The sequence below is a fragment of the Oppia nitens genome, unplaced genomic scaffold (assembly GCF_028296485.1).
Source record: "Oppia nitens isolate AA-2021 unplaced genomic scaffold, nextdenovo-longstitch-racon4-pilon3 scaffold1_pilon_pilon_pilon, whole genome shotgun sequence".
In the NCBI taxonomy this organism is placed as follows: domain Eukaryota; kingdom Metazoa; phylum Arthropoda; class Arachnida; order Sarcoptiformes; family Oppiidae; genus Oppia; species Oppia nitens.
Window position 1 is genome coordinate 880950 of NW_026533199.1, and position 72089 is coordinate 953038.

Here is a 72089-nt window from a genome sequence, read left to right on the forward strand (position 1 = left end):
TCTATAATTTACATTAAATTTGTTGTTGTGATAAAACTATAATAAAAATATTTTTCTAAAAATACAGTACCAGTAAAAGCTAATAAAACAAATTATATATAAAAATTTCATTATATATTTGCATGTTTAGTTTAGTAATAAATGGTAATTAATTCATATGAATAATAAATTATGAAAAACTAATGATTTTCATAATATTATAGTATTTAGAAATTAAATCTGAAAATCTATTAAATTACATATCAATAGTATAGAAATATTCTGAATATTTAATTATAGAACTTTAATGATATAATTGCATGTTTAATTAGTAAAAAAAATAATTAAATTATAATTATTTGTCGTATAATTGGTTTATATATATAGGCTACAGGTCTAAAAATAATGATAATAATAAAAATTTTAGTATATATTAATAATTAAAATATTATTTTTTATTAATTAAATTTTCTATTAATTAATCAAAATAGTAAAATACAAATTTCTATTAGTCGTGTACTTTGTTTATATATATATAGTCAACAGAGCTATTAATTAAAATGATTTTATAATAATATTAATTTTGAAATAATAACTGCATGTCTAAGAAGTTTACTATTAAATTTAATTATATACTTAGTTTAAATAATTTGTAAAATCAAGTTTTACAAGCATTGATACAACAATAATATTTTATAACTAAAAAATTTTTAAAAAAAACAAGTATGAACAATTATTATAATAAACGTTTTGCAGATAAACTGGTTAAGTGGTTACACAATCATTATATAATAAATTGTAATCGTATTGTTGATAAAAACTATTTGACTATAAGTTTATTAATCAAAATTAACTCATTTATCTGTATTTGTCGTGTAATTGGTTTATATATAGCGTATAACTCTAATAATAATAATAACGTTTGGCACAAATGGTTGATCCGTTTGCTATGCGATCCAACCTATCCGTACGGAAACTCAAAATTAATTTTAACATTCATTTTGATAGAACATTTGGCAATAATTATCGGATCGTATCTAATGTTATGGTATGAACTGTTTGAAACCAATTACTTTAAACAACTAATCAATGATTTGATTAATTTATGCAAATATAAAACAAGTTTGAATAATGTTAACTATATTGAAAAGATAGTCTACTATATAGTAGTTATCAGATTTCCCAATAAATATTTTTATTGGATTATATTTTCTTATAACTATTTAACTATTAATTTTCCAATAATAATTGGTTATTATGATGAGTACCTAAACTATAATTTATTTAATATTAGTATCTGTTTTGTAATTACCGCTATTGAATTATACAATACTTTAAATTATATCAATTTATTTGCTATCTGTACCATAGTTTTTGGTATTATTTTGGATGATTTATTATCGGAAATTGACAAACAATTTCAATTAATCAAACAACTAAATCATTATAAATCATTATCAATAAACAGATTACTGTCTACTATGGACAAACACTATGAACTAACAGTGCTGATCAGTAAGGCTAACCGTCCCCTATCTAAAGCTATATTTATATTATATATTTTCGGCACAACAGCCGGACTATTACTACTCTATCAGACACATCATCGCGAGTCCAGTAAAATATTAAAAATTTCAATGATTTTTATATTTCTATTATTTCTTATAACTGGGTTACTGGTTGGCCATCTGTGCGGTAAAGTTCCGGCCAAAGCCCACAAGTCGTACGCCATAATGTTTTCACTGTTAGCTACTAATCATCGTAAGGGTCGGCACTTGACGTTAGGTCAGCGCTTGAAATGCGAAACATTTATCGGACGACTGAGTGGACCGACAATTGGTTTCTATTGTTTATCGTTATTTCCAATGACTAATTGGGAAATATTTCAATTATTATTGATTTGTAGCTCAAATTATATGCTTATTATTGGTTTATTTTAACCAGGGTTGGTCAAGTTTTATTTTCTAAGTGGGTGGGGTGTAGTGAGGAGATAAATAATAATTATCATATATATTTATTATAATTAAAATAGTAATTTTAATTAAGTAAATATTATATGCAAGTATTGAATAAACGATTTAATTAATTCTATGCTAATATAAAACTATTATCTAAATGTTATAACATTTCCCCCAAAAAATACATTTATCATCTACAGTACTATCATAAGCACCTACACCTATCAACTAAACACAAACAGTACTACTATTTCTACGACTACTAATAATATTAATTATAAAAAATGCTTTTTATTATTGATATCTAAATATAAAACATTAATAATAAGTTAATTTTATTTGTAAATTATTTATTAAAATATTTTATTTTTATATTTATTTTGAAATAATTACTGCAAGTTTAATAACTACTGTATATTATATATTTAGTTTTAATAATTTGTAAAAACAATTTCAAAACATTTTTATTGCAAAATATTATAATATTAGTTATTTTGTTAATAAAAATTCTTAAATATTGTATCAAATAATAATAAATTATAAGCACTTATAATATATTAAATAAATAGAATTCACATATAAATAGTTAATAGTTTTAGCAAAAAAAATAAATTAGTTTTTTATACATAAAACATACATAAAAGTTAATAACTTTATTGAACTTCTTTATTGATTTATATGTAATTGAATTAATTATGTTTATATCATATTCATAATTATTATATCATAATAATAAAATTATTTCAATAATTAAAAAAATTGACACTAATTAAGAAAGCATTATACAGTATCTAAATATAAAACATTAATAGTAAGTTTGCATGTTTAGTTTAGTAAAAATGTAATTTCTTATGTAAATTATTTATTAAAATATTTTATATTTATATTAATTGTGAAATAATAACTGCAAGTCTTATAAGTTTACTTTAAAACTTAATTATATACTTAATTTAAATAATATGTAAAATCAAGTTTAGAAGCATTTCATACAAATTATATAATAATAATATTAGTAATAAAAATTATTTTCAAAAAATAAGCATGAGCAATTATTATAATTTACGTTTTGCAGATAAATTGGTTAAGTGGTTACGCAATCATTATATAATAAATTGCGATCGTATTGTTGATAAAAAATATTTGGCAATTAGTTTATTAATCAAAATTAACTCATTTATATGTAATTGTCGTGTAATTGGTTTATATATAGCGTATAACTCTAATAATACTAACGTTTGGCACAAATGGTTGATCCGTTTGCTATGCGATCCAACCTATCCGTACGGAAACTCAAAATTGATTCTCACATTCATTTTGACGGGACATTTGACAATAATTATCGGATCCTATCTAATGCTATGGTATGAACTGTTTGAAACCAATTATATTAAACAACTAATCAATGATTTGATTAATTTATGCAAATATAAAACAAGTTTGAATAATGTTAATTATGTTGAAAAGCTAGTCTACTATATAGTAGTTATCAGATTTCCTAATAAATATTTTTATTGGATTATATTTTTTTATATTTATTTTCTTATTAGTTTTCCAATGATAATTGGTTATTATGATGAGTACCTAAACTATAATTTATTTAATATTAGTATCTGTTTGGTAGTTACCGCTATTGATCTATTACATGGTCTTAATTATATTAATTTATTTGTTATCTGTACCATAGTTTTCGGTATTATTTTGGATGATTTATTATCGGAAATTGTCAAACAATTTGAATTAATCAAACAACTAAATCAATGTAAATCATTACCAATAAACACATTACTGTCTACTATTGATAAACACAATAAACTAATAGCGTTGATCAATATGGCTAACCGTCCCCTATCTAAAGCTATATTTCTTTTATATATTTTCGGCACAACTGCTATACTATTACTACTCTATCAGACACAACATCCCGAGTCCAGTCACTTATTTAAGATATCAATGATTTTTATATTTCTATTATTTCTTATAACTGGTTTACTGGTTGGCCATCTGTGCGGTAAAGTTCCGGCCAAAGCCCACAAACCGTATGCCATAATGTTTTCACTGTTAGCTAATAATCGTCGTAAGGGTCGGCACTTGACGTTAGGTCAGCGCTTGAAATGCGAAACATTTATCGGACGACTGAGTGGACCGACAATTGGTTTCTATTGTTTATCGCTATTTCCGATCAATAATTGGGAAATATTTCAAATTTTTTTAATTTGTAGCTCAAATTATTTATTTATTATAGGATTATTTTAACATTTTTATTATATTTTTTTAATTTCTCAGTTATAAATGTTTGAATTAAATAATATTTTCAATACATACATCTAATCAGTTAATTTCGTATATAAATTACTTCAAATATACAATACAAATGTCATAATTGTTTTTTTATTGTTGAAATTTTTATATACTTTTAAACTATTGATTTTGTTAAACGTTTATAATTTTGTTATAATCTGTTATAATATTTTATTATTGTTAATATTTATTGTTATTATAGTTTATTAAAATGTATTTTATTTCAACTTTATTTATGTATTAATAGTTTTTTGTTTGTTTGATAATTATCACAATTATTATGGAAAATATTATTTAAATTATAGTTAAATAAAATTATTTTACTTTTTAAAGGAAAAAATACTATTTTTGAACAGTCTTTTTTGAAACAATTTTTTTTATCTAAAACTATAATTTATTAATAAAAAAAATTAGATTAAAATAAGCTTTTAATTAAAAAAATAATAATTAATAATTAAGTAAAACTATTATTACTTTATGAGACACATCATCGCCAGTCCAGTCAATTATTTAAGACATTAATGATTTTTTACAATTAATATTAGTTCTGATAACTGGTTTACTGATTGGCTATTTGTCGGGTAAAGTGCCGGCCAAAGCCCACAAACCGTATGCCATAATGTTTTCACTGTTAGCTAATAATCGTCGTAAGGGTCGGCACTTGACGTTAGGTCAGCGCTTGAAATGCGAAACATTTATCGGACGACTGAGTGGACCGACAATTGGTTTCTATTGTTTATCAATATTTCCGGTCACTAATTGGGAAATGTTTCAAACATTTGTACTTCAAATTATTTTTTTATTATGCTTTTGTTTTAATATATTTAATTTAACTAATTATTAATAATAATACAAACAGTATTTGACTGTATTGTCTATCAATTACAATATATATATGTCTGCTATTATCTATTAAACACTTTAGTTTAAATGTTATCACAATTGTATACAAAATATAATTATGAATAACTATTGAATTAATTTTGTCATATATTTTGATATTAGTATTTTTTTTAAAAAAGTATTAATATTGTAACAAATTTTTATTTGCTTATTTATTTAAAAAAAATTTCTAATATAATATTTTATTATTAATAAACTAAAGATGTTAACAATATCTGATTTGTTTTTTAAACAAAACAATTAATAATTTGTTTGTTTGAAAAGTATTATCAAAAATTTCAATAATATTATAATGTTTACATACCATTAAATAAGCTATAAGTATAAAAATTGTAGTTTTTTTAAAATCAATATTTTTAAAAACAAATTATATATTTTAAGCTAATTTTTTATATATATTTTAGAGGGAATTATTAGAGAATTAGGGCACTATTGGAGGGAACTTTACTACTCTAGTGGTAATGCCCCCAACTCTACTACATATGTAATATCATTTAGTTAATATCATTTAGTCTTTTTTTAAATAATTTTTAAACATATATTTTGCATTTAATTAATAAATAAATAATTATTTTTATTTTTTAGGTTCAAAATAGAAAAATAATTTAATTTTTAATTGTTTTGTACATTACTGTAAATATAATGTTATGTTGATTTCTATTAATTATTTAATTAGTATTTATTTATTTATTTTCTATTAGCTTATTTAGCATTTATTTATTTTTTTAAGTTATATATTAAATTTTATATAAATTTTTGAAAAAGTATAGATTTTAGAAAAAATAAAAATTGATAGGTCGATAAATTTTTTCGAGGGGGTAAAACAAAATAATAGTAATCTCAGGAGGGGTAAACCGGCTTACCTCCCCCTATTGAAACCCTGGTATATATATATGTAAATTACCGGAAATTAATTTAATCCATAATATTGACCCCAAAACGTAAAGTATAAATCTATTTATTATTTTTTTAATTAATATAATTAATATTAAGATTTTTTTTACCCAGCTAGTTTAGTAAATAAGCAAAACTGTGCAAATTTATGAAATTAGATATCATTTTTAATAATAATAATAATAATTAAATTATTTTTGTATATAAAAAATAGTGATAATAATAATACTTTTTTTTGAACAATTATTCTAAAGTAATAATAATTATAATTAATTAATTTATATATTTAATAGTAGTAATTAATAATTACGATATATATATATATAATGAATAAATGAGTTTCTTAATATACATTGTATATATAAAACATGTTCAAGGGGGGTGGGCAAGGGAGGGAGGAGTAGAAAAAAAAATAATTTGTAAATAATAATTATTATTATTTAATAATAAGAAAAAAAATAATTGGATGAATAGATGATATAGTTTGTATCGTCCAAACAAAATGGACGATCGATCGATCGATCAATTGGTGGATCAACTAACTGGTGATATGGTGTGTGTGTGTATATATATATATATAACCATCACTTTATGTTTAGCTCTGACCATCACTACTATCACTATCGTAGTCATAGTCATCATCATCACTGCTATCATTATTATTAGTATCATCGATGGGATAATCGGCGCCACATTCCGTCAGATATCGGATAATTGTTTTCAATTTAGTATTGCTATTATTTGGGCCACATTTGGCCAACAATTTGTATGCGTATTGTACGGGCGTATAGTTAGCGTATGACCGAACCCGGACATCGGCTTTGCAGCGGTTTATCAAAAATTTTATTAAATCCAAATTCTGGGTCTCGACCGACCAGTGAAGTATAGTTTTGCCACTTTTTAACTCCTAATTAAACAAAACAACAAAAAAATTGCATTAATTATAGGTATTTATTAATTTATAAAAAATAATAGGATATGGATGTACCCATAAAAATGTCATAAAATTATCTTTCATTAAAAAAACATCATATATTTCCTTATTATAATAATAATAGTAAACTTTTTTTTCACTAAAAATAAATTGTATAAATAAATAAATTAATAAAAAAAACTATGTACTTAACGGTTTTAGTACATAATTTTTATTTATCTAAAAAAAACAATATAATAATACTAATAAATCAAAAAATTTTATATACATTTTAACAAAATAAAATTTTTCTATAATTAATTATAATAAATAATTATATATTTCTGTTTTAATTATAATAAATGCCGTTTACGACAATTAGGGTAAATCCAAAAAACATAATAATAATAATAATCATCACCAAGGTTAACTACCTGTATATTAACATCAAGTCCGCCACTATTAACAAGCAATTCAATTATGTTTTTGTTGTTATTATAGGCCGCTAAATGCAAACATGTTTCGCCTGAGAAAATAAAATGTTTCAAAAAAATTATTATTATTATATTAATAATTAAAGTATTAAAAAAAATTAAAAATAAATTTTACACTTGATTTCATACAAAATATTTATTTATAAAAAAAACAAAACGAAAACTAAGTAAAAACTTTATTTAGTTTCTAATTTTATCTGTAATTTATATATATATATATATAAATAGTGGAAAAATGCAAATTATTTCACCCGAAAAACTAATTACAGATAATTATCATTATTAATATTATTTAGTTAGAAATTAGTTTTTTTTTGTGGTTTAAATATCTTGGAAAACATAAATATATCGATAAAACTGATGAAAATAAATATATAAAAAAAATCTAAGCTTTAAAATTCTGTTTAATAAACATATCATAAAATACTAGTCATAATAATAATAATAATAAAATGTGTTTCAATATCGCAAACTTGAATTAAATAGCAATCATTATATTACTACAGTATATGGAAAAACCAAACACTTGGCTTATAATGTCATTCACAGGGACTGGGAATACCAGCTAAACATACATAAGCTGGTAATTCAAACAGTTTTTATTTAATACATACTATTGATATATGATATGGAAGATGAATGGGCACTATTAGATAAACCCAACTGTGCTCTCTCTCTCTCTCTCTCTCTCTCAAACTAACTAAATCTATATGTGTTTTTAACTAACTTTTTTGGGTCACTAGTCCATCAATTTTTTTTAAATATTAATATATAGATATATTTTAAAAATATTAAATAACAACAAAAATAGTTGATATAATCTAAAAAAATTCCCATAGATAACATTATTAAATAAAAAAATAATAACATTCAATAATAAATTAATTACATAATAAACAATAATAAAAATAAAAAAATAAAAACGTTTCTATATTACTAAATGGTAAAACCAGAAATAAAATTTTCAAAAAAAAAAAATTTATAATATAAAAACTTTTTTTGTTTGTTTGTTTGTTTGTTATACTATATGCAATGCTATGCATGATATTCATTATATATACGGTATAATCTAATAGATAATTATGAAAATACATTGGAAAATAAAGTCTAATAATTTCATTAAAATCTAATTAGTTTTTATAAAGTTATTGCAAAATAAATATATTATTATTATTTTTTAATTGTTTAGTTTAGTTGGCATTAATACAATAAAATATATGATTCATTATATTACCGGTAATTAAATTCATAAATATTACGGTAAATTACATTATAATAATTATTAGGATAACTATTATTATAAGAAAAACAAAAAGTAAAACAAAAGCACACAAACCTTCATAATTTTTAAGCCCTAAATAATCAATGGGTATATCGGGTCGGCTGTCCACTGGATAGTTGACCAGTTGTGCGTCGATTATCTCCCTGTCGTCGACAGGCGCTAGCAATTGATAGCAAGTATTGTAGTCGGACTGAGCACAGGCTATATGCAGTGCAGTATTTCCGTGTCTGTCCCGTAGGTCAAGTGTGGCACCGCTGATGACCAGTTGGCGAACAATACGGGACTGGCGGGTAAGTGCGGCCAAGTGTAACGGTGTCTGTGAAATATTGAAGAAAAATAAGTTAATTTTTAATTACGGTATATCTTAAACCGTTTTTTTTAAAGACAACATACTTGAGATAAACGATTACTAATGTCGAGAACGTCTGGATGGGGAACAAATCGGATGAAAGCATAGGACATGTCTTCGAGAGACTTAATAATAGATAAGTGTAAGAAAGTGTCGCCACTGTCGTCCTGATCGCCGCCAAAAGCGTCGACCAGTGCTGAGATACGACTGGCCGTCGACGGCGACGACTGGTGTTTGATATCACTGCCGGATGACGACGACGACGTCAACTTCGACACCAATTTTGTCGTTGTTTGGCTCTTCATATCACAAATGTCTTGTTGTCGTTGTTGTTCTCCGCCACCAATATCCAGACCAGAATCGCTGGTAATACAGACACCCGAATCGGTCCATTTGGTGGTCGTTGTCATCGTCGGCGGCGACGACATAAACAACAACTTGTCTTTGTCTGTTACGACAACACCAGTGGTGTCCGAATCGGTATCGAAATCGATGGACGTTTTGCTAACGGTTTGCGAGTCGTAACCGGAATCAAACAGCGAATCGATGGCAGAAGATATCTTTGAACTTGTATTCATGGCATCCATGGCTTGTTGTTGTTGTTGTGCTGATGATGATGATGGCTGTGATGTGGGCTCCGGAGGAATATTCCACTTAAGGCGGTCTGATTTGGTCGCCAATGACTTAGAAGATGATGAAGACTTTTGCGATGATTTTTTATCCATTATTTTATATTTGTGGTAATAATTTGTATATAAAAAATATTAATAATAATAATTAAATCAAATTAAATGTCATAACATTTCTTCGGCTAAAAAAATAATTGTTTTTTAAAAAAAAAGTTTTTTTTGTCTTCAATTTTCTTCAATAATAACAAATTTGACGATCAGTTAGTTAAGTGTCTTGAAGTTAGACTCCACTCATGAGTAATGCAAAAAAAACACATTAAAAAAACTCTTCATGTGATTCACAGCAACAGAAGAAGTGGTAATCATATGATTCAACAGAAAAATACGTTCAAACAGTCATCACATCCCAAGAAAAAATTGTTTTACTGATGAGTCAATGGATATTACCCTCTCTTTCTGGTAGTGTCACCACAACATAATACACACACACTTAAGTGATGGTGACTTACCTACCAGTGCTGGTGATGATGACGACACACACACACACACCACTGATAGATATGAAGAGCTCAATGAATTTATTGGGGAAATCACACGTCAAATGAGGTTTTTCACCAAAAAAAATAATAATTTTTTCAAAAAAAAAAAACTAATAATAAATAACTTATAATTTATATTCAATAGGAGTTTAGCAAAAAAAAAAAGTTTTGTTACATTTAAAACATAATTATTTTTTTTTTAATTATAATACAATTATAATGGACACCAAAATAATAATAATAATAATTAGTTTAATAATTTAATAATTTTTTATAAAAATTTTTTGTGTTGAACTTAAATGAAGGCTAAATTAACCAAAAAAAAACCTAAACTAAAATGTTTGGCTAAAAATTTCATATACAGAGTAATAATGGTGTCGAGGAATGGTATGATAAATAGTAAATAGCACTGTCATTACAAACATAACACAACACATACATACATACAGTCTCTCTCTCTCTCTCTCTCTTTACTCGCTTTAACTGTGTTTTACATTTTGGGAAAAACCCTGCGCTTAGTTAGGGGAGAGAGAGAGAGAGAGAGAGAGAGAGAGAGAGAGAGAGAGAGAGAGAGAGAGAGAGAGAGAGAGAGAGCACTGGTAGGTTGTAGTCATAGTAGTAGTAGTAGTGGCTTAATATGTGGCGCTTTGATAATGCAATGCCTATTACACTATCATATAATATACAGTGTATATATTGTTTATAGACCAATAGTGTTGTTAATGGGAATCCTGGTATTGTACCCATAAAAATCCCATAGTTATCATATAATGTTTATATAAACTTTTTAATATTGATAACTTGTTTTTTAAATAAATAAATAATAAAATTAGTTAACAATTAAAGGATTATTTAAAAAAAACAATTTTGTTGTTATTATTTATGTGTCGTTTATTTCGGGATTTAAAATAAAAAATTATTTATTAACATTAATAATTATTTATTTATTTTAATAAAATAGATCATAATTTATATAGTTAATTAATTTAATAGCAAGTTAATTATCATTATTAGTAATAGTATTGATTTTTTAAAAAATATATATAAAAATGACCGGGACAGGACAGTATCCACACATACACACAAATTCCGTAAATATTACATCAATAGTAATACACATAACATTTTCATATATACCTACCTACCCATTGAAAAAAAACTATAATTACTACGACTTAGACATAGTATGTCGACTTTATGGGACAGCCCTATCTCTCTATCCCTATCCCTTAAAACGTGTGTGTGTGTGTGTGTGTGTGTGTGTGTGTGTGTGTGTGTGTGTGTGTGTGTGTGTGTGTGTGTGTGTGTGTGTGTGTGTGTGTGTATGTATGTATGTGTGTGTGTCTATGATTTGAAATGCCTGTGCATAAGCACAGGTAGTTTTTAAAAAAATTTATAATATGATAAAAACTTTTTTTTTGTTGGGGTTTTTCCAACCACTACCAGATGTTACTTGTGTTTAGACTTTTTGTGTAATTGATTTCAATATAATTTATTTTATAATTTTTTTGGTAGTATTTTCTACAGTATGTAATTGTATTTATCACTAATAATTTACAGTATACTCAGTATACTATACTGTATATAATGATAATAATAATAAACATTAATGTAATTGACATCAATTATTGTTGATAAACATATATATATATAAATAATTTATAAATTATATAATATATATTAGTATTAGTAGGCAATTGACATATTAATTGGTAGTATACTTACTATCAGTGTGCAGGTAATTGACATACCGGTGCACTACTACTACTACTACACACACACACCAGACAAGTTGGTGTGTGTGTGTCAACTAATACCTCGTACCTAATATTTATATATAATTTAAAGATCACTAACATTATTAGTATTATATTATTATCACGGAAAAAATAAATAAAAAGTTTATTGACTTTTTTTAAAAAAATAATTATAAATATTTTGAATGAAACAACTATTGGAAAGTTTTTTATAGTTGTTTTGTTTGTTGTATCATAACTTTATTGTTCAAATTAAATACCTGTATATTATAAATGGGTTTTATTTTCATAAAAAGATAGTTTTATTATTATTAATTTTGAAAATTAATTGGTTAATCATTTTTTTAATGATAATAATTGGCGATACAATTAGTATATTATAACGATTAATAGCACAGTTAGTTTAGGCCTTAAACTAATTTTAATTATTATTATTTTTAAAAAAATAAAAATACATTAAAATTATAAGTAAAAAACTTTATACAGTATATTATAATATTTATTATTAAATAACTTTTTTAAAGTAATTGTATTCAAAAACATACATTTAGTTTCAAAAATAAAACGTTATTTGTATTATCAAAATACAATACAAATTGTCAAATATTTAACAACAATAGCAACAAAAAGGACTAAAACTATACAAGCATTACAGTGACAATTATAGGCCTTTTTATGATTACAACCAAAATGTAACCACAAAAAAATTGCGCGCTTTTGTCGATCCCTTTAATAAATAGTTAAATACTTTTTGTCTCATTGTTTGGCATTTAATAAATAAAAAGCATTTGTATTGTCAGTCAATAATCACTTCCTCACCAGTGAAGACATTTTTTTTGTTGGCATTGATTTAATAGACTAAAGATTTTTTAAAGACACAAACGATGGCCGGATTCGATGACTTAGGCGTCTTCTTCAACGAAAACCTATTCGACAACAACAACACCGGCGGCGACGGCACGGATGCGGCCAATGGTGGCGGTGCCGGCGGTGGACCCGTCATCGGCGGTATCAACAGTGCAGCCATTAAGAAACGATTCAAAGAATTCTTAAGACAATATCATACGACAGATTTCGAGTACAAATATCGCCAACAGATCCGCGACAGATATAACTTGGATCAGTATTGTTGCGATATTACTGTGGATGAGTTGCGTCAGTACGACGACGATTTGGCCGATCGGTTGAAGAAACAGCCGATCGATTATCTGAAACTGTTTGAATTGGCCGCCACTGAAGTGGCCGACGAAGTTACCCGACCGCGCAATGACGAACTACCCGTACGGTATATGCAAGTAATGTTGAACAGCGACGAACATCCCGTAGCGTTGCGTGAGATTAAGTCCGATCAGATCTCACGGCTGGTCAAACTACCGGGTATTGTCATTGCGGCCTCAAATGTCAGGGCAAAGGCTACGAAAATATCGCTTCAGTGTCGCGGCTGTCGCGAGATTGTCAACGATTTGAATATCAATGCCGGACTCGAGGGCTATCTGTTGCCGCGCAAGTGTAACAGCGATCAGACCGGACGGGCAGTCAAGTGTCCGATTGATCCGTATTTTATAATACCCGACCGATGCGAATGTGTCGACTTTCAGCTATTGAAACTACAGGAAGTACCCGAATCGGTACCGCACGGCGAAATGCCCAGACATTTGCAACTATACTGCGACCGGTATTTGTGCGATAAAGTCGTTCCGGGCAATCGGGTAACAATTGTCGGCATTTATTCGATTAAGAAAGTGGCCAAACCATCGAAGTCGAATGCCGGTGCAGCCGAATCCAAGTCCAATATCGGTATCCGGGCTCCGTATCTCCGGGTGGTCGGCATTCACATCAATACCGAAGGTCCCGGTCGGGCCGGTATTATTCCCTATACACCGGATGAGGAACAAATGTTTCGTCATTTGGCCAGCGATAAGCATATCTACGAACGAATTGCCCGCAGTATAGCCCCGTCGATCTACGGTGCGGTCGACATGAAGAAAGCTATTGCTTGTCTACTGTTTAGCGGTTCCCGTAAACGCTTACCCGATGGTCTTACCCGACGCGGTGACATCAATCTACTATTGCTGGGCGATCCGGGAACTGCCAAAAGTCAACTGTTGAAGTTTGTCGAAAAAGTAGCGCCCATTGGTGTCTACACATCGGGCAAAGGTAGCAGTGCTGCCGGTCTGACTGCTTCGGTCATCAGAGATCCCGCTTCGGTAAGTGGTAGTCACTTAGTCGTTGCTAAACATATTTGTTAATCAAAAAATTTATGACTTTTTTAGCGCAACTTTGTTATGGAAGGCGGAGCTATGGTTTTGGCCGACGGCGGTGTTGTCTGTATCGATGAGTTCGACAAAATGCGCGAAGACGATCGGGTGGCCATTCACGAAGCCATGGAACAGCAGACGATATCGATAGCCAAAGCGGGTATTACTACTACATTGAATTCGCGGTGTTCGGTTCTGGCCGCTGCCAACAGTGTGTTCGGCCGATGGGACGATTCGAAAGCCGATCAAAATATTGACTTTATGCCGACCATTCTGTCCCGATTCGACATGATTTTCATTGTCAAAGATGAACACAACGAACGACGAGACGCTACGATTGCCAAACACGTTATGGATGTCCACATGAATGCCCAGAAGACAGGGGCTGAAGATGCTGTCGAGGGAGAGCTGAGTTTGGATCTGTTGAAGAAGTATATCGCGTTTGTCCGATCGTAAGTGATTTTTCCGGAAAAATATATATAAATGATTTACCGGTAAATATCTTCACTAAAAACTTTCTCACATTTTCTTCTTAAAATCTTTAGGCAATGCGGTCCACGATTATCGGAATCAGCTGCCGATAAACTGAAGAAACATTATGTACTGATGAGGAATGGCAATCGAGAACACGAACAAGAGATCCAGAAAAAGTCGGCCATTCCGATAACCATCCGTCAGTTGGAAGCTGTCGTACGTATATCGGAATCGTTGGCCAAAATGCAATTACAGCCGTTTGTTACCGATGTTCACGTCGACGAAGCCCTCCGATTGTTCCGTGTGTCGACACTGGCAGCTGCCCAGTCGGGCGATTTAGCGGGTGCCGAAGGTTTCACCAGTGAAGAAGAACAACAGTCAATGTTGAGACTGGAGAAGCAAATCAAACGCCGATTTCCGATCGGCGCCCAACTCAGCCAATCGAGTATTGTCAACGACTTATCCAAACAAAACTTTACCGAACAGGCCATCCAAAAGGTATTGTATTGTATGATAAGGAAGGGCGAGATTCAGCACCGGATGCAAAGGAAAATGCTTTACCGACTCAAATAAATTTGATGGCCACTGCTGGAGGACTTCTGGAGGAAGGGGTCTTACAATTATCAATCATACAATCAGATCGTCATTTTAAATGTGTTTTTTTCTCATTCAATCAATAAGTTTTGATTTTAATTTACCGTTACTTTTACGGTAAATATATTGCACTGCTTTTTTAAGTTACAATAATTTTGATTATAATTTTGTTTTTTTCTAAAAATGATTGTTTGATTAGACGCACCAAAAAAATATAAGTTTTATTATTTAAATATTAAATATTTTTTTTAAGTATTTTTTATTATTATTATTATAATTAATTCACTTTGATATAAATTATCTAATTTATATAACAGTATATAAATTATTTGTGTATGTATTTTAAAAAATATCAATTAAATTACTGTACAATTTTTATTTTTTTAAAAATAAAATTATTTGTAATATTAATAATAGAAAAATTATTAACTATTTTTGAAAATATCAAATAATTATAGGAATTATTTTAATTTCTATACAAAAAAAAACAATCAAAAATCACAACAAAAAATTGGACAAAATTTTTAGCATTTTTTGTTGGGGTGTATAATATTATACATAACATCCCAATTATATGCCATAGGAATCAAATAATAGTTTAAACAACAATTATATTATTAAAAAATATATTCAAATTATTAATATATGATATAATTACCGATAATTATCGGGTTATTGTTATTAGAGGTCAGATTTGATTTTCGGCTGCACGTGTACTGCACGGGCTTTGACCGACACAAACGTACCGGTGCGGTGGCCGGCAATAAACAATGCGGTCAACGAATTGCCATACACGCAACCGGTGTCCAAACCGGTAGCCAATTGGGCCCGTTGTAGCCCTCGTTTGGCGTCGTGTCCGAAATAGATATGTTCGGGTCCTGACCAGCGGCTAATCCATTTGTCGCCAGTTTTGTCGCTATTGGTAGCCACCAGTTGTTGTTGGTTTTCTTCATTGTCCAGATATAGATTACGCATAACAACCATATCTTTGAGTGTTTGCCGATGAAGATCCAGACCGGGAACAATACCGGCGTGAACTACCAGTGCGTTCAATGAAGGAATGCTTATAGTGTACGGCATCTCAAGTAGATAATCAACTTGTGGTCGACTTAGTTGACTAATCCATTTGTTCTTAGGTTTCAATGCCTGTTCGCCATCCGTTTCATACCTCAAGAACTCATTGATAACTACTTCGTCGTGATTTCCGCGAACCGATTGACAATCCAATGGATTGGACATCAAATATGTCAATACTTCAGCACTTTTCGGTCCTTTGTTCACCAAATCGCCGACAAATAGCTTCAGAATTCGTTTATTATTATTATACTCTTCGGATGAATTGTTCCCGTCTTTCTTGTCGTCCTTAATCTTGTCTAACAGTTCCAGCAATTCGTCATAACATCCGTGAACATCGCCAATGACTACCACTTCGGCAAATGTGTCCATAAATTCTTTGCTTAGTGTCTTGTGTATGACCGGCGGCAACGGTACGTCCAAATGTCGAATAGCCGTACAATTGGTGGCCATTGTATTAGTCGTCGCCGCCGCCGACATAAATATCGAGGACAACGATCGAAACGAGTAGACAATGTATGACAATATAAAGGCCATGATATCACCACTGAATATAAGACGGGATCAGCTATAAGAAGACGGCTCTAACTGATTGCTAACGAAATGTTGGCGACGATGACGACCACTGTATTGGATGAGTTGAAGACATCAAATATTTTTGTCAGACAATCGCTGCCGACGACTAACGACAAGTGTGTTATGTATGTCTTGAAGAGTGACTGTCGATGTCTTCTTCTTCTTCGCCAATAAATAGTATTCAAATGAAAAGTTTTAACTTAAAGACTAAACTAGTTATAACTGTCTGTCTGTTGTTGTGGTAATGTCTATGCAATGCAATCATACAGTGAGAGTGTGTCTGTGTTAGGCCTCTCTCTCTCTCTCTCTCTCTCTCTCTCTCTCTCTCTCTCTCTCTCTCTCTCTCTCTCTCTCTCTCTCTCTCTCTCTCTCTCTCTCTCTCTCTCTCTCTCTCTCTCTCTCTCTCTCTCTCTCTCTCTCTCTCTCTCTCTCTCTCTCTCTCTCTCTCTCTCTCTCTCTCTCTCTCTCTCTCTCTCTCTCTCTCTCTCTCTCTCTCTCTCTCTCTCTCTCTCTCTCTCTCTCTCTCTCTCTCTCTCTCTCTCTCTCTCTCTCTCTCTCTCTCTCTCTCTCAACATATCAGTGCCCATACATTGTCTGGCAATTGGACCGCAGTTTATATCCATAGAAATCTATGGCCAATCGTAACGCTTTGAATGTATAAACTTTTTTTAAGCGCTTAAAACATTTATATATCATTAAAATACTGTACATATGTGTGTTATAAAGTATTTATGCAATCAATTTATTTTTGTGTAGTTTTTTTTGGCACCAGTTTTTTTGTCTGCTAACTGATCCGCACATGTAGTTTGATGTGTGTGTGTGTGTGTCATAAAAGTTTAAAACATACTGTAGTGATTATAAATTTAGATGATATATAGATATAAATTATTTTATATGATATGATTAACTTTGAAATAAATTTAATGTTAATATATACTGTATATACTGTATATACTGTATATACTGTATATACTGTATATACTGTATATACTGTATATACTGTATATACTGTATATACTGTATATACTGTATATACTGTATATACTGTATATACTGTATATACTGTATATACTGTATATACTGTATATACTGTATATACTGTATATACTGTATATACTGTATATACTGTATATACTGTATATACTGTATATACTGTATATACTGTATATACTGTATATACTGTATATACTGTATATACTGTATATACTGTATATACTGTATATACTGTATATACTGTATATACTGTATATACTGTATATACTGTATATACTGTATATACTGTATATATAATAACTAACTTTTATTAATTTAAATTTTACATAAATTGCATTATTGTTTTGTTGTTTGGCTCAATGATTGTATATTTATTAATTTAAAATTACATTAATTAAAACACACACCACATATAATTTATATACTGTATATATAATTTTACATCTAATTTATTTTTTACTTATGGTTAATTTTAGTACATTAAATTTAATCAATTGATAATTTTAATATTGTATTATTTTATTAATAAATATTTTTAAAAATTATATAATTATTAGTTTTTTTTATTGATAAAGTTATTATTTAAAGATTTGTAAAATATTAGCTATAATTGTTATTTAATTATTTATATATATTTTTAATTACCGGTAGATTTATTTACATTTATATTGTGCACTGATTTATGGTTATAAAATTATAATATTGTATTTAATAATGCATAGTAAATAAATAATTTATTATTTTTTTAATTATTAATTTAATTATAATTTTGTTTGAATATGCAATTAATACTGCATTTTGTAATAATAAACTTAATTTTGTTTGTATAACTGTACTTAAAATTATAATATATTAATAGTTATTAAAAACATATTTAATTAAAATTAATAACTAATAATTTTTATTTTATAATAAATTATTTATTTAAAATGCATTATTTAATACTACTTTTATAACATACTGTATATTTTTTCTAAATTAAAAAAATCAATTAATACAATTGATTTATGCATTAAATATACATTTTTATTATAATTATATTTTTATAATTAATGTAAAGTAAATATCAATGATTTTATTAGTGTTTTATATTTAACTTTCAAAAAATAATAAATATTTTATAACATTTAAAAATCTGGTCATTTTAATTATTATTAAAATATTTTTATGAATTTGAATTAATTAAAACATTAAATAAAATTATATATATATATATATAATATTTGAATCATATATACAGTAGAATATAATGTAGAATATTCTGTAATTAGTTTATTTATAATTTATATTTTGTTCTGTACTTATAATACATAACTTTTTTGTCATTTTGTTTTATTTCAAGTACAATAAAAAAACTATTTTTAAATACTTTTGATAACAATCACTTTATAATAGTTTGTAGTGCATATGATTTATTTGTTTTTTTATTTTTAGGTTAATTTCTTTAATTAGTTAGTTTAAAAAGTTTTCTAAACACAATATATAATATTATTATCTTTTAAAACAATGATTGGATTAATGCCAAAACTATCTTAATTTTGTCAGTTATGTTGAGATTAAGGGGAAAATATATATTTAAAAATATAAGTATTTATTACATTTTGAATATTATTTTATATGATATTCATATCGTAATGTTATAAATAAAGTTTTTTACTGAATATTATATAAATAATTATTGAAAAACTGACAAAAATTATTTATTTTTATACTTTTTTTCTAAAAAAATTATTTACATAACTTATACTTGAATAACTAAAATGTTAAACTAAATATGCATAACTGTTATACTACTTAAATTATTTAATTTTTATAAAAAATTAATTAAATGCTTTTCAATTATCGGTTACATAATACAAGTAATTTAAACAATTTTTTTATTCATAATATATTTTTAGTTACAATAATTTTAATCATTTATTATTATTAATATTATTATTATAATATATAATGAATTTTTCACGATATTTGTTAAACAATTGAGGAAACAATTTATTTATTTTATTTTAGATAACTATTAGATAAACTAGAAAATAATGTTTTAATATATTAAATGAAAAAAAATAATAATTGACAAAAAAATTAAATAAATTACAAAAAAATGATAATAATAATCATAATGATATTACAAAAAAATAATAAACTAACATATTGTGTTATAAACTTGTCTAATAAACACACACACAAAAAAAATATTATAACAAATAACAAAAAAATGGTTATAAATAAATGCTAATTAAATTTTTCGTAGATGTATGACATGTATGATATAATACTATAATACTGTATGTCATAGAAGATAATAATAATAATAATAATAATAATAATAATAATAATAATAATAATAATAATAATAATAATAATCATAATAATAATAATAATTTTTTGGCAACAAAAAAAGTTATACAAATTTTGATAATTAAATACAAAAAAAACTATAATAATCGCAATAATAATGGGATTAATGTTGAATTAATTGATAACTCAATGATAATTAATTTATTTTATAACCATTGATACGAATGGATCCGACAGTTATTTTCAATGAATCGATGATAAATCATACGATTTTTCATATCAAGCATTTGCTGTCTCTTTTGTTTGACAATAGACTCGAGTTCGGCATTTTCTTTGGTCAACTCCCGAATCAATTGGTCATAACTATCCAATTGTCTTAACTTTTTCTGACGACATCTTTGGGCAGCAATCCTATTGCTCTCACGTTTTTCTTGTCGCTGTTCTTCAAAGCTTTTCTTTTGGCGATCTTTTGCCAGACAACGACGTCTTTTCGTTGGTGTCTTATCCTTCTCTTCCTCCTCCAGTAGTGGTGGTGGTAAAGACACTTCTGATTGTTTTTGTTGTTGTATCACTTCTTGTTTTATTATTTGCGATGGTATTACCATCAACTCTCGTATCATCGTTGGTAACATCATCTCTGGCAGTGATGGTGGCAGTAGTGATGGTAGTGGTGGTAGTGGTGGTAGTGGTGGTAGTGGTGGTGGCGATGGTATTATCATCTCTTGATTCGTCATCTTTGATGGTATCACTGGTATTACCATTTCTTGTTGTCGTTGTTGTTGTTGATGTTGTTTCATCAACTCTTCTGTCTCTTGTACTATCATCACTGGTTGTTGTTGTTGTTGTTGTCGATACCATTCATGGATACCAGTAAATGCCGACAACGGCGGCGGAGGCGATGGCCGTATGTAGTCATCATCGGTAACCATTTGTGGCTCGTATTTGATCACTGGTTGATAAACACCGACAGTGACAGTGGCACTGGTAGTGGTAGTCGGAGTCGGAGTGGTAGACATCACTGGACGATAACTAAACTGTGAACCTATTAATTAATTAATTAAAAATATAATTTTTAAAAATGTTTTAATTTCTAATTAAAAAAAACACATAAAAATAAATTTCCATTAATTAATCAATTAATCTTACGTTAAGCTTATATAATAATATATACTGTATATTATTAGAGTATATATATATTAATAGATAAATTTATATATAAATTATATATACAGTATATATATATTTACATTACCTTGATAATTGGTTAAATACATTGGGGGTATATATTGATTCATGATTTTCTAATTATAACAAATGACAACAACAACAAAAAAACAGTTATAATTTTTAGATATATAGAAAAAAGTTTTTTAAATAATAAGTTATAATAAACAGTTATAAAATACACACAAATTTAATTTAGTAATAAATATATCAATTAAATGTTAATTTAAGTTTTAAGTTGTCTAACAATAATAAAAAAAAATTAATTCAATTAATTAATGGCTAACTGTTTGTATGGTTTATAAACTAAATAGAACTCAAATTTATTTTCTATATATATATATATATATATATATATATATATATATTATATGCAGTATATATATATATATAGTTGGAAAATATGTGTATGGGTTTTACCCATTAATATTGAAAATATTCAAGATCAATTTATATGTATATATATTGACTCAATTATATAATATATAATAACTAACCATGATTCAATTTATATTCAATAATAGGCTATTAAAAAAAACTATTTTAAACTTATAACACACAAATTGTGTGATTAAATGTTTTTTTTAATTAAAAATTAAAAGTTTATTATTATTACTAAGATTTTATTAGGAATTATTAATACAGTATATATATACTAAACTTTATTAGACTTTTATTATTTAAGTTATTAAATTCAAGTTTATAATTATAAAAACTATATAACAGTATATATATTGTATTTAAAAAATATATTAAAATATATTAAATAAAGTTTTATAACAATTTTTAAAAAAATTAAAATTAACAAAATATATATTTAATAACAAAAAAAAATTTTTTCGGTAATAACAAACATATATAAGTCTAGAATCACATTAAGTCTTATCAATCAATGGTAAACCCGTCGCCGAAACCGGTTGACAGTAGAGGTTCGGGTTTCGTGTCGCACATCGGACACAATTGGTTGCGTACTGTCGACGCGCGCATCCAAATGACCAGATTCTGACGTTGGCCGTCCGTAATGGGCATCGAACCGTGCATTTGTTGGCCCAAATGAAATAGGCCGACACCGGGCGAATGAACTACCGGTGCAGTAATAGATGTATGATCAGTATGTCGTTGTTGATGTTCGGTACGAAAACTACCGAAATAGACTTCACTGCCCGTAAACTGTTTGCCCAGACATACATTCAGCGTAACCTCCGAGTTGTCATAGTGTGTAAACAGATCGCGATCTTCGTTCAGACTGTATTTGATGGTAAATGCCCGGTGACTGTCCAGACCATCACTGGTGCCGTCGCCGCTACCATCGCTGCCAATCCAATCGGGAAAAAATACTTTTGCCAATGGATTCAAATAGTCTACTCTCAGTGGTGTCAGAAAGTGTTCGTCAAAACCCAGTTCGTTAAGAAGTATACCTATTTATGGTGAGGGAAGAGGTTTACGACAACAAATCGATGGTTAAAAAGAGTTAGTTATGATAACAAACAAACCGTAATTATTCATTGTATTCGGTCTGGTCTTCGGCATTGGCGACCCGTTAAAGTGATCGCATTCATCGATAAACTTATCGCAAAACTCGGTGGTAAACACATCAAACTGATAGACTCTTCGCTCACGACTGACTGTCCTGATGTGTGGCAATATCTCCGATAACTGATCGCCACGTTTGCATTGGTCGACCAAATCGACAAACGATTTGCACAGATAGTCAACAGACAGTCGATAGATATCCGGATGTTTTGGCCGATAGTTGTCGCGTATGAATTGGATTCGTTGGACAGTCTGTTGGTCCAAATTCAGACGTCTGTCAAACTCTGTCCTCAACAGTCGGCTAACTGCTTGCCGTTGTTGATCCGTAGTACAGCCCAATGCCGCCAATTGGTCACCAAATCGGGTCCAGAAGTCTCGATCGTCTCGGTTATCGTTATTACCATAATATTTGACATGAATTTTATAATCGGCCAGAAAATAGTTGTTTGTTAGGAAACATCGGCACCGATAGTATTGTCGTCGCTGTCGATGGAAGTAGTAGTAGAAGAAGAATAAGAAAAAAGAAGAAGTATATCATTAAAAAAAGGACAGATAAATGAAGTGAAAAAAAACTTTATTTTCATATATATGACAACAAACTGTCGGCAAACTTACCATTGGTTTACAAAGAAAATTCAATTTTGAAATATTCACTGAAAAATTGGGATCAATTTGTGGTCACACAGACACAGAAAAAAAGTTTTTTTTTTAAATCAATTTGTGGATCAATTTCACTGATATCTTGATGAAGACATCAAAAAATATTATGATTTATCGTAAATATAACTAAAAAATCATATGATATTTACTATAGAGTTATACATATAGTTATAGCGCATACTCTCTAAACAATGTTTACATTTGATTGCCATTAATGGTATTGAAGTGACAGTCAAACAGTCAGTCAAACGTGTTGTGCCTTTGAATTCAGTGATAGTTTTTTTTATTAAATAGTTATTAATAATAATTTAAATTCAAAAAAAAAAAAATAAAATAAAAAAGTTTTTTAAACTAATATTTATTAAAAAAACAAATAAACAAATCATTAAATTTATAATTTTCTTGTTTGTTGTTTAACTTATATGTCTAACAACTGATCCCAAACCATCATCACCGACACCGACGCCGACAATAACTGAATGGCCAACAAAAACAAACGCCGCGGCGGCGGCCTATCGTCGGCGCCGATCTCGCCCTCGTCGGCGTCGTCATCGCCGGCCAATGACGTCAAACATCCCGACCGACAACAACAGCAACGCCGACGGGAGTTGACCTATAAGTCGGCAAAGAGACGACTGGCTATTATCGATGATTTGCTCAAAAGTAATGCAAACAAAAACAAAAGATTTTTTTTTTGATTTTATTGATAATTAATTGGATTTTTATAATCTTTTTTCCTAAACAAACAAAAAGAGTGCACTTATTATAACAACAATACGGCTAATAATGGTCAGCAACTTCTTGATGAACATAAAGACATTAATCAATTGTTAGACGAGATAATGGTCATCGAGAAAGGTATTAAAAAAGTTATTTTTAAATACAATATAATACAAGAAGTTTTATATTTATTAAAAATTATTTTTTTTTAAAATGAAAAACATTTATACAGACATAGCAATCGATTTACCGAAACGATTGCCAGAAGATTGGACGGCTTTCGAGAAGTGGCTGAAAAATGTCGGCGATATAGACATGTCCAGAGTGGACATCCGATGGATTGATGATAAACATGGTTACGGTTTGTTTGCTAAGACATCGATTGGCGAATCGGAACCGTTTCTGGAGATACCCAGAAAGCTGATGATGTCGCGCGAAACGGCTCTGACGTCTGACGATGATTTAGGTAACACAGATCAGTTGATTTTAAGACCCGCCGGTGATAATAGTAGTAGTAGTAGTAGTAATGATATCAATTTGGTGTCCTCCCCATCAACAGCTACGTTCATCCGCGAAGACCTGATTTTGCAAAACATGCCTAACATAGCAGTGGCACTACACGTGATCAACGAATACTGCAAACCGGACTCATTTTGGAGGCCATATCTACAGTGTTTGCCGCCGGTATACGAGACGGCCATCTATTTGACCGATGATGACATGAATCAACTGAAAGGTACACAAATACTGGACGAAGTGATTAAATTGAAGCGAAGTATTGCCCGACAGTATGCCTACTTTGCGGATAAATTATTGAATAACGAAACGGCAACCAAACTGACAATCAAGAAGTGCTTTACGTATGAACTCTATCGGTGAGTAATAGTGGATGTGATAGATATTATATGATATTATGGTATATATAAGATAAGATTATTGCCGACGATTATGAGTAGTGACCGCTGGTGGTGGTGGCGGTGGTGTCGTTAGACGACACGTCGGAAACCATCGCGAGTTGATATCATGTGATACTCTGTATTGTGTGGGACCGTTGCCGCCACCACTGCCGGCACCTCCGTTGCAACCATTACTTGTTGTCCACGTTGTACTCGAATGAGATGAACCCGATGAACGGCGATGTCGCCAAACGAGTACAGCAAAAATGATAATCAATACGACAATCAAAGCGATTCCGCCGGCAATACCGGCCAATAGATATTTAGATCGAAAGTCTGAAACCAGGTTTTTCTGAAGCGTCGATGTCTTTGCAATATCGTTGGCAACAACTTCGATGTCGTTGTCTTTCGATAGTCGATCACTTGATTTATGATAACCACGATTTGGTTGTAGCTGTTGTTGTTGTTGATGATGATAATCACCACTATTAGTGGTAGTGATCTCATGGTTTGACGCAACAGCATAGGGTATAGAACTTCTTAGGTTGTTATCGGCGATAACGTTGAAGCGTTTGTTGACCACAATCGTCGGCGGGAATGAATATAGCGGGGCTGTTGGCGGCGGCGGTATCATATGGACAGTCTGTGCGGTTATCGGTTCGACAATTGGCTGTAAATTCATGACCGGCTGATAGGGAAACATAATCGATGGCCTGTGTTGTTGTTGTAGATGTTGATGATGTACCTCAAGATTATTGTGCGGTATTATTGGCATCATTTGGGATATTAGATGATTTGATGGTTTTGGATCAAATTCTTGATGTTGTTTAACGCCAGGAATATCTTGTTGTTGGTGTGGATGTTGTTGTTGTTGTCTTAATGTATGAAAATCTGTGTTAATATCTTTTCTGGTAACTAATTGTTGCTGTTTTGGTGGTCTTAAGTTTACCCCATTTGATGGCAAAGAAGAAGGTTTTCTCATTGGCTGAAGAAGAATATCTCTGTCATTGTTGTTGTTGTTGCTGTTCTGCTGTTGTTGAATAATCGGCCGATACTTTTGATGGATTGCCAAAAATGGCCACAAATGTTGATTATTACCATCGTTTCGGTCATAAATTTGTTGATAATTTTGTTGTAAATTTGCTACAAAATTATCGTACAATCGATTGTCTATATAGTGTGGTTGCGGTTGTTGTTGCTGCTGATGATGATGTCTATTGTCATCATACAGGAAGTGATGATAATTATGATTTTGTGCTGGATATCCATGAATAGGCCATTGGTGTTGATGATGGTTGTTGTAGTTGATTATCGGATCCACTAATTGACTCGATATTTGGCCAATCGATGACACAATAAACAGTAGAAAAATTTCGATAAAATAGATATATTTTTGAAATTTTATAGACATATCCACAGAAACTTTTTTTTTTGTTATCCGATAAAAAACATTTATCCGAATCCAAAAAATAGCTTATATTTAATATATATATTATTGAAAAAATATATTTTGTTTTAATACTATTGTTATACAAAAAAATATTATAGTATTATAGAAAGTTTGACACTAAAAAAATATTTATTTTTTTATTAGTTCATTGAATGCGGGCTTAGATTTAAATAAATCGAGTTTTACTCGAGTATTACAGTTATATATATATACAGTATATCTATATATTAATATATTAGTCAAACAAACAAAATATATTATAATAAATAATTGGCAAAAACTAAATGTATGTTATTATGTAATCATAAATAATATTTATTTATATATATATATTATTTTTTGTTTATTTGGGTATCCAATAGTTGGGCCGTTTCGACAGTAATGACACGACAAAATGCCATACCATCCGGTGATGGCCAGTCCATGACTACAGCACTTATACCGCTCTGGGATATGTGTAATCATAAACACGGAAAGGTATATATATAATTAATTTAAATTTATTATTATTAGATTTTTTTTTGTTGGTCTAATTATACCAACCCAACAAAAAAAATGCATAACAATTAACTAAAAAAAAATTAAATGTTTTTTTTTTAATTTATTTATTTTGACACAAAAAAAATCGGCTAAAGCTTTCAACAGATTATGATTTAGACGCCGACTCCGTTATCTGTCGTGCAATGATGGACTTCCAGAGTGGAGAACAGGTTATTATTATGATATCTACTATATATATATATGACATAACTGTCCTCACAAAATGACTACAAGATATTTATATGATACTAATGGTTATTATCTGTAATTAATTCCGCAGATATTCATATACTATGGTCCGCGATCTAATGGCGAGTTTTTCATACACAATGGTTTCGTGTATATAAGCGATGATAATAATTGTGACAACGATTTTCTACCATTTAAACTGGGAGTTAGCCGTAACGATGGCCAATATCAACGAAAATGTGATTTATATAAGCGATTAAATTTAAATATATCCGGTATCTATCATCTATATAGTAGACATCAACCGATGGATAAAAGATTATTAGCATTTTTGCGTGTATTTCATCTGAATCAAGGTATTCATGAAATTTTTATTTACCTGTAGTTGTTATATATATATATATATATAATTATTATATAATTTAATCCAAAAAAAAATAATTAATTAAATAAAACCATAAATTCAGATGAATTAGACCATTGGTTGGCCAGCGATAATCTAACGGAACTATTCAATAGTGATTGCAATGATTTAATGTATTTAAATGAAAAAATCTGGCAATTTTTGGCCATTAGGTGTACACTGTTGTTGAAGGCCTACCCAAACCCGGAATCGGTAGCAAAATATAATACTACTACTAATAATAATAATAGAAATGTCGAACAATTAATTAAAAGTGAAATGAATTTACTTAAAAGCTATGTTTAGTTAAGTTATATATATATATATATATTTATAAGTCATAATAATAATAATATAAATCAAAAATCACTTTTTTCAATACAGGTATTCATTATTAGAAAATAATTGCATTATTTATAATTCAAACGCTTTAATATACATAACAATAATAATCACACAATGAATTGCAATACTTAAACCACACAATAATTAAGTGAAAATTAATAATTGCATTATTTATAAATAATAAATATTTATTATATTCATATTATACCGGTATATATATATATTATATATATTTATAATTAATTTATATATTGTAACTATTTTCTAACAGAATTTATATTACTTTATTTATAGAAACAGTTATTATTATTATTAATATTTTAATATATATTTTATCTCAAAAAAAGTAAAACTTATTAAAAGTTTTTATACATTATTATATAATATAATATACAGTAAAATTGTATAATTGTTTTTTATTGAATAATAATGACAGCAACAAGAAAAAAAACAATGATAGATATTATATAATATATTGTTAAAAAAAATTATGCCATTAATAATAATAAATATTTTACATTAATAGTTGTTTCATAGTTTAAAAACAAATATTTTAAAATCAGTTATCAATAATTTTACATAATTTATAATATATATTATAGTATTGTTTTCATTGTTAAAATTTTATATAATATAATAATATTGTGAAATCTCTCTCTCTCTCTCTCTCTATTTAAAAAACTTAATAGTAATTAATTAATTGAAAACAAATAGCAATTAGTGATTATTGTCTTTTAATTATTATTATTTAATCATCTCATTATTCGCATAATTTTTTTTATAATGCTTGTTTAAAAAGTTTTTTTTGCTTATTTAATTAACTAATTTTAAAAACTATATTTGATTGCCAATCAATACCCCTCGGTATCTCTTAATAATGTCTATTGAAAACAATTACATAATTTGCATAACAAAACAACAAAAGCAATGTCACAAAACAAATAATAACTTTTGAATTTTATTGATTGAAACAAAAACAAACAAAAAAAGCTTTTTTTATAAATAAAGATTATATTCCTATAAATATATATAAGTATATAATGTGGGAAAAAACAAATTGTATAATAAATTAAAAAATAATAACAAATAACAAAATTACGGTACGATTATTATTATTGTTATTAACATATTATTATTATTAATAATTAATTAATTGTTTATTTAATCTAATAATACCCTAAACTTTGAGATGATTTGGTGAGAAAGTATACTTGAGTTGATAGGCGTCGGCCACCAATAGCCTGACCTCGTTGTCTGTCCAGTGAAATGTCGGTAAATTTTGCAACAATAACATCAATCCTTGGAAATCTTTTTCCTGAAGTAGTGATTTGGACCAAAACCGGAGGAATGCCGCGCAAACAAACAGATGAAAAGCACTGGAAAACGGTGTTCCGCTGCCCATCGACCAGGAAGTCATATCGTTGGCACTACTATTGTCCATAACTGATATACCACTGCCACTACCCGTACTATCTTTATCGTTCATGGATGTTATATTGTAATTGGTTGAATTATTATGGCCTGTATGGCTGGTAGTATTGGTAGTAACGACAGCGCCTTCAGCTAAATAGGTGTCCCAAAGGCGTACAATACATAGTAGGGGTAGTTCACGGATCAGTAGGTTATTCATCCAGCGAAAGGCAAACTGTAGATATTGTACGGAATGTCGTTCCAGATGTTCGTGTAGTGTACGGTCAACGCGGGAAACAATACACGACAATAGATGAACCAAATGTTGAATGCCTGGCTGTGCAAATGTATAGTTATCTTGTATTGAATCCAATAGTTTGGTAAACGACCAGAAAGCGTCGGCTTCGACACCGCTTAGGACATCCTCCGACAGTGTCGACACATCAAACGATTCGACTTTGGTTAGGTCGTTGTTGGCGATAAACTCGGATAAATAGGTAACAAAAAACGGTGTAACCAAATCGTTCATTCCCTGTACGTAACCGCTGGCCGGATGTCTTATGGACCAAATAAACAGTATTCGTTCGAAGATTCCTTGGACTAAGCTCTGCTGGAATATGGATATCAATGGTTGCATCCGAGGTATATCTATATGTATTTGACGCCATATTTCATCGTTTTCCTGCCGATTATGATAGTATTGTTTAACCAGATTCTGATATTCGGCACGTTTTCTGTCCAATACTTGTGTACGCTTTGATCGGACAATCGGTAGATAGCCTAACAGGAGTTTCCAGGTAACGGGTCGTACTTGATTGGGAATGCCGGCCCAGGCCAGCGATCTCAGCTGATTCAAATCGGTAATATCGTCGTCGAAGACAATCTTTCGGAGTTTAGCCAATTTGGGATCAGCTGTTGTTGTTGTTGTTTCCATTGGTTTCTTGTTGTTGTCATCATTTCTGGCACTTTTGGTTGTCGTAACCGGTTTTGAAGGCTATTATTATTATAATAAAATAATTATTATATTATTGATGACATGAAATATAATGGATAAATAAAAAATTATTATTATTATTATTAAAAAATATTACGGTATTTAGGTAATAGAAATTCAATATTACTACTGTATATATATATATATATATATATATATATATATAAATAATATAATATATTTATATAAATAATTAAATAGTTTTAGTTTTCTTTTGAATATTTAATAATAAATTTACATTCAATAAAATAACATACGTTATAGTAATACATACTACTCTATACAATAATATTATTATTAATAATTTATTATTTTTAACGATAAATTATAAATATATTTTTTAAATATATATATATACAGTAAATGTAGAGTTAGTTATAAATGTAAAAATCTGATGATATATACTGTATTTTACGACTATATATTGTGTAATAAATGTAATATTCAATTATAAATTATATATTACGATAAATGTGTGTCAAAATGAGTTAAACAAAAATTTTTATAAATCGCATTATAATTTTAATAATAATAATATAATTAAAAAGTTTGCTAATTATCACAAAAAACAACATATAAAGTATATACACGTATATATATTAAAAATAATAGACATAATTATATATATATATATATATATTTAAATACAATAAAATAAAACTAAAACAGATTTTGTTTTATTTAAACAAAAAAACAATATCTGAAAAATGGGTCAAAAATAGGAGGAATATTCTGTATATATATCTAATGGCAATGAATGGCCAGAAAAATAAAAATATAAAAACAAACCATTTCTCTGATGAGTAGCGAAGAGATGTTGTTTGATAGCAGCGAATCAGTTGCGGCACTGATGGCCGCCGCAGACGCTGCTGCCGCCGCCGCTACTGATGATGATTGGTTTGCATTGTTATTGTGGATCAGCTGATGATGATTGCGATTATTAATGGCATTACTGGTAGCCGTCGACTGAACACAATCTTCAATATTTGAATCCCAGGCATCTTCACAACTGGCCGTAAATACTTCAAAACTGGCAGAATTGTTGCGCTTATGATGACCACTACTGCCGCCGCCGCCGCCGACTCCGCCAACACTGACCGCCGATAACCCAACCGACGCTACTCTATGAACAGCACTACCGGCGGCGCCGGCGCCGCCAGTATTGGTCGGCTTAGTCGTCGATGATGTCATCGACGTTAGACTACTAGTCCTTTGTTTGCCATAATTTCTTGGGTTGTGTTGTTGTTGTTGCGGTCGATCACTGGCGGCGGCGGAGTTAAAAACACTGCTAAAAATGACACGTCCGGGCAATCGGGTTGTTGTCTGACCACTGCTGCCGCTACCCGACGACGACGACGACTGTTGTTGATTGGCACCAATTGTTTGTTGTTTATTGTGACGATTGCTATCACTGTTTGTTGTTGCGGTTGTTGTCGTTGATGACGAAGAAGTAGTAGAAGACGACGACGACATCTGTCTCCAGAATGTCGTGTTTGTGGCACTCATTCTTCTTCTTCTTCTTTTGCTTCTTCAGTCTTCAGTCTTTCAGATTTGTCACTTCGTTTTCAAATGAAAAACAAATAAATACTTTTCCTTTAATTTATGTCTTCTTCTTATTCTTCTTATGATTTGATCCAACAATTTGAAAGACAAATAAAAAACTTGTGATTTATGTATAAAATTATTATTAAAAATCAAACATTTTTTTTGATAACAATTTTTTTGAAGTGATTTAATTGTCTGTAAAAAAAACTTTTTTTGTTTAATAAATTCAATTCAATGTTTAATAAGTTTTTTTTATAAAAAAATGAGATTTTTATTGATTTTTTGAAATTTAATTATTATTTATTTTTTGATCACTTTATTCACACAAACAGTTCAAGTAATGTGTTATACATTTAAAACAAAAAAAAAATTATTTGATATTTAAAATTATAATAAATAAAATCAGTTTTGTTTTAAATCATTAGTTGTTTGAATATATATCATAACTATTATTAGTATTATTAATAAAACGGTATATAAACTAAAAATCAAACAAAAAAAATTATCGACAAATTGATGCCTTAAAAAAATGGCAGAAAATTGTTGTCAAATAATATATATATTTATTATTATTATTAACAACTGTTTTATGTGTGTCTGTGTTATTGATAGCCAACACAACACATACTGTAAAGTATATGTAATGATAGCGCGCATGACTTAACACATAGCATAGCCATTGAAAAACCAATGCATTTATTATTATTATTATTAAATACATTACACATTAAATTACAGTACTTTACACAACACATGTTATTTGCATTGCAATTGATATTTTCAAAACCAAAAAAAAAAAAAAATAATTTGTAAATGATTTTCAAAACTATCAATTAATTATTTTAAAAAAAAACAATCAATTTTTGTTTGAATCAAATGATATTTTCATCAAAAAAAAAAACAAATTATTTTCATTGATTGATGACTTGAATAATTATTTTTTATATTAAACAAAAATACCGGTAATTGTTTGGAAAATATTAAATTTAAGTATTTTTTGTTGTTGAATTAATTGCTAATTAAATAAATTTAGTAATTTTTTTTATAATGTATAAAATGATTTTAAATTAATTAAATTATTTTTTTTATAGAAAATAACTATTAGTTTTTAAGAGAGAGAGAGAGAGAGAGAGAGAGAGAGAGAGAGATGTCTACCTCCGGCGCCGGTAGTCATCACTCGTATGATAGACCAGTTCGTAGCGATAATGAAGAAGTGGATCCATTGGAGGCAATGTTAGACAAGACTGGTTGCAAACAACATCACTATTCACTACAGGTTTGTATTCAAAAAAATTAATTAAATATTTTTAATTAACTATTTTTCAAACTATACGATACTTACGGTAATTAAAAAAAATAAAATAAAATAAAACTTTTTTAATCCATTTTGATTAGGACTGTATGTATGAGCACCGGGATTGGCGTAAATGCCAGGATTTAGTTCAACAATTGAAAGATTGTATGAATAGATATGAACAAAGCAAACAACAACAAAATAAATAATTAATTAATTTAAATAAATTAAAATAAATTAATTAATTAAAAGTTTTAACAATTTATTTAAATTATTTAATCGATTATACAATTATGAATTATTATACAGTTATTTAAAATGAATGACACAATTAACTAAAATGGCACCAAATATTTCGCACTTAATTTTTTGTTTTGTTTTATACAATTAAATTATTTTATTTATTAAATTAATTTGTGTGATACGATTTGGCAAAAATATATATATATATATAGTAATTATTAATATAATTAAAAATATAATATTATTTATATTTAGTTGATTTTAACTTGAAAATGGAAAGACCACTTTTATATAGTTATTATTTAATTTAATTATTAATTAATTAATTAATATTATTATTATTAAAACTATAAATTAATGATATCATCTCTCACTCACTCTCTCTATATATAAATATTTATATTCAACTTTTTTAGTTTATAAATACTAATAAATCAATTGATTTAAAAACTATTTTAGGCCTACAAAACAAACAAACAAACAAAACAATTCAATTCATCTATGCTTTTATATCACAACTAATATGATTATCATATGTAGTGTAACCATTGGATGTCGTCCCCCGGTGGCCATTGGACTGGTGGTGATGATGATGATGATTGTCCCGATAGTTAGCATTAGTAAAGTTAAACGACTCCGAGTTTGTTAGTGTACTGTCGTCGTAGTATTCGAGCTCTTCGGTATAGTCAATGTCCGACTGATGGGTTAGGAAGTGATGATTTTGACGGGTCGGCCACATCAGGTGCGCTACTATGGCGTAGGCCAGGAAATCGGCTGCCGACGAAAATCCTACCAAAAAAATAAATAAAACAAATATAATTATTATAAAACCAATTACCAGTCGGCACCACCACTACTACTATCTGACTACCCGATAATCGGTAATTATAATTTTTACCCGAAATCAGTTTGTATCGCCACATTAGCTCAATTTGGAGGGCAACCATAGCCACCAGTGGCAAATGGACAAACCATACGAGTATACCGGCACCGAAATGCAAGTAAAACTTTAGTCGGCGCTGATCCTGTTCCAACATCATCGACAAGCGAAGTTCATAGAGGAACCACATCATTAGTATGACACGAAACCCTAGGCTTATCCAACCGGGAAACGTATGGTATTCATCGATCTCTTCAATTGTGTTCAACGATTTCTGTTCAAAAAAAAATGTTACGTTTAAAACAATGTTATTTTGTTATTTTATGAAAACAACAACAAACCCTAATCCAAATAAATAATATGATTTCAATGATTATATAGAGAAGCCACGCAACGAATATCAATGGTTTGGCTGTAATCTCCGGTTTGGTAACCGGCCAGCCCTTGGCTATAATCATAACAAACAGTATGAACAATGCCAGCGATAGTATGCGTATAATGTCGGCAACAGTATTCAATATCTCGAATCCCTGGCCATCGTGTGCGAAGACAATCTTGTGCAAGACTAGGAAGAAGTCGGATAGACAGTGCATCGACAGTGATATTGTAAACAAATAGGACAATAGGTTACGGATCTTCTGGGAGGTAAAGGCATAGAGTTGTGCAGCTGTCAGTACTATGTAAAAGATTACCAATAGTAGGTTAAGTAATAGATCCTGGATAATGATGATGGTGGTAGTGATGTTCAAAACATATGGAAAGAGAGAGAGAGAGAGTAAAAAATATTAACAATCAAATTACACAACCAATTCATATATATGTTATGTGATATATTGCATCAATTAATTGTGTTAATCAGATATATTATTGTGTGTGTGTATGTGTGCGTGCGTGGGTGTGTGAATCTATATACTAATTATTATTACTGTACTATTGTTTTAACAAAAAACAATAGTTTTTTTCACACACACCTGTTGTTCAAATGAAAACTGGTGGTCAAAGTCGAGAAGTTTGTTGGATGCACTGCTCGGATGGCCGTTCACTAGCCATACATCATATTTGAGTACAGAATCGTCAGCCGTACCATCTTTCCAATGGCAGGTTATGTTTTGTTGTGTGCCGTTTGTGGTGTTGGTGGTGGTAGGGGTGGGGGTGGGCCTAACCTCCTCACGATAACAGCCCATTAGTAATAGAAACCAAAATCTAGAAAATAAAATTAAAATTTTTATTTTTATATTGTGTGCATTAAAAAAATGTGATTATTTTAAATAAGTAATTTGATATTTTTTTTAAAAAAAAGTTTTAAATTATAATAAACTAAAAATAAATTAAAAATAAATTTTAATATATATATATATATATATTTGATGCAACTTATTTGAAAATGCAATAATTATTATGTTGTAATACAAATCTTGTTGTATCTATTTATATCAAAATTTTAATTTAAATGACTTATAAATAAACTTTTTTATTATAATTAAAAAAAAAAGTTTATAAAAATAGCAATATTAACGTAGGTTTTATATATTTATTTCATGAAATACTTGTTTAAAAACAAATACTATTATTATTATTATTATTATACAGTACTGTTAAAAGTTAAAAGGATAATATTAGTATCGTAATAATAATAATAATAATAATTAAATTGAAATTTCTAATATAGCTTACTATAAAATAAAAAATATATTTTTTTAATTTCATTTATTTAATTAAATTTTTCTTTACCCCCATTAAATTTGGGTGCAATAAATTTAAATAACGAGTCTTATATAAACTATATATATATATATTGGGTAACTAATTGATGATAATAAAAAAAAATTATATACTGTATAATATAGTATAAAACTAATAATACTTTTATATAGTCGCTATAGCTTATAAAAAAAATATACGTAAATACAGTATTATAATATTAAATCATTAATTAACAAAATAAAAGGCTAAATGCAAACACACGAGGAAACTAAAGTCAATAAAAAAAATAATGTTTAGTTGACTAAAAAGTAAAAAGGTTTACTGTATATCATTACAGTGTATATGATATACAGTATAAAAAATAACAAAAAAAAATATTATACAAATATTAGACAATATATATATAAATTGTGCGTTCATTTGAATTAATATATTGGGATTTTTTATGATGATATTATACACACAATAGATGTTTTATGATATTATTTGCAACAACAACAACAACAAAAACATATACTGTATATATATATAAAAAAAATTCAATAAACTTAATGATTGAAAATTGAGTCTACATTTTGAATAATTATTATACAATAAAATACTACTATAATGTATATATAAAAAAAAGTTTGTTATATAAAAAATTGTATAAAATAACTGATGATATTTAGGATTTTATTAATTTAGCAATGAATAAGCATATATGATATATTGTTGTTATAAAATGCAAATATTACAACAACAACAACAACAAAATCATTGACTTAACCATTTAGTTACCGTAATTGTATTAATATATTTATATCTATAACTAATAATAAGTTCATTGACTGATATGCTGGTTTAAAATAATAATAATAATAATAAATAAGTATTTAGATATAGACAGGTATACAGCGTGTATATAACTTATATATAACAAATATATCTAAAAATAAAACACATTTATAATTTTTTTTAAAAATTAAAACTATTACTGTATTTACAGTATTAATTATTACCAGAGGCTATACCGTATAATTGAAAGGGAAATACAGTATATATTTTTATATTATAGTATAGAAATTATAATATTTAAAAATAAATTAAATATAAATTAATTATTAGGTATTTATTTGAATAACAATCTCTCTCTCTCTCTCTCTTAACATAGGAGAGGATACATACGGACTACAAGGATAACGGATATAAGCTATTGTTGTTGTGGTTGTTGTTGTGGTAAATGATGGACACATCGCATGAGTCATACATTTTTAATGATAATTTCAAAAGACTATATATATATAAATATAATGTGAAACAAAAAAACCCTTTTTTTAAAAAAAACAACTAAAGACTTTCATTGTGGGTATGTCTTGAAGACAACAACTACAGGTAGTAATAACTATACTAATAAATAGATGTAATAATTAAAATTCAAAGACACAATCAATCAATCAGTACATACGTCGGTTCCGTTTGATCTTCGATGACATAAGTAAACTGATAGTTCTGAACGATTTGCGAGCTCTTGATGGCGCCCTCGCATAGGCCGCCATCAGCGCAGGGAACAAATCGCATGATATCCCACTTATTATCGGTAGCGCAGGTCTGGTCGTAGGCTTTGTCGCCGATGATGTCGTCGAAAACTTTTCGGCAAAATGTCATACTATGGTTGTTGGCGGCGGCGGTGTCACTGTCAGAGGCTGATCCAGTCATCATCTTATATGTATTGTATGCGCTGTATATCTTGAGAAACAGTTGCCTATTGACCAACAATAGGGCACTGGTCTTAGTCTTGATCTTTTCATTTGGATCCATATGTTTGCTAACATTGCCAAACACGTAGCCATAGCTGTCCTCTTTGTGATGCGGATCCGATTTGCCGACACCGAATCGGGCCATAACCTGATTGGATCAGATAACTATAGTTATCAATCACTTTAGTAATCAAACAACACACTTACTTTCATTGGATCAGCTGATGGACTCCAGACGCCAGTAGTGTGCAAACAGTCGATGGCGGCTATTATTGTCAATAACACCAACAATGATATCATCGACAGCAACAGTGGTGGTGATGATGATGATGATGATGAAGAAGCCATTGTTGTTGGTGTTTGTGGTTATAAGTTATATATAACACTGTAATTGAAGACAATTGTCGATGTCTTCACCACACAAATCAAATCAATTATTATATAACCAATAAAATCCAATTTAAATGCCTATTAAATGGCAACGCATTGGAAACATATATTAAAAAAACATATGATTTTCATATAACCAAACAGTTATTATTATTATTATTATTATTATTATTAATACAGTATTATATAATATGATAATTAAGTATTACGTTAACTGTATATAACTATATACATAAAAATTGTATAATAAAAAAATAGCATTGAATTTAATGGCAATATTAATATAATCAATGCATTGATTTTTTATACGTCTATATAAATATCAATCATTTTTTGCATACAAACACTTTATATAACTGTGTTTTTTGTGAATATTATTAGTAAATATATTTAAATATGCATTTAAATTATATGATATTTTTTTTAAATAGTAAAAATCATCAAAAAAAACAATTTGTTTTTGTTATACACACATAATATTTTTAATATTATTATTATTATTATATCAAATTAACAATAACGAAAAAAATATGATAAAATCAAATCATATACTGTATGATTAAATAAACTAAATTAAACAAAAAAATATGTGTTACTTATAATCACATAATAATAATAATAATTTTTATTTCAATGAAATAAATTGTTTACTAACTAATCATATGTGTGTGTAATATAGCATATGATATATATTTTTTCACATGAATTATCATATAATAAAAAAAATGTTAATTATTATTATGAATAATACAGTAGTAGTACTACTACTACTAGTAATAGTATTGTAATAATAAAAAATATATAATGAAACAAATGTATAATTATTTAGACACAAAAAATATTTTTTTAAAAAAACACCAAATGGTTTGACGGCGACATTGAAACTAAACAGTTATTACAATATTATTGTTGTTTTTTATGTTTGTTTGTTTGTTGGTTAGGGTTGAGTCAAACATGTATTACAGTGTGTGTGTGTAGAGAGAAAAACGGTATGTTTTTCACATACATAAGCTCTCTCTCTCTCTCAAACAACGTAAGTAAAAGTATGCGTTTATAATGCAATAAAATGCATCAAACATTTCATTAAACATTTTGATTTGACTATAGTTTTTGTATTGCATTTACTGTTGTTGTTGTAGTAGTAGTAGTAGTACTTGTATTATAAAAACTTGTGATTATAGATAGCGTTACAAATGTTGTTATCGTAGTAGTAGTAGTAGTAGTAAATGCTCTCAATTTTTTTTTGGTTACAATTTATCAATTTATTAAATATTTGATTTGTAATTTATAATTATAACAATAAAACAATTTTTTATTTATTTTTAAATATTAATAATAATAATAGATTTTTTTCTATAATAAAATATAGATAATCAATAATAGTATTCATAATGATTACAATACGTTTTTTTTGTTGTTGTTTTAGTTTTATACTAAATTAATATAACATTTAGTTATTATTTTTTATTAGTATTATATATTTATTATTCTATACATAAGTATTAACAAAATTTATTTCTGTGTTTAAAAATCAATAGAAAATCTATATATATTTTATTTATAGTATAGTTTTGGTAAATATATATATATATATATATGATATATACTCACTTTAATCACTTTAAGTCATGTATAAAACATATTATTATAATTTTTTTTAGCTAAAAACTTATTATTATTATCGCTAATATAAATATACATAAAAACTTAGAAAGAAAAAACTGCTGATATATACAGTATAGATATATATATATATATATATATCAGTATATAATAAATATATATATTATAGTTTCTAATACTTAATTCAAGATAACAAATAGATATTTTCAGCAAAAAAAAAATAAAGGATTTATTTAACAAAATAATTTGTGGAAAGTTTTTTTTGTGTGTTTGGAGGAAATGGGTGTATAATATACTGTATTATATATTAAAAATATTATAAATTATAAATACATGTAATTTATAGTATGTATGTATAAACACAGTGACAATCATATTGTTTGGGGTGTTATTTGATAAGATATATCACAGGTGATGATGATTAATGATTGATATGTATAATATATATATTATATATTATATTCAATTTTATATCAAACAAATTTTGTTTTCGTTGCTTAAACACATTGATAACAATGAAAACATGATTTATTAGTAATTTAATAAAAAAATTCTCTCTCTCTCTCTCTCGTCATATAATTTTAAGTTTCAAAAAAAATATATTTATTACACATTTTTCTTAAACAAATTTATTTTAATTTAGTACAAAATATAATTTATTACAAATTTCACTTTTTCATATAGATAGCTATAAATAATTTTATAACAGTAATACTATAATATTTAAATAAATTAAATAAATTTTGTTTTATGTTAATATGTGACAAATATTTTTAAAATTTAAAAAAAAACAAAATTAATGTAAGTTATTTTATTTTTAAAAAAAGTTATGACTATAATTTAAATGATATTTAAATTTTTTCAACTAAAATTATAAGTAATTTATTCACACACACAAAAATATATATATATATTTTCAATGCAAATACTTTAATAGCGATTGATTGCCAAATATTTATTTTCGCATATTTTTTCCTCAATTGCAAAATATCTTTAACTAATAATACTAATAATATAAACTACTAATAGTTATTTAAATAGTTATTTTATCTCTCTTAGACAAAAATATATATATATGTATTTATCTACGCAAATAACATGTATCTATTTTTATGATTTTTTTAATAAAAAAAATAACATTTAATTTATTTTGCTTTACAAAAAAAAATTAGTTTCTAATTCCTATTTTAATTTAATAAAAAATAATATAATTTATATCTGTATACAACATTTACATAGTAGTACATCAATTTATTTTTTTTTAAAAATACTAATTATTAAAAACAATTAAATAATAATTTTGTTTTTTTTAGAAAAATTACCCTAAATTTATTTGTAACAATTATATGTCTTTGAAATTATTATCTATATTATAAATCACAATATTATCATATATTTTTGTTTTTAATGGTGTATAAAAAAAATTACATTTATATTTATTAATATATCAAATAATTTGATAACAATTTCCCAATAAAAACAGATACCTGTACTAAAAAAAGACACTCAAACACATACACATCAATTGATTGATTGATTGATTGTTTTATATATATATATATAAAATATAAAATTTGTATTATCAACTATATTATTATAAAAAAGACTATATGTCATATATTTAATAGTAATAATAATATTAATATTATTAATATCAATAGGAAATGTTGATAAAATATTTGGTACATTTGTGTGTGTGTGTGTGTGTGGAAAAAATATAGTAATAAATCTGATAACTATTTTTTGTTGTCAGCTATTAATATGAAAAATATTATTATTATATATATATATATTTTTTGTTACTTCAATCACTTTAACATCAATTGGTATTAGAAATTAGCGGAAGTTTTTTGTTTGTTTGTTTTGTGTAATAAATATATATATATTATATTAGAAAATATAATATTTTATGACAATTTATATCATCAATATATCAATATATATATATATAAATATAAAAATTTAAATTCTAACATTACAAATGGTAAAATATTGTTCAATGTTTTTTTTTTTTTAAAAATTGTTGTATTTGAAAAACAAAACACCAAAAAAAACATTTGTCATAATAATAATAAAAAATATATTATAACGATAATAATAATAATACTGTATTATTATTATTATTATTATGTCATTAATATTATATAACTAAATATGTGTTTCACACGACTCTAACTTTTGCCACATAAGTGTCTTAAAAAATGGATGACTTTTTATCTCATTTATAGCATTCCTCTTGAATCCAAGTCTTTTCTCTGGAATCTGGAATTAAAGTCAGAAAATAAATAAATAAAATAAAAAATAATTAATACATTAAAAACAAAAATTCAAAAAATATATATTACTATATAATTATAATTATTACTTACGGATACTAATAACTCCTTCAATAGGTTCTGGGCATTTGTCGACTGAATATTTGCTATGATTTTGGGAATATTTTCGATAACTATTTAATTTTTAATAAAAATAAAAATAAATAAATATTAATTAATTAATTAAATCAATTGAAATCAGTTATCGACTTATCGACGATAACAACAATTATATATATATATATATATATATTTACCTTTCAATAGAAACTCGATGTCAATGTCTTCGACAATTATCATCTCTTTTTTATCACAATAGATATCAATGGGTGTCTGACCCGAAAGCATTTCGATGATTATGATACCATATGACCACCAGTCAGCTTCTTTACCATACTCTCTGCCCTACAATAGTCAACCAACCAAACAAACAAACATTTAAAAAATCAATTCAATTATCTCTTATAAATCAATATATCGGATCTCCCGGTGCCGGTCGTCACATACCTGGACAATCTCCGGTGCCATATAACTACAGTCGCCAAACGGATGACAGCTAACATCGCACAGTTTGGCCGACTCAAAATCGCTGATCCTTAGGCGACCACTTTTCTCAATGAGTATACCGTCGGGTGATAGGCCCCGGTGTAGGACACCTGTCTGATGCAAGTAATTCAATCCGATTGATAACTGGCCGGCAATATATTTGACCACATCGTCGGGCAACGGGGCCGACTTGATGACCACACCCAACGATACGGCATTCATGATATGTTCGCTAACAAAACAATAGGCAGCCTCTGTCTCGAAGAAGCCCTTCATGGGTGTCATATAGGGATTGGCCGATACTTTTTGCCAGACCAGCCGCTCATTCATTACACGTTTCCAACCGGAACTGATTTTTCTCATATCCGCCTTCCAAACCAGTTTCAGGACACCCCTGTCACCGGTTTTCTTGTGCCTAATAACATAGCAATTGGCAAATTTTTGACCATAATCTGGTCCCAGCCGTCCTTCGATGATTGTCTGCTCCGACGACCAAATACTGTAACTCAGATCCATCTGAATGGTGCCAACACTTTCATTGTTGACCTAAATATATATATAAATAATTATATTATTATTGTATTATTAATAACATAGTATTTAGTTATAAATTTAAATTGTTTTTTGTTTTGGAAATTCTTGTGTTTTTTTCATGAATATTCTGTATAAAAAAAATTTAGTCTATATTTTACTAATCTATATACTAGTTTGTTTGTTTGTGTGTGTGTGTGTGTGTGTGTGTGTATGTATGTAATACTATGTATCTATGTATGTATGTGTGTAAACTAAAAATATTTAATTGTGAATAATCATCTAAATTTTTTTCAACAAAATAATTTTTTTTTATTAACTGTATACTCAAAATAAATTAGAAAACATTTAGAAAATAATAATAATAATAATAATAATAGTGTACTAAATATTTTTTTTGTTGAAATACTTTACCAAATTATGCCAATTGATTGATGCAAAAAACGGATGCTCTTTGATGGACTTGGATCCGGTCTCTTTAGACCACTTAAGACGCTTAATTGGATCCTAAATGTTATCCATAACAACATCATCATCAACATCAACATCAGCAACAACAACAGGTAAAAGAAAATAATAATAATAATAATTAATTAAATAAATATTTAAAAATTTCGACATTAGTAACACATTAGTAAAACTATTAGTATATGACAATTGCTAATAAAAATTTAATCATTATTTTTAGGTAAATAGTATCAATAATTATTCATTTATATATAACTATATATATATATAAATATATATATATATAAATATATATATATATAAATATTTCACACAAAATCAAAAATAAAAAAATAAGACAATAAATTCAATATAAATAATTTAAAATACTTTTTCAAGAAATGCCGACAAAATGCTAAAAGCATTGGTAGATATGTGTTTCGGATAGTCTATCGGAGATCTAATAATATCTGTAACAAAAAAAATAAAAATAAAATATATTATAATAATATAAATATTTCAGATATAATATAGAAATAATAGCCAAATATATTAATATATGTATTTATATCATATTAATGTTACAAAATAAAATAAAAAAATCTATAATTCATGTCCATATCATATCCATATATAAATTTATAGAAAGTCTATAAAAATTTTTTATATATATAAAATTATTTATTTATTTATTTATTTGATGTACAGTAATGTCTGTCCAATAATAATAATACCATACCTTCCAGTGCTTCCTTACAGTTGTCTTTCGATATGTCCTTAATTAAGGCATCAATTGATTCGTGCTGTGATAGCATGGCTTTCCCAGTAAGCATCTGATAGAGACAACATCCCAGTGACCACCAATCAGATGACGGCTCTTTAATTGGGTTAATATATATATAATAAAATATTAAATTATTTTATAGATATATGTTTGTTTCATTATTTAACATATATTCGACACATCAATTTTTTGTGACAATTTATAATAATAACATTTTATTTTATTTTTTGTTTGTTGTTATATACAACAAAAAATTGTTTTGTTTTTTTTTTGTTTTATTCAAGTTGTCTATTAAGTTAAGTATATATATAAATAATATTAATAGTAATAATAATAATATTACCGAAAGTGTTTCCTTTTAAAATTTCCGGCGCTATAAATGGATATTTAAGTCGCTTTATGACATCCAGCTCATAGGGACAGCCACGTTGCTAATAAAATAAATATAAATTTTACAATAAATTTAAATAATATAAGTTATATAATAAAAGTAATATTATTTGAAAAACTATATTTATATATATTTTTATAAATTAAGTGATAATAATATAAGTTACATAATAAAAGTAATATTATTTGAAAAACTATATATATATATATTATAAATTAAGTAATAATAATATAAGTTATATAATAAAAGTTATACTATTTGAAAAACTATATATATATATATATATATATATATATATATATATTTATATATATATATATATTTATAAATTAAGTAATAATAATAATAATTATTATTATTATTTTAAATAATATTGAATGACAAATCTATTGTGGTATATGTTATGCTAATATTTATTTTTAAAAAGTTATTGTAATATTATTATTATTATTACTAATAACTATATTTGTTTTACTAAGAAATTTTGCTAATATTTTGATTGCTATACTCATGTGATATAAACCATATTATATACTGAATTATCATTAAAAAAAATAATATTTTTACAATTATTTAAAAATATGATAAAAAACTTTTCTAAAAATCGAGAGTAAATGTCAAACCGATATTATTATTATTTTAAACCAAAAAATAATATTTATTGATAATTATTTGGGTCAATAGTATTTTATTTAACATTTTTTTTTAATTTTTTAATTTTTTAAAAATAAATTTTAATCACTAATCAAAATAAAAGGGGAATTTTTCCGTTGAATCTGTCAAATTGGTGCCAAAAAGACTACAATTTTTTTAAATAAATTATTAATTTACTCTCTAAGAAGTCTACAGTATATTACAGTGAATGTAATATATTATTAATTAAATTTAAATTCAAAACACAACACAACTAAAACAACAACAAAAATATATATTTAAGTTATATATATTAAGCAATATATATATATACATAATATATTTTATGTATATATATATACATACATAAAATATATTATAAGTAAATATATTACTAAAAAAAATTCAAATAAATTATATTTATAAGTAATTTATTTGGATTTTTCTAATATAAAACGTCTAAATGAATTTTTATATTTGAATATAATATTAAATTATATCATAAAAACTAATTCAAAAATGCAAACCAACATATATTTTATATATAATTTTGTTGTTGTTATTGTAGATTAACTTATATATATATATATATATATATTGTTAGGTAAAATGCTATATGATATGGTGGGGGGTATAGTATGGTATGGTATGGTTATGGTATGTCTCTCACCTTACAGGTGCTCGTATCGACTATCCTGACCCGACCTCTCCAGTCGACTGATACGATATCAGGATTAAGACACCGGTGTACGAGTCCATTGTCGTTGAGTTTAGCCAATGCCTCGACTAGTTGTGCGCCAATCAGGCAGACATCACTTTCCTGTAGGGGTCCGGTATCTGATATCAATGTTTTCAACGAAATGCTAGGAATGTCATCATCGATGGTTGTGCCACCACTGGTTGGTATAGTAGTGATGTTGTTGTTGGTTGTCGTAGTAGTAGTAGTAGTAGTTGTTGTTGTTGTTGAAGTTGTTGTTGCAATGCATGACCTGACCATTGAATCAAAAAAACTAGTTATTTAGTTAAATATCTCCTTTTAATTAAAAAATAAATAAATAATTTATTAAATAATTTTGTTGTAAAAAGTTTTTTTTTTAATATGTTGTTGTTGTTAAAATGTTAAAACAGATTACAAACAATTACAGTAGTATATACTGTATATTAAATACTAAATATTTTTTTCAGTGATAGAAATATTTAAAAAAAAAATATTGTTTTAGTGATAAAATATAATATATAGTGAAAAAAATATAAAAAACAGGTGATTTTTGTTTTGTTAAATATTATATATATATATTATTTTAGTTACCAATAAAAATAATTTGTTTCAACAACAAACTAGTTATAACCAGTTATTTAGTATTTATATATATTATATAAAATTTGAAAATCTGTGTGTATTTTGAAAAAATAATTTTATGTGTATATACAGTACATTTTATTTATTTATATTTTATAATACTAATGTGTATATTAATCGGAAACTATAAATATAAGTGTATATTGTATATGATATATATATATATATATTATATTGTTTGTTGTTATAAATAAATTATTATTTAAAAATAGCAAATTTATTAAAACTATATACAATATAATAAAATATATATTTTAATTAATAATATTTAAATAAAACTTAATTTTTATCTTAAAAAATATAATTTAATAATAATTATGATTTAGTAGTAGTAGTAGTAAGTAATGGCCCGACACTAACCTGTTTTCGGGTTCAACGTTACCACCAAAGTATAATTGAAAGTTTGGATGCATTGACACAGCACTGGTAGGCCAATAGCACTGGTGTCTGATTTGGTTATTATTATTATTATTATTATAGTGTATTCCCTTTCGATGACTATTTCCAAGACAACTGAGCTCCCGGTTCTCGATTCTTGGATTCTTTAAAAAAATATTATCAAAAAAATATATTAATATTAAATATATATATAGTATATACTGTTTATATAATAAATAGTTAATATAATGTTTTTTTTTTAATTTTCGAAACTTTTTTTTCAAAAAAATTGCTTAAATTTAGTAATAAATGTTTAGTCAATCAATACTAGTTTAAAAACTATAGTACACTACTTACTTATATATATATATATATTTATTATTAGTTTTCAATAATTTAAATTTTCACTTTTTCATTGAAATGAGACAACAATTATATAGTTATTATAATATTTTTTTGAAATATATTTATATAAAACTTTTTTTAAATGCAATTCATTAATTTATGATTGAATGTTGACTATAATATATATAATATAAATTGTGAGTCAAATGATTGATTTATGGTATAAATAATATAAATTTATATATTATTTTAATACATTAATTCAAGGAAAAACATTTTCAGATAAACAATTTAGAAAAATAACAAATTATTTATTAAAATAATTTTATTATTATTAATTTAATTAAAATTAAATTATGTCAGTTATAACATAACAAGTATTAAACAATTTAAAATAATATTTTTTTGAGCTTATTTTTAAAAAAATATATATTATATGAATATTATGATAATAATAATAATAAAATATATACTTATATTCCTTATATATTGAATATTATTATATTATAGCACTGGTTGTTATTGTCAGCTCAACAACATATTGAGCCGATTTGCCAAACAGTTTGAATTTTCACACAAGTTTTATATAACCATACATACAGTACAGTACAGTATATACTGTATATATTCTGTAATTTAAGAGCACAGTCTCATTTGAGGCACAGACTCACTGGCGACTACTGTTCCCGTAACTAAAAACTATTACATATGACTGTACTTAATACCAACACCACCACTACTACTACTACTACTACGTCAATCAATTAAGGTATCAAGCAAAATATATACATATATATATATATATATATATATATATATATATGATATGACATGATATATTAAATTAAATATCACATTATTAAATATACAGTACTGTCGTCTATGGTGTCTAGTATATAGAAATTAGTCAAAATGCGCTTAAATAGGGGGAACGGTATGTGTTTAAGTGTGTGTGTGTGTGTGTGTGTGTGTGTGTGTGTGTGTGTGTGTGTGTGTGTGTGTGTGTGTATGTGTATGTGCGTGTATATGTATGTGTTAATCAATTTATGCTAAATGCTTTTAACCCAAGTTTTTGTAAAAACCATAATTTATTATATTAAAAGTTTATATGTCGAGGGTTTCAAAATTAATTAATGTATGTGTATTTTTGGCTATGTGTGTGTGTGTGTTGAATATGCCAAATATTATCCTCCAATTTATTGTCAATACATTACTTATTATATATTAATAAATATTTGTGTGAAATATTAAATTATAATTAATGAATATTAACAATAAAGTTAATAGAAGTTAACTAAACAACAACAACAACAAAAAAATTAAATAATAATCACAATAAAAATAAATAATTAAATTGAAAGTTGCATTATTTTTGAAAATTAAATATATATATAAATCATTAATTTGTTGACAAACAGACAAACAATCAGTTTTCTTCAAATGAAATAATTTGAAACATTCAATAGAAACTAATGATATATTATTTAGTTTAATTGATTTTTGATAGAAATAAATATTTAATTCAATTGAAGGCTAATAATGTTTTTATTTTTTGGTAATATGTCATGAATTCAATATAACCTTATTATTATTATTACAGTATTATAATGTGTGTGTGAGTGTGTGTGTGTGTGTGTGTGTGTGTGTGTGTGTGTGTGTGTGTGTGTGTGTGTGTGTGTGTGTGTGTGTGTGTGTAATCTTGACAATCAAATGTTAATGTTTGAAAACGATATGTTTCTATATACCTGAATAATATATCTCATAAATAAAGATAGATTTTTTTATGTGTGTGATATACAGTACATTTAAAATAAAAGATTTATTATTGAATATATATATATATTACATAAATAAATAAAACACAATGAAATTGATTGAGAAATTAATTTGAAAAGCATAACTAATTTATATATATATATATATATATATATATATATATATATATATATAATACTGTAGTACAGTATATACAGATATAAGTCATAAATTATAAATCTTTTTTTTGTTTTTGTTTTATTGTTTTAATAAATTAATTACTATTATGTTATTTCGTAAATCCATTTTATTGTAGGTATTAATTAATTTTATGTGTGTGTGAGTGAGTGTAACTAATTGTATGTATAATTTAAATATTGTTTTATATTACAAAATTATATATATATATTACAACATACAGTATATTTTTAATCATATATTACAGTATTTTTCTGTTATATGAAGTAAATTATATGAACATTATATTACAATATTTGTATATATATAGTATATACAGTATATTTTATTGTATAATATTAAATATGATATATTCTGTAATATTATAAATTACTTTTAAAATTTATTTATACATACACTGTACGTATGTGTGTGTGTTATAGTATATTAAAATATTGTTATATAAATTATATTATTATACACATTCAAAATCATTTTACCAAAAATAATTTGTTTACAATATAATATACGATATAAATTTGATTATAGAGTTTATTATATATATAAACCCGAGTATTATATAAATTTATATTAAAAAAAATAATTTGACTAAATATTATATTGATATAATAAAATAATAAAAAAAAAACATTTTAGTTTTATTAAACAACAAATTTTTAGTTGTAATTTTCAAGGTTTATGTCACAGTTTTTTTGTTGAATATATTATAAATTGTCGTCACATTTGATATATATATAAAAAAAATATTAATTTATATAAAGTAATGATTGACATAAAATTAATCCTAAAAATAAATTCAATAATAGTTAGATAATAAAATAGCTGTAATTTAATATTAAGTATACTATAAATATTATTACTGTATTAGTAATATTTTTGCATTTAAATGTCATATATTCAACACCAGTATATATATAAACTAAATATTATAATAATCCATATTTTTGTTGATTAATCAGTTTTTTTCGAGGAAAATATTAAATTTCAAGAATATATATATATATATATATAGATAGATATTATATAATATAATTTATATATATAAATATAAAGCTATATGTTGTATAATATTTTACGTTAAAACCATATTAAATACTAAATTGATATATAATTAAACAAATGTTGTGCTTTTAAAAAAAAGTAATTTAATATTATAGCAAAATAATCATTTAGTGTTTAGAAGTAGATTACTAATATATATATATATATATATATATATATATAAATTGTTTTTTTATATAAAACATCACTATATATAATATATATTATATATATTCAATATACTTAATATATAATATAACTTTATATTTATTTATATAACTACAGTATATATTAGTGTTTCTATATTTAGATATCAATAATAGTCACCAAAAAAAATCTGTCTTTTATTTTATTGCAGATTTTTATTTCTCTGTCTATTTTTATATAACAATATATATATACTATATATATATAGATATAGATAAAGATTGAGATTCTACTAAATAATGTTAAATTAGTTTTATTTTCCGCTTATTGTTGTGTAAACCAATTTTTTTCTAATGATTCAAACAAATAAAAAAAATTATTTTTTTTGGATCCATAACATTGTATTGTATGTATGTGTGTGTCTTAATGTTATTATGTTATCTATCAAATCGACAGTTAGTGATAGATAAAATAAAAATAAAAAATAAAACTACTAATAACATCTAATATATTATTGTGTTAGTTAGTAGCATAAAAAATAAATAAATAACATAAACTATAGTATTTCAATGTCATAGTTGTTATAACTTAGTTTATCAATATCAATCTAGATTATAACAATAATAATAATAATAACTATAAAAACAAATTTTTATAAATATCCCAATTTGTCAACACAAAAAATGTCAATTATTTATTATATTAATAGTATATTCAATGTCCAATTAATTTAATATTAATATATATATATAGATTGAAAAGTAAAGTTAGTGTTGAAAAAAAATTTCTGAATAAAGTTTTAAGAGAAAAAAATATTTTAATAATAATAATAATTTATACTAAAAATAATATTATTTTTCAAATCAAATATTTGACATAATTAGGTTAATGTTATATAATAATTAAAAGTATACAAATTGTAATATATTATGACATTGACAGTTATATAATGATTATTATTTCTAAAATAAAAATAAAATTAATACATATATTTTATATAAATAAATAGATAGCTTACTATTAATATATATATATACAGTATATGGCTTTTATATATATACACACAAAATAAAAAATAAATGCATTTTTGTGTCTAAACTTCTGCATATAATTCAATAGTTAATATTATCATTATATAAAATACATCAAAAAATCAAATTCCCAAATGTTTTTTATATTTCTAGTATTAATATATATATATAAATAGTGTATTTATTAAAATATAAATTTCATTATAATAGGCTCCCACTTAATATTTATATATAAATGTCAATTTTTAACATATAAGTAGTGAGAAAATGTATTATACAAAATATAATTAAAAAAATTGATTATTAATAATTATTATTTTGGTTTTAATTTTTTTCCAATACACGTTTTAAATGATTTTTTAAAAATAATAAATAAATAATAAAATTCAATTTAAAACTTTTATTTAAAAAAAACCAAACAAAATATATATTTGTATTGTTGTTTTTGTGTGCGTTTGAATAAATTTAATAATATTTTTTTAAACAAAATTTTGTTTTAATATAATACAAACATAATAATAATAATAATAATTTTCAACATTATATATACACAGTATATAAATTGTCAAAACATGTATAAAATATTAATAATTTTTTACTGATTTTAAAAAAAAAATAAAGTTTATTATACTGAGAGAAAATTTCTGATATTTAAGAAAAAACTATTTTTTTTAAAAATTATTTAAAGTAATTTATAGTAAAAGTTATTTACTTATAGTAGTAAATCAAATACAGTAATATATATTTCCAGTAATATATTAGATTAATAGTCAAGTATATTGACTTATAATAAGAAAAAATATTTTTTTTGAACCCATATAAAACAATGACATCTAAATAAATATACGGTATAATAGTATTAATATTTGTATTGAAATAATAATAATAATAATATTAAATTGATGTGTATGTGTATATGTGTAGTGTGTGTGTGTGTGTGTGTGTGTGTGTGTGTGTGTGTATGCACTTGAATTTAGTTAGTATATAATTTTTCAATTGAATTCAATGGTAAACATGTTGATTCAGGGATCGATGTAATTTTGTATGTGTATGTACTGTATGTGTGATGTCTATGTGTGTGTGTGTGTGCGCTCATGTATATGACGACATACCGGTGCTGAATACGTCAGAATATTCTTATGTCAATACAAACCATTACTCTCTCTCTCTCTCTCTCTCTCACACACACACACACACACACACACACACACATACATACAAACAATGTTAACAATTATTATTATTATTTTATTTTATATACGTTTTCAATAAAAATAATTACCAATAATTAATTAAATTATAATGTGTGTCATATTTTTATGATTCATAAAATATATATTAATATATATATATATATATCTACTATTATTAACACATTTCGTAATAATTAATTATAATAATTATTATTTAATTATTTTTCTACAGATAAATCAATGTTTGAATATCTATTTTTTTTATCAATGAGTTAGTACTATACTATAAATATTATAACCGGAAATATATTGTTGACAATAAATTTTATTTTTATCAAAAAATGATAATAATAATAAATATTTTTTGTTATCATACAATGTTGACATTGTATGATAAATAAAATATATTTATATAAAATAATAATATTAATAAACAAATATTATTGCGTTTAATTTAATTTTATAATAATAATAATACTAAACAAACATTAATATCTTAAATTAAATTAATAAATAAATAAAAACTAAATATAGTTTATTAAAAAATAACTATAAATATTATTATTTTTAAAAATATATATATATTTGTAAATAAATGATTTTACTTTTACCTTATATTTTAAGTAATTGATTTTTCGTTCAACTTTTTATGATATTTAAAAAAATAAAATCTTCAAAATTATTTAGTATTTTAACAATTAATTAATTAATTAATTAATATAATAGTCAATAATAAATCTTTTTTGATAAAATACAAGTTTTTATTGTTATTATAATAATAATCACAATTTTCAGGCATTTTTCTAAAAAAAATTATCGGTAACTAGTTTTATATTTTTTACTAAAAAAATTAATATTATTATTATTACAAATGATTTTTCACTGGCGCTGACAACTAACGAGCGGATGACTATAAAGTGAGAGCTTAAAGACCTCTTTATATATTATATATATATATATACAGTATATATACTGTATATACAGTTTAGGTTTTTAAATACAAAAAATCAAATAATAATATACAGTATATATATAAAGTGTTTAGCAATTTATTATATACTACTGTATAGTGTGTAGTGTGTGAGTGTCTCTCTCTCTGTTATATAATGATGTTGTACTTGAAATAAAAAACATGTATGAGTGAGTTTTTTATATATTAGTGAGAGTGAGTGGGTAAGTGAGTGAGTGAGTGAGTGAGTGAGTGAGTGAGTGAGTGAGTGAGTGAGTGAGTGAGTGAGTGAGTGAGTGAGTGAGTGAGTGAGTGAGAGAGAGAGAGAGAGAGAGAGAGAGAGAGAGAAGAGAGAGAGAGAGCATCGGTAGATGAATATATATATATAGAGAGTATATAGAGTATAGTAATATAGTTATAAACTGTTCAACTCGTGAGCGCACAGGCATTACAGTGTCAGCACAGACATCACATAAATACAACAACAATATATATATATATATATATATATAAGTCTTAATAATATATATATATATATAATATATTATTAGTGCCGCACATCATCTCACATGTATTTGTGCGCTGTTTTTTGCAATATATATATATATATATATATTATATAATATATAAGATCTCATGATTTTTTAACCAGAAAACACTGCAATTTCATTGCAATAATATTAGGCAATAGTAGTACAGTATTATTATTATTATTATTATTATTATTATTGTTAACCAATGGGTAAAATTTATCTTTAAATCTGTGTGCGTGTATGTCTTATATTTTATTTGTAAAAAATAAAGTATATTTTATTATACTATAATATAATTAAATTAAATTACTAAAAAATTACTTAAATTATTTTATAATACTTTATGACAATATTGTAGAAAATAGATATTTTAAAATTAAATATATTTTGTAATTTAAAAACAAAATTTAGAAAACAACACAAAACAACAATTTTTTTAAATTTTTTAATCTAAAGTATCATTTGATACTGTAATTTATATTACATAATATAGTAATAATAATATGTATTTAGTTTTAATGATTTTATTTTGTATTTTATTTAGTAGTGAGTATTAAGTATATTATTATATTATACTTTATATCCTTATACTGTATGTTAGAAAAGCTATATTATATAACATACTGTAAATATATATATATATATAATGTATTTGCAATTTCAATGTCATTATCAGTTACCACTCATTATATATATATATATTAATATTAACTGAATAAATAACTAAATACATAATAATAGTAATAATAATAATAATATGATAGATACTGTTTAACAAACAAATTGGTAAACAAATTACCCAATTATAATAAAGGGACAATAAATTAAAACATATTAACTATAATTTTTTTCTATTGATTTGTTTATTTTATAATAATAAAAATAAAAATAATAATAAAATAAATTATTTAATAACTAATAAAAAAAGCTCAAATTTTATATTAAGTTAGAAAAAAACTAAATGTATATAATTATTATTATTTAATATATATATAATGTGTTTAAGTTATTATTATATAATATAATAATTGAAAGTAAGTGTAGAATTTAATTGTAATATAATATATCATAAATTAATATCATATTATATGTCAACTTAATATGTATTTATAATTATTTAAAAAAACCCATAAACTAAAAGTTGTCAATAATTTAACAGTATATTATATTACTGTAATTTAATAAATAATTATTATATAAGTAAGTGATACTGTTATTGACAATTATTATTATTATTATTATTAAATATTTAGTATTAATTTAATCAAATATTCTTATAAATAAGTAATTTAATAATAATTTATGATTTTGATTATTATTAATATATTAATAATAATTTATCGATTAATTGTGTATTACTATTCAATAATATTCAATGAAATAAATTATAAACAAATTAAATATTTATTTGCTATATCTATGTTATATCTATGCTATTTATTTACTGTCAATATAAATTGAATTTGAAATTAAATATTAAAAGAAAATAAATAAATCTAATATTATAATAAATAATCTATTATTTGTTAGACAGATTATATTTAATATATATTGTACTTTACATTAAATATTAAATAGTAACATAATAAAAATAAAATTATTATTCATATTATTATTATTTTGAGAGATATCAAGTGTTTGTTATTAACTAATATCATATAATAATGATAATAATAATAAAAGTGTTTACCTTGATGCTTACATAATCATATTAGACAACATACATACATGTGATAAACAATTTTATAATAAATTAAAATGTAATTTGATTTATTAATTATATGAAAATATCATATTTTGCAAAAAATAAAATAAAATAATAATTTCCTAGAAGAACATTCACATTATAACATAATAACATATTAAATAATAATAATAATTATTATTATTAATATTTCTATATCTAGATATTTATTAAAACTTTATACATTTTTAAATAATTAATATAAAATTACTGTAATATATACAGTATATATATATATATATATGTGATATATACTGTATAAATAAAAATAAAATATTTTATTCAATAATTTTTTTAATAACTAATTTTTAAAAAAAAACTTATTTTATGACTATTCATATATTTTTAATTTAGCATAGTAATGTAGTATAAAATTAGCAATTTTACTTTTTATTGTAAAAATACATAATTAAAAAATATTTTGAGAGAGAGAGAGAAATTGAGATTGAAATGTAATATACTTTTTTCAAAAAAAATATAATAATACCAGACATACATGTAATAATTTTTTTTTGTTGAAATATAAATGCAATAGTATTGTAGATACTTAATAACGTATTATATATATATATATATATATATATATATATATATATATATATAAATGTAATAATAAATGTTGAAATAGTTTATCATAATAATAAAAGTGATACTGTGTGCGTTTTGTAATTAAAAAAAAATAACTAAATAAGATATTTATGTTTTGTAACAAATGTTAACCAACAAAAAAAAACTATTAATTTATTGTGAAATACATTTCAAAAATAAATGACACTTAAAAAAGATTTTTTTTTGGTTAATAAATTTTACTACTAATAAAAAATATATTAATATATTGCTAAAAATTACTTGTCTAGACAATTGTAGGGTTCATATATATATACAATATATACTGTATATACAGTACATTACAATAGAATTTATTGCTAAATATAATTTTAATAAAAAAATTATTTTTTTTATTATAAAAATTTGCGAATTAATTGCAATTGAAGGTTAAATTTTTATGATTTTTCAAAATTAAATATTGAATTTATTGATTTATATAAATACAGTATATATATAAAAAAAATTATAATCTAAATTATAATTAATTAATTAATAATAACTATTATGATTTATGATTATATTATAATTTAATTACAAATAGTACATTGAAACTTTACAATTCAACAATAGTAACTATGTGATTATTTTTCAATATATAAATTAGTAAATTAATTAAATAATTCAAATTTTTAAAAAAAATATAATAAAAATAATATTAATTAAATAAAAATACAATATATTTTACTGACCTTTAAATATTTTGTTAGCTTTATTTGACTCATATTTTTTTAAAAAAAACAATATTTATTATTATTACTGATTTTAATGTTAAAATCAATAAATCAATTGATTAATTATTAAATTGATATAATAATAATAATAATATCACATTTAATAGGTTAAACAATATATATGTTTCGGCACATGTTTGAATTATATAATATTATAGTCAATAATAATAATATTATCACAAAATTTTTAAACATATAAATTAATTTTTCTTATAACAAATAATATATATATATATATAATACACAATATGTTTATATAAATTGAAACACAAATCAAATAACAACCCACTCATAGATACACACAAACAAAACACATAAAGAAAATAATTATATTTTTTGTCAATTATAGTAAYAATAATAATAATAATAATAATACTGAAAATAATGAGACTTTTTTCAAAGAAAATAATAAGAAATAAAATCACAAGAATTATTAAAAAAAAAATTTAAATAATTATTTAATATTTTTGTTTCTCTCTCTCTCTCTCTCTATCAGATATTAATCAGTTATATATTTATTATTATTATTATTTAAATAGTAAACCAACAACAAAAAATGATAAAATCAATTATATTAATATAAAAAAAATATTTATTAAAATAATAATATATAATTTATTGTGTTTTTTGTTATCAACACTGATGATTAGTAGATGAAAGTAATAATATTTAATAATAATAATAATAATAAATATATAAAATTGTTTGACAATAATAATAATAATAATAATATCCAATAATCTTTATTTAATAGTTAACATAAAATATAATTATTTTTAAAATAAAAATTTACTGAATATTGTATTACAATTATTTGTAAATGTCATTGAAAAAAGCAATTTAAATATAAAGTTATATATATTTATATTACTGTATATATATGTGTGTGAATGTCATTAAAAACTAATTTTTGTTCAATAAATTGTTTGTTAATGGTTTTTGTTTTAGTTTAATAATCAAATTTATAAATAACTTTTTTTTACTTTTAAATAATACTATGATTAAAAKAATAATAATAATTTTGATTATATTTATTAATTTGTTTGGTATTATGACTGGGATTATAAATAGTATATTAATTATTGTATATAACAAAATCAAATACAATATAGTACTGTATTATAAGTTATGATAATAATAATAATAATAATAATAATAATAATAATAATAATAATAATAATAATAATAATAATACACCTATTATTAAAGTATTAAATTAAATCTATTGTATTATAATATATTTTTTATATTATAATAGTATTAATACAGTATATAATGGCATAAAAAATAAATATAAAGTTTGTAAATTATATATAAATATTTAACATATTATATACAGTATATATTAAATTAATTAAAAGTTATATAACTGTTTCAAAAATATTTTAGTTTAATTTATTTATTTWTTTTWAAATAAAATATTTTAAGGTTTAATTAGATATACCGTAAACCAGACCTTGAAATACAAACACAATTTTTATTATTTTAAAATAAAAAGAGATTATCGTTAACATTGACATCAATTTACTATATTATTATTATTATAGTAAGTAATTTTTGTATAACAAAATAAATTGTGATATGCAATGAAACAGTATATCTATTAATAATTATAAAAATTTTCAAATAAATATATTGTATTTAATATGTATAGTTAACTTTAAAAAATGTCTTATCAAAATATATATTATAATTTAAATTAATAATTGTCTAAATTATTTTTATTTAATTAATTATTATTATACAATTGTACACAATATCTACAAAATTGATTATAATTATAATAATATATAATCCAAAAAAATAATAAACATTATTCATAAAATTATTATTATTATTATGAAAAATTTGTTTATATAATTTAAGTTACAAAGTWGTATCAAATAAATCATATCACGTTTCAGGATATAAATTATATATATATATAGAAAAAATATATGTTTACATAACATTCAATGTATTTATATATTTAAATAAAATATTATAATATTAAGTTATTTAAATAAACTAATATTTAATAGGATAACACATACACACACGCAAAATGCATTGTCATTATTATTATTATTATTAAATTTCTAATTATTATTAATAATTTTTTTTAGATACGCTTTTGAAAGCTAAGTATCACTCTATCTTTGGGTTGTATGGTTAGACCGAACCGATCCTCAAAACCTAACAGTTCTCCATTGGCCACACTTACTGTATAGCGTTGTAATAGTGTAACAAAATAGAGAAACACCTGTAGCCGACCCATTGATTCGCCAATACACGACCTTTTACCTATTAATTGATTAATTGATTATTAATAATAATAATTTATATAAATATTTATATTACAGTACTATTAGATATATTAGATATCATTATACAGTTTATAGTGATATAAATTATATATATAATAATCTATAAAATACAAGAATATTCAAATATACAATAATAATAATATTATTACTATTGATTAATTGTTAAGTAAATTGTATGTACTTATTGTTTATATATAAATATATAACTTTATATTAGTTTATGAATTATGTAATTAATTATAGAATATTTTTTTTGTTTGTTTTTATCATTTAAATTTGTAATCTAATGATAGATATGAATATTATATTTTGAATTAAAAAAAACATTATAAAATAGGAAATATTATAATTATAATTAGCAATTCTAGTTATTTATAGTACAATATATTTATTTATATATAATATTACTATATTTATTCAATATAATAATAYAGTAATAATAATGTAATAGAATACAGTTTATTTTTAATAATAATAATAATATGACCTAAATATAAAATAGTTATTTTGAATATAATAAAAAAAAGTAAAGAATATTCTTAAGTTAAATATATATTAAATTTTATTCACATAATTATATATTTGTTTAATATAATTATTATAGTAATAGTAATAATTTCTTTTTTTTATTGTAATTATCTTATAAATATAATATTAATAATTTTTAATATACACACACAAACACACACACACACACACACATACACACACATACACACACATACACTCACACWTACATACATACACACACACACACACACACACACATATATATATATATATATATATATATATATATATATATATATATATATATATATATTATATACTCACACTTACATACATATACATACACACACGCAATAGATATAACACACTGGGAATTGTATGATGAATATGTGCTATGAATTAATTTAAATTAAATTTTCTATAGAAACTATACATTACACAAAAAAATAAAATCTATTTTAAAAATTCTAGTTTCAATAGAATACAGAATATTCTTTACAAGTTTTTTCTATCTCTCTCTCTCTCTCTCTCTCTAATAATTTGATAGCTTTTCTTAGTTGAGAATCTATTTTTAGGTTATATTATATATAAATATATATATCTATTGAAATTAACAGACAAACAAAATTAGGTGTTACACAATTGACGGTATATATATATACTGTATACAGTATATACTAATATCATTTACAAGTTTAATAGTAAAGTTTTTAATATTTTATTATTAAAAGCAATACAAAAATAAAATAAATTAATCCCAAAAAAATATATTCTTAGAATAAAATTTAATTTGTAACACAAAATAAAATACAACAACAAAATAGATAGCAAATTAATTCCTAGTATACAAATCGATAGTAGTTTACAATTAGTTTTTTAAATGTTAATATTAGCGCATACTTTATTAGATCTCTCTCTCTCTCTCTCTCTCTCTCTCTCTCTCTCTCTCTCTCTCTCTCTCTCTACCTATAAATCTCTTATCAAATATTTGTTTTACAAGTAATTTTCAACACATAGAAAAAAATTGTTTAAATTAAGTTAAAATATCATATGTGATGTTAATATATATATATATAATTTGAATATTTAGTTTGAATTTTTAGATATTTACTTTATGTGAGAGTTTTATGTGAAATTTACTTTTTATTATTTTTTTCTGAATGAAATATATTCTTTATAATACAATATACTTTACATAGTTTTTCTATTGAATTAATGATCAAAAAATAATTTTTCATATAATAATTATAGCGATTTTTTTGAGAGAGAGAAAGGATTTTAATTTTATTGTTATATATTTTTTAAAAATATAATAAACTTAACAACAGATAACATAACATATGTAGCTTTAAATTTAGTAAATAAATTATTCAATAAAAACTGGTAAAAGGATTTTTCTTTCTAAAATAAATAGTTATTTTATAAATTATATATTCATTTACGTCAATTAGGTTTATGTGTATTGAAATTTTGAAATAATGCACTTTAAAATAATCTTTTTTTTAAAGTTTAATTTTATTACTATTTTTTCTATTAAATTGAATTTGAATTAGCTATAGATATATAATATATATACTGTATATATTATTTAGTTAGATATTGAAAAAAATTAATTTAATCAATTTGAAATGTTTTCAAACTAAATTATTTAGTTTGAAATTCATCAAGCACAAAAAAATATGTAATGTATAACTATATATATATATATATATATATATATATATAGCAAACATGTGTAGATTATTTTATAATAAATAAATAACAATGAAAATAATTGACTAATAAATTGTCAAATAATAAAAAACCTTAATATTTCTAATAAATATTTATATAAAAAAATTTTTATTACATTTATATATATATATATATATATATATAGTATTGTGTAACCATATAAAATTAAATGCATATATATATATATATGTGATATATTATTATTGTGTACATTAAAGGGGTACACAATATATTTCAATATTAATAGATATGTAGAGCACCGGGTATTAGTGCCAAATAGGATACACACCATTAGTATGTCTTATTTTTTTTTGTTGGTTAATGTTATGTTGGGTTTTTGGATTATTAAGTGCTTAAACCCATAAAAAGTCACTTAGTTTTTTTTGTTGCTAATATTTATTATTATATAAGTTTATAAATACCGTTATATATGTTATATATTCAATACCAGAGAGTATATATATATATATATATTTATTTATATGTATATCCTTGAGGTTAACTATAACTACATTAACCATTTGACTTGTATTTAATAAATTGTTTTTGAATGAAAAAAAAAGTTTAGTATTTATTTTTTTTGACTGCTGTCTTATTATGCCATAAGTTATAACATATATCACACTATAATACAGTATACATAAGACACAAAAATATTTTTATTTTTTTTTAAATATGACATGAATTGTTGGTGTCATTAATGGCAAATATGTGTGTTATGAAAATTAATTATCTATAAATACTGCCATAATTTATCTATTAATATATCGACTAAATTTATTTCAAGTATAAATAATATATTATAATTTTTTTTTTCAAAAAAATTTGTAAAACAAAACTAAATTGTAATGAATTGTATGAAACAATTTTTTTTGAGAAACAAAAATATTTGTATAATTAGATAAATAAAATATATAGTGTATATTGAATAATGTGATGAATTAACAAAATTTTTAGTTGATATATATATATATATATATACTATAATATTGAATAGATTTTGAATTGTGTAAACATTAAATATACAACAATAAATTATTTTTTAAAAATAGTAATCTAAATAACAAAATATTTTTTTAAAAATGTTTTATACAAATTAAAGTAATTAAAAAAATATGTTGTTTATAATCATTATAGTAATTATTATAAACAACATATTTTTAATTACGAAAATTTATATAATGGTTTTAAAAATATTTACAAATAGTTATTGAGATTACTATTTTGAATAAAATAAATTTTATCTATTATATATCTAACTATTTTATAAATCATTAATATTATATATTGTTATATAGTATTCATAGGGTTTACAATATATACTGTATATTAATATATTATATATTATAAATAAATATTTAAAAAAATGGTTTACCGGTTGAAAACGGTATTAAAGCGTCTACTGGTATAACCTGTCGGCCGTCATCTGTTAGGAAACGGCATGGATTGAACAGTCGGGGATTATCCCATACTTTTGGATCGTTATGAACGGCCCATATGTTGGCCAAAATGCGGGTATTTTTGGCAATAAAATGGCCCAAAATTGATGAATTATCTATTGAGCTATAGATCATAGATAAACAAAACATATAGGAAAAAATAGCATATTTTCAAATAAACTATTTTCTAAAAAACACACACACAAAACAAAAATTATTATTATTATTATTATTATATAGTTTTTAATATTATTAGTAAATTATTTTTTAGCTAACTTTCCCCAATCATAATAACCGTAATTACCTTCTCATTAGGTTTAATGGGAATACAGTTTTCCAACGAAATACTTCGTTCATAAAGGCTTCGGTAAACGACATGTGAGGCCTATCAGCCCAATAGGGCTGACGACCCGGTCCTACAATACTATCGATTTCACGTTGAATCCTCAGCTGATGATCACTATTACTGGCCACCAATATAAGTGCCCATTCGATGGTTGTCCGCACCGGTTCGTTACCGGCACCGAAAAATAGTCGACAATTGGCATTCAATTTGCTCTCTTATATAATTTGATATATAAATTTTGAAATTGAATTGAAATTGAAATTAATTTTTAGTATAAAAAATAAAATTTTCGATGATTTACTTGTAAACATAGTATAGGGATCTTTTTGTTGCCTTAATTGCATTTCACCTAAATATGAATCGATATAATTATTGCTACGATTTTTCCAATTAAATGATTTCTCATGAGATCTGATTTCATCGCTTTAAACAAAAAAAAATAAACAATCAATCAATCAATCAATAGATATATTAAGTATCAATTGAGTGGGTGTTCAACAAAAAAAAACAAGCAAACAAACAAACATACAAAAAATTATCTAGATAATATTTCCCAGATTATTGATGATAATATTTTTTGAAATACTTACTCAAATATGGCAAATACTGTATCAAATTGTTTTTTATTATCAATGCCGCCCACCCTTAATACCAGTTTGCTAAACCATACCGGTGCCATCGATAAGCTGCCGATGACCGGAAATCGTTCGTAGGCTATACTGATCATCTGATCCAATGCACAGCGCAACGGATGATTATAATCGTACGAATGGCCGAAAACCAATTCAGACATAATATTTGAAATACTCGGCCTGAGTAGTGACCGCAAATTCATTGGCCGTCCGTTGGCGCCGTCGATAAGTCGGATCAGGTGTCGAAGTTCGGCTAAGATTTTCTCTTCCAGACATCCCTTACCGAAAGTGGTCTCTTTGAGTACTTTGGCTGCAAATCGGCGCTGATCTCGCCATACGTTTCCCTTTTGGTCAATAAGGCCTAATGTATTAGACATTTATATGTTTTTTTGTTGTCGTTTGTATTATCAACAAAAAAAAATACAAAAATTAATTTTTAAAAAATGCAAAATACTTGTCGAGTTGCCGATAAAAGTGAACGGACTGTTTGATGGACGTCCTAAAAATGCGTCCTTATGTAGGGCATCCCTAACGGCTTCCCAATCGTTCAATACAACAACGTTATGTATGCCTAACTGTAGTCTATTTTTCAACAACAAAAAAATTAATTAATTAATTAATTATTAAAAATTTAATTAATTTTTTTTCTAAATTAAGAAAAAAAACTTTACGTAAAAACATTTCCATAAATGTCGCCCAATTTGGCAATATCTTTGTGAGCTTCATTGCCAAGGAATGGTAGATAACCGACAATAGGCAGTCCAGTGGGACCGGGAGGCAGATGTTTACGTAATTTCAGATTATATAATACGTGTCTAATGAATGTCATAAATATGACAAACAATGTTAGAGAACCTAAGTTTTCTAACATATAGTTGTTTAACGATTGTATAATTAGTTGCATAATTAAACTATTAATTAATTAATTAATGAAAACTATTAATATAATAGTTATTGTTTATTATTATTATTATTTTTTAATTAAAAAATGGTTAACTAAATATTATTATTTTATTTTAATACATTATAGTAGTAGTAGTATTTTATTTTATTAATTTTCAAATTCATTATTATTATTACTATTATTATTACTAAATGCTTAGCAATTATTATTATAGTTGCAATGATTTGTACATTTTTATAGTCAATATTGAAATAAATTTTTTTTTCTGTACTAAAACATAGATAACATAGATATTATCGTAAGATATCAAGCAGTCATCGGCCAGTGATGACTAAACTACTTGGAAAGTAGTTTATTATTATTATTTATAAATATAATAATTATTTTTCAAAAATAATAAAATCAAAAATATTGTAAAACAACAACAAAAAATTGACAGAAATATTGAGATTTCAATATTCAAATTAATTTAATTGATATCTTAAACATTTTTTGAGCCATAATTTATTTTTAGTAAATAGTTTATTATTGTTATTATTATTATTTTTATATTATTATTAAACATTTACCCAATGGGTAGAGTCATATTTTATTTAATATATATTATCACTGTCTAAATAATACTTGAATAATCATATCATTTTTCATTGGATTAAAGTCCATATACTGTATATATATATACAATATTTTTTTTGTGTCAACCAATATTTATTATTATTATTATTATTAATTTATATCATATGTTTATATAATAAATTATAAATCACTTTATTTATTTGGTTGGAAAATTTTTTTTAAATAAAAACTTTTTATAGATTGTATAACACAAGTGTAATATAATAATATTTTATTTGTTATAATTTCAACTCTTTTTTGTTGTTGCTATTATAAAGTACAATATTTTTCAATTATGATATTTTTTATTTTTTAAAAAAAATATTAGATTAATTGATAGTAATGCAAAAAATTAAATATAAAGTGTATGTATGTATGTGTGTGTGTGTGTGTGTGTGTGTGTGTGTGTGTGTGTGTGTGTGTGTATGTGTATGTGTGTGTATGTGTGTGTATGTGTGTGTATGTGTGTGTGTGTGTGTGTGTGTGTGTATGTGTGTGTGTGTGTATGTGTGTGTGTGTGTGTATGTGTGTGTATGTGTGTGTGTGTGTATGTGTGTGTGTGTGTGTGTGTGTGTGTGTGTGTGTGTGTGTGTGTGTGTGTATGTGTGTATGTGTGTGTATGTGTGTGTATGTGTGTGTATGTGTGTGTGTATGTGTGTGTATGTGTGTGTGTGTATGTGTGTGTGTGTGTGTGTGTGTATGTGTGTGTATGTGTGTGTATGTGTGTGTATGTGTGTGTATGTGTGTGTATGTGTGTGTGTATGTGTGTGTATGTGTGTGTGTATGTGTGTGTATGTGTGTGTGTATGTGTGTGTGTGTGTGTGTGTGTGTGTGTAAGTGATGTCAACTATGGGGCAGAGTCTCAAAACTTTTAGCGATAGCGGCGATACATAGCGTCATGTATTTTGATTATTATTATTATTATTATTATGTTATCTGATTGAACCATATATTTGATATGAAGATTAATATAATATTTTATTTAGTAATAATTTTTTTTAACTAATTAAACCCTGATTAATTTTCAAAATTAGTAGCATAATCAATAATTAAACTACAATTGTTATCTCAAACAAACTAAATGTCATTAAAAAATTTTTTTTTTTTTGAGACTCTGCCTCATTGAATGAATTTTATTTATATTTTTTAAAAAACACTTAATTGCACTAAAAACTGTGTGCAATGTGTTTGTTGTCAATCAAATTTATTATTATTATTAAATTTAATGTATAAAAAACAAGTTTAATTGAGAGGTTAAAAAATTTAATATTAAAATGTGTAATAACTTAATAACATTTATACATAAATATATTAATAAATAATACGAAAAATAAAAAACATTTAAAATTTAAAATTTAAATTGTATAAACTTGTATATTTATTTATTTTTATTTTTTTTGTTAGAAACTTTAACATTGATAAATTTTTTAAAAAGGTTCATGGCCATTGTATATTTAATAAAAACATATTAAATAAAGTATCAATATTTTTTTAAAAAACACATTTATTTTAGTATCTATGTTGTTATTTTTATATATAAAAAAATATAATTATAATATTATCTAATTGAATGTTTATACAATTAAAAAAAATGTTTTTTTCAAATATTTAATTAATTTAATAGTTAATATAATTAAATAAAGTTTAAACAAATTTAAAATTATTGACGCAATATTAATGCAATAACAAAAAAAAATTATATAAATTTTTAAATATATGATAAATAATAATAAAATTAATTAATAACATTTTTTTTAGTTAGCAATCAATCAATTTGAATAAATTTTTTTTTTAAAAATTGACAATAAATTTATAGTAGAAAATTAATCTCAAAAAAATGTAAAAATAATAATTTTAATAAAATAAGTGAATTAATTTGTTTGATCCCCAAAAATTAAATAGTGATTAAATGTCTATTAATTTCATGGTTTAAATGAGATGAGTCTGTCTTCGCCGTTGTCGTCGTCATCATCAGCGACAACAAAATGATAGCCGTCTTGATGTCTGGAGGCGAGTATCTCTTCGTTGATGACATTGAAACCGATGGCTACTATACTAACGCCGCCGCCACTAACGTCGTCATTGCTATTGACTTTGAACGGTCGGGCCTTCAACTGGACTCTGGTTTCAACGCCCGCCGCGTTGTCCGCCGACAGGACAATACCGTCACAGTCCGGGCCGTAGATGTATATCTTTGCGCCGTTAATCGGCTTTAATGTTATCCGATGTTTGCCGTTGATTACCGTCGACATGTCGGCGACCATACGATCGTCGTTACGATTGAACAGTTCTGCCCGCAGTGTTGCCCGATTGGCACCACTACCACCACCACCACCAGCATCGGGTAGCAGATCCAAAATCCGAGTACAGATAGCCGAACCTTCAATATTGCCGACAACTGTACCGACAGTATAGTTTTGGCCGTTACGGTACAGATATAACAAGTAGTGAATGGCCGGACTAATTGTGTTATTGTCGATGAGTTTAACGGTCGCCGCCTTTATTGGCGATACCACTTCTGTATGCGATGTGGAGGTCGACGACTTCGGTGATTGCTTTCGGCGATGGTAATGATTTTTATCGTGACTACTATGCCGTAAGTATGAATAACCAGTTTGTTGTTGTGGTGGTGAAGATGGTGTCCAACCAGCAGTTTGTTGTGACGAAACCGGTTTGCGTACACTGTATGGCGATATTCGGCAGTTTTTACGCAAATCAGTTGTCAATTTGTTTACCAATTGATGACCGCGAGAGTGAAATACCAACTCATCTACAGTGGATGTGGAAGAGGACGGGGAGGAAGACAATGGTTTTGACGGCAAATATTGCCGTTTATACTGTTTATTGTCCAACAGTTGTTGTTGTTGTTGTTGTTGGTGTTGGTGTTCATCGTCAGTCAAATCAAATAATTTATTGTCATTAGTATTACACCAATCAATCGGTGGTTTGTTTGTCATCGTCGTCGTCGTCGACGACATGTCTTCGACATCTCCATAATCATCTGATGGCTGTGACAGTTGGTCACCGGTAACGGTAACGTAAATTTCGGGAAAAAGCCATAGCCTATCGGCGGCGGCGGCGGCGGCGTTACCATTGAAATGCCAATAATTGATTGATTGGTTTTCCGCAGTCATTATATACAGTATATACCGGTATATCAACTAAAAAGATATTATTAAATACTAAGTTTTTGTAGTTATTATTATTATTATTGAGGTATTTATAAAAAAAACAATTTAATCTTATTTTAGTAGTTGAAAATAATATTAATTTTTTTTATATAATAATTATTTGAGATTAATAATTAATAGTTTAACGTATAAATTAACCATTAATTGCAACAATAATTATATATATCATAATAATTATTAATAATAATAATAAATAATTAAATACTTTGTTGTGTTAGTCTCGCGCCGGACATACAGTAATACAGAATATCAATTCAATTGTGATTTTTTTTATTATTACTATTTATAATACAATTTACAACAAAAAAATAAGTCATCAAATAGTCGTTTAATTAAACAATTATCTTATTTTTTTGTGTGAATCCATTCAATTGATGGCCAATTCATTGATGAACGTCGTCCAGACATTGATGTCGTCGGTAGTTGTGTTGTCGATACTGTGTTTGTTGTTGTCGTCGATGTCATCGATGGTTAACGGTTACGCTGACGAGGGCGATGAAGAAGTAGAAAAACCGAAAAGTTTGTGCGACAATCCCACTGTTCATGCGGCCGATAGAGCCGACGGTAATACCTATCGGGTCTATAGGGACAACTACTTTTGGCAGCTAATTGGATTGCCTAACGCACCGGTAGAACTACGCGGCCCGTACAAGTTGGTCTGGAAATACATGGGACCAGTCGACAGGGATACAAGTATAACCACTATAACGTCGGGACCGAACAAAGGCCAGACATTTAAATTCCAGAAAACCCGATACTGGTCGTGGAAATCGGACGGCGAACAGGTTAATGGCGGCGCACACGGAGATGATATACCGGACGCACCGGACGGCGGTTTCGATACCGTACTAAACGATGGCGATCTCGACGGTAAAGGCTATCCGTTGTTTATCGGCTTTCGCGGTGTTTATGTCTACTACTATAAGGCTACGCCGTGGGAGCCGCTGGACAGTCATTCACGAGATGGTTGGATCAATGGCCGTAATAATGAATCGTTTCCGGCGGACTTGACCGCCGGGTTTGTCTTTCCGTCGTCCGATACCAAGAAATCCAAATACTATGTGTTTCTGTTCAAAGGCAAACAGTACTGTTTTCGGCCGATTTCTGGCGAAACCGGTTGCAAACAATGGAAACCGAATTCCGAACTGTTTGGTTGTACGGCTAAAAAATCGTCGCCCGATTCGGGCAGCGGTGGTGCCGATACTCAGCCGCCACCGCCGTCGACGGCCAAACCATCGCCAGATGAGTCGGAGATAAACACATTGCCGTTAGAATATACGGTAACACCGACAGCAAACTCTGGCCAACAACAACAAACTCTTGGCGTACTGTCCATCATTACCGGTGACCACCGACACAATTATTATCGGCAACTAATTATCAATATTATCAGTTTGATTGGCATTTATTTTCTATACTCTAAGTGTTTATAATCTACTTATACTGTATTATATATTAATTATATATTGATATATAAGACAATGTTTTTTTTCACAATTTATAATTAGTATTTTTTTAATTTGATATTTTTATTTTATTTTATGATATCCTAAATTGTATTGTATGATTGTTTTATTTATTTTAAATATTTTCTTTAATTAGACAAATATTCAATTATTATTATTATTATTATCGATAATATATAGTTTGCATAAAAAATGTCTAATTATTATATAATATATAGTAATTTGTTTATAACTAATAATTTTTGTTTCTTTGCTTGTTATTCATTCATACAATTAATCAATATTTATATATTTTTTATGATTTTTAGATTTGATTTCAACTAAATATTTGTTTATTTCATTTATTTTTTAAAAATGTAAACTTATTTTACATATTAACTAATATTAATAAAGCTTTTTAAAAAAAATAATAATTTAAATAATTAATTATTTGTTTGTTTGACGTTTCTAATGCTGTAATGTTAAACAAACAAAAAATATAATTTAATTTAGATATATTTTTAAAAAAATCTATTAAACTAAAATAACTTTTAATTTTTTGCATTAATAAAGTTTGCATAAAACCCTTGTTTATCAAATGTTTCGACAAATTGTTGATAATTTCTAGTATTGTTTTGCATCATAAATGTCTTGTCAATCAACCATTGGTTACGATTGCCGATAATCTCTGTAGTCGTGGGTCGGGTATTATATACCGGACTCATCATTGATGTCAACAATTCATTAATAATTTTAATTAAATCAATTAATATCGTATTATTATTATTATTGTTATTGTATATAGTTTCGGGACTATTAATCATATAAATTATCATAAATTTAAAAAAAACAAACAAATAATTAAATAATTTATTACATACTCTGAAAAATTGATATCAAAAATTTGGTGACCAATAATAGCCAGACTATAAATATCAGATTTTTCATTGTAGTCACGTTTGAATACTTCAGGCGCCGTATAGCCAATAGTTCCCAGTTTTGATGTATGACTATCTGATTGACTATCCGTACGGTTGTGATCAGTGGACAAACCAAAGTCACATAGTTTTAGAAACCGATTGTCAATTACCGGCCTATCATTGATGAGTATATTAGCCGGTTTGAGGTCGCGATGAATGACCGGCGGTTGTCTTGTATGCAAATATTCAACGCATTCACACATCTCTAACATTATATGACTAGTAATGTAATACTCGATACAATCCATCGGTTCATTGGATTGTCTTTGAAATGTCTTTGAC

At 25.4% G+C, this 72089-nt stretch overlaps 12 protein-coding genes across 13 annotated transcripts in view; 3 read left to right on the forward strand and 9 right to left on the reverse strand.

Moving 5' to 3' along the window:
* Nucleotides 1-6452: 6452 nt before the first annotated feature.
* LOC128952626 (NF-kappa-B inhibitor cactus-like) lies at nucleotides 6453-10311 on the reverse strand. Its single transcript, XM_054298044.1, has 4 exons — nucleotides 9115-10311; nucleotides 8776-9037; nucleotides 7380-7471; nucleotides 6453-6939 (listed from the first exon to the last, which is right to left on the reverse strand). Exons 1-4 carry the CDS (start codon nucleotides 9793-9795, stop codon nucleotides 6628-6630), a joined length of 1347 nt encoding a protein of 448 aa, XP_054154019.1. The 5' UTR covers nucleotides 9796-10311; the 3' UTR covers nucleotides 6453-6627.
* A 2403-nt stretch (nucleotides 10312-12714) lies between these two features.
* LOC128952624 (DNA replication licensing factor mcm5-A-like) lies at nucleotides 12715-15476 on the forward strand. The gene is made up of 3 exons (XM_054298043.1): nucleotides 12715-14202; nucleotides 14269-14705; nucleotides 14799-15476. The coding sequence occupies exons 1-3, from the start codon at nucleotides 12880-12882 to the stop codon at nucleotides 15298-15300; spliced, it is 2262 nt and encodes a 753-aa protein (XP_054154018.1). The 5' UTR covers nucleotides 12715-12879; the 3' UTR covers nucleotides 15301-15476.
* A 487-nt stretch (nucleotides 15477-15963) lies between these two features.
* On the reverse strand, nucleotides 15964-17261 carry LOC128952628 (bis(5'-nucleosyl)-tetraphosphatase PrpE [asymmetrical]-like). Its single transcript, XM_054298046.1, has one exon. It carries the CDS (start codon nucleotides 16930-16932, stop codon nucleotides 16003-16005), a length of 930 nt encoding a protein of 309 aa, XP_054154021.1. The 5' UTR covers nucleotides 16933-17261; the 3' UTR covers nucleotides 15964-16002.
* A 3207-nt stretch (nucleotides 17262-20468) lies between these two features.
* On the reverse strand, nucleotides 20469-21558 carry LOC128952652 (putative uncharacterized protein DDB_G0294196). The gene is made up of 2 exons (XM_054298078.1): nucleotides 21515-21558; nucleotides 20469-21304 (listed from the first exon to the last, which is right to left on the reverse strand). Exons 1-2 carry the CDS (start codon nucleotides 21555-21557, stop codon nucleotides 20469-20471), a joined length of 879 nt encoding a protein of 292 aa, XP_054154053.1. The 5' UTR covers nucleotide 21558.
* Nucleotides 21559-22329: 771 nt separating this feature from the next.
* On the reverse strand, nucleotides 22330-23809 carry LOC128952627 (2-oxoglutarate and iron-dependent oxygenase domain-containing protein 2-like). The gene is made up of 3 exons (XM_054298045.1): nucleotides 23635-23809; nucleotides 22980-23502; nucleotides 22330-22904 (listed from the first exon to the last, which is right to left on the reverse strand). The coding sequence occupies exons 1-3, from the start codon at nucleotides 23635-23637 to the stop codon at nucleotides 22372-22374; spliced, it is 1059 nt and encodes a 352-aa protein (XP_054154020.1). The 5' UTR covers nucleotides 23638-23809; the 3' UTR covers nucleotides 22330-22371.
* Nucleotides 23810-24074: 265 nt separating this feature from the next.
* Nucleotides 24075-28183, forward strand: LOC128952654 (actin-histidine N-methyltransferase-like). Its single transcript, XM_054298082.1, has 8 exons — nucleotides 24075-24342; nucleotides 24433-24537; nucleotides 24632-24865; nucleotides 24959-25274; nucleotides 27108-27222; nucleotides 27381-27455; nucleotides 27566-27830; nucleotides 27942-28183. The coding sequence occupies exons 1-8, from the start codon at nucleotides 24159-24161 to the stop codon at nucleotides 28181-28183; spliced, it is 1536 nt and encodes a 511-aa protein (XP_054154057.1). The 5' UTR covers nucleotides 24075-24158.
* A 784-nt stretch (nucleotides 28184-28967) lies between these two features.
* On the reverse strand, nucleotides 28968-32319 carry LOC128966233 (TBC1 domain family member 22B-like). The gene is made up of 2 exons (XM_054313072.1): nucleotides 31416-32319; nucleotides 28968-30626 (listed from the first exon to the last, which is right to left on the reverse strand). The coding sequence occupies exons 1-2, from the start codon at nucleotides 32130-32132 to the stop codon at nucleotides 29400-29402; spliced, it is 1944 nt and encodes a 647-aa protein (XP_054169047.1). The 5' UTR covers nucleotides 32133-32319; the 3' UTR covers nucleotides 28968-29399.
* A 992-nt stretch (nucleotides 32320-33311) lies between these two features.
* LOC128952460 (cytochrome c oxidase assembly factor 4 homolog, mitochondrial-like) lies at nucleotides 33312-33689 on the forward strand. The gene is made up of 2 exons (XM_054297862.1): nucleotides 33312-33447; nucleotides 33567-33689. Exons 1-2 carry the CDS (start codon nucleotides 33319-33321, stop codon nucleotides 33672-33674), a joined length of 237 nt encoding a protein of 78 aa, XP_054153837.1. The 5' UTR covers nucleotides 33312-33318; the 3' UTR covers nucleotides 33675-33689.
* Nucleotides 33690-34014: 325 nt separating this feature from the next.
* Nucleotides 34015-38526, reverse strand: LOC128951794 (uncharacterized). The gene is made up of 6 exons (XM_054297067.1): nucleotides 38239-38526; nucleotides 37740-38179; nucleotides 35560-35791; nucleotides 34930-35304; nucleotides 34607-34862; nucleotides 34015-34497 (listed from the first exon to the last, which is right to left on the reverse strand). Exons 1-6 carry the CDS (start codon nucleotides 38377-38379, stop codon nucleotides 34208-34210), a joined length of 1734 nt encoding a protein of 577 aa, XP_054153042.1. The 5' UTR covers nucleotides 38380-38526; the 3' UTR covers nucleotides 34015-34207.
* Nucleotides 38527-42156: 3630 nt separating this feature from the next.
* Nucleotides 42157-53802, reverse strand: LOC128951996 (ribosomal protein S6 kinase 2 alpha-like). Of its 2 annotated transcripts, none has more exons than XM_054297317.1 (11): nucleotides 53751-53802; nucleotides 47412-47593; nucleotides 46362-46680; nucleotides 45011-45098; nucleotides 44623-44760; nucleotides 44274-44353; nucleotides 43851-43943; nucleotides 42867-43451; nucleotides 42617-42764; nucleotides 42414-42493; nucleotides 42157-42306 (listed from the first exon to the last, which is right to left on the reverse strand). In XM_054297317.1, the coding sequence occupies exons 2-11, from the start codon at nucleotides 47462-47464 to the stop codon at nucleotides 42193-42195; spliced, it is 1698 nt and encodes a 565-aa protein (XP_054153292.1). In that variant the 5' UTR covers nucleotides 47465-47593; nucleotides 53751-53802; the 3' UTR covers nucleotides 42157-42192. The 2 variants fall into 2 exon arrangements, with proteins under 2 accessions (XP_054153292.1, XP_054153291.1); XM_054297316.1 differs by lacking the exon at nucleotides 53751-53802 and adding an exon at nucleotides 47787-47821.
* Nucleotides 53803-59806: 6004 nt separating this feature from the next.
* On the reverse strand, nucleotides 59807-65547 carry LOC128952655 (cytochrome P450 2J6-like). The gene is made up of 7 exons (XM_054298083.1): nucleotides 65344-65547; nucleotides 65127-65254; nucleotides 64631-65033; nucleotides 64342-64463; nucleotides 63999-64254; nucleotides 63631-63818; nucleotides 59807-59988 (listed from the first exon to the last, which is right to left on the reverse strand). The coding sequence occupies exons 1-7, from the start codon at nucleotides 65541-65543 to the stop codon at nucleotides 59807-59809; spliced, it is 1479 nt and encodes a 492-aa protein (XP_054154058.1). The 5' UTR covers nucleotides 65544-65547.
* A 5723-nt stretch (nucleotides 65548-71270) lies between these two features.
* The window catches only part of LOC128952658 (stress-activated protein kinase alpha-like), a 2096-nt gene continuing 1277 nt past the window's right edge, over nucleotides 71271-72089 (reverse strand). The window contains exons 3-5 of the mRNA XM_054298087.1: nucleotides 71755-72089; nucleotides 71413-71515; nucleotides 71271-71301 (exon numbers count right to left, since the gene is read on the reverse strand). The exon at nucleotides 71755-72089 is cut by the window's right edge and continues 160 nt beyond it. Of these exons, the coding sequence (XP_054154062.1) occupies nucleotides 71271-71301; nucleotides 71413-71515; nucleotides 71755-72089 (469 nt within the window). The remainder of the gene's footprint in view (nucleotides 71302-71412; nucleotides 71516-71754) is intronic.

Excerpts from the sequence above, each read along its gene's own strand:
- LOC128951996 (XM_054297317.1), bottom strand. The coding sequence starts at position 47,464 with ATGCATCCAAACTTTCAATTATACTTTGGTGGTAACGTTGAACCCGAA. Across the intron at positions 44,761-45,010 it reads TTTAAAAGGAAACACTTTCG|AGCCGTCATCTGATTGGTGG; the intron begins GTAATATTATTA and ends ACCCAATTAAAG. Across the intron at positions 42,765-42,866 it reads TGGCACCGGAGATTGTCCAG|GGCAGAGAGTATGGTAAAGA; the intron begins GTATGTGACGAC and ends TGACTATTGTAG.
- LOC128952460 (XM_054297862.1), top strand. The coding sequence starts at position 33,319 with ATGTCTACCTCCGGCGCCGGTAGTCATCACTCGTATGATAGACCAGTT. Across the intron at positions 33,448-33,566 it reads AACATCACTATTCACTACAG|GACTGTATGTATGAGCACCG; the intron begins GTTTGTATTCAA and ends CATTTTGATTAG.
- LOC128966233 (XM_054313072.1), bottom strand. The coding sequence starts at position 32,132 with ATGAGTGCCACAAACACGACATTCTGGAGACAGATGTCGTCGTCGTCT. Across the intron at positions 30,627-31,415 it reads CGCTACTCATCAGAGAAATG|CCTTCAAAACCGGTTACGAC; the intron begins GTTTGTTTTTAT and ends TAATAATAATAG.
- LOC128952627 (XM_054298045.1), bottom strand. Across the intron at positions 22,905-22,979 it reads GAATACAATGAATAATTACG|GTATACTTCTTAACGAACTG; the intron begins GTTTGTTTGTTA and ends CACCATAAATAG.
- LOC128952628 (XM_054298046.1), bottom strand. The coding sequence starts at position 16,932 with ATGGCCTTTATATTGTCATACATTGTCTACTCGTTTCGATCGTTGTCC.
- LOC128952652 (XM_054298078.1), bottom strand. The coding sequence starts at position 21,557 with ATGAATCAATATATACCCCCAATGTATTTAACCAATTATCAAG. Across the intron at positions 21,305-21,514 it reads GTATTTAACCAATTATCAAG|GTTCACAGTTTAGTTATCGT; the intron begins GTAATGTAAATA and ends ATTAATTAATAG.
- LOC128952655 (XM_054298083.1), bottom strand. The coding sequence starts at position 65,543 with ATGTTAGAAAACTTAGGTTCTCTAACATTGTTTGTCATATTTATGACA. Across the intron at positions 64,464-64,630 it reads ACAGTATTTGCCATATTTGA|CGATGAAATCAGATCTCATG; the intron begins GTAAGTATTTCA and ends TTTTGTTTAAAG. Across the intron at positions 64,255-64,341 it reads TCCCTATACTATGTTTACAA|AGAGCAAATTGAATGCCAAT; the intron begins GTAAATCATCGA and ends AAATTATATAAG.
- LOC128952624 (XM_054298043.1), top strand. The coding sequence starts at position 12,880 with ATGGCCGGATTCGATGACTTAGGCGTCTTCTTCAACGAAAACCTATTC. Across the intron at positions 14,203-14,268 it reads TCATCAGAGATCCCGCTTCG|CGCAACTTTGTTATGGAAGG; the intron begins GTAAGTGGTAGT and ends TGACTTTTTTAG. Across the intron at positions 14,706-14,798 it reads TATATCGCGTTTGTCCGATC|GCAATGCGGTCCACGATTAT; the intron begins GTAAGTGATTTT and ends TAAAATCTTTAG.
- LOC128952654 (XM_054298082.1), top strand. The coding sequence starts at position 24,159 with ATGGCCAACAAAAACAAACGCCGCGGCGGCGGCCTATCGTCGGCGCCG. Across the intron at positions 24,866-24,958 it reads GACGTCTGACGATGATTTAG|CTACGTTCATCCGCGAAGAC; the intron begins GTAACACAGATC and ends CCCCATCAACAG. Across the intron at positions 27,456-27,565 it reads ACTTCCAGAGTGGAGAACAG|ATATTCATATACTATGGTCC; the intron begins GTTATTATTATG and ends TTAATTCCGCAG.
- LOC128951794 (XM_054297067.1), bottom strand. The coding sequence starts at position 38,379 with ATGGCTTCTTCATCATCATCATCATCATCACCACCACTGTTGCTGTCG. Across the intron at positions 35,305-35,559 it reads AGTTTTCATTTGAACAACAG|GATCTATTACTTAACCTACT; the intron begins GTGTGTGTGAAA and ends ATCATTATCCAG. Across the intron at positions 34,498-34,606 it reads GCGATACAAACTGATTTCGG|GATTTTCGTCGGCAGCCGAT; the intron begins GTAAAAATTATA and ends TTTTTTTGGTAG.
- LOC128952626 (XM_054298044.1), bottom strand. The coding sequence starts at position 9,795 with ATGGATAAAAAATCATCGCAAAAGTCTTCATCATCTTCTAAGTCATTG. Across the intron at positions 9,038-9,114 it reads TTAGTAATCGTTTATCTCAA|ACACCGTTACACTTGGCCGC; the intron begins GTATGTTGTCTT and ends AATATTTCACAG. Across the intron at positions 6,940-7,379 it reads GACTTGATGTTAATATACAG|GAGTTAAAAAGTGGCAAAAC; the intron begins GTAGTTAACCTT and ends TTGTTTAATTAG.